We start from the raw sequence: 72,089 nt of genomic DNA, 5'->3' as shown, positions 1-72,089 counted from the left end.
TGGAGTGTGAAGAAGCTCTAAAAATATTTCAGAGGTCGATGCCCATTTATAACATTAGATATACGAAGTACCTAGGTGATGAGGACTCTAAAGCTTTCAATAAAATTAATGAGTTCAATGTTTATGGTGATACCATGGTAACAAAACTGGAGTGTTGTGGACATGCGCAAAAGAGGACGGGTGCTAGATTGAGGAAGCTACGAAGATAAATGAAAGGAAAGTTGCTATCTGATGGAAAATCTCTGTCTGGCAGAGGCAGATTGACAGAAACTGAAATAGATCTTCTTCAGAGTTATTATGGACTGTCCATTAGATGAACTGCACCTATGAATGATTTTACAGCAAAGAGAAAAGCTGTATGGGGCACCTACTTTCATAAGATGACCACCCTGTTCATGGACTTTACCCTAAATTCTTGGTGTGGTTACCAAAAAGCAAAAGAAAGTGGTCAAATATAACCATCATAAGCATTCTCTTCCTGAGCCTGTTATGAATGAAATAAAACCAATTTTTAGATACCTGACTGACCCTGTTTTGTTTAGTAAATATCTTCATGGGGGCACTCGGAATACAAATGAAAGATTCATATGGGAAAGATTACCCAAGAATGTTTTTGTAGGACTAAATACATTAAAAGTTGGTGTACTAGATGCAGTGATATGTTTCAATGATGGAGTGATAGGAAAGTTGGAAGTCCTGAGAAATTTAGGCACAAAATGTGACTCTAATATGGAAGATCAATTCCTTGTGTGTGACAGACAACAGGTGCATGAAGCCACAAGATTCACTCTTCAAGTTAGCAAAGAAGCAAGAAATGCTAAAAGGAATGCCAAGAGGAAGCTTGAAGATGAAAAAATGCTGCAGGATGAAGACTATGCTTCAGGAATGTTATGAGGCACAGTTTAATTGGACTCATATCTTCATTTACAAATTTCCGCAAGTTGTATTCTTCAGAATTCAGTCACAAATATTTCCTAAAGTGTATAAAGCATTGCTGTAATTTTTTTCTGTAACTTGCATTAGTCCATACTTATGAAGTAGACCTAAACTTTATTGCAAAATCAACTAAATTATATAAAAAAAAATAACATTTTATTATGAAAAAAGGTATAAAAATTAAAATGTAAGATGTGATATTTTTTATCCTTGTAATATACATAATATGTGGCATTAAATAAGTAGTACCTCAGCCATCATGTCATGTGTACCTGGTAAAAATTAGGTCTCCTTCAAATGTATAACATTGGATTAAATCGTACCTCAATTTGAGGAAGCATTTTGGGAAAGAAAATTGCATCAGTTTCTTTGCAATTTTTTTTAATAACCCTAAGCAGGTTCAAAAATATTCAAAATACTTTTAATTTGTTTAGAAAGTGTGCTGCATTACCTGATATCAACAAAAAATCTGTAAAACATACATTATAAACAGTGTCTGAAAGAAATAGGTGTTGATTTTTACGTAATATTGAGCTGGAAAGGTACCCTGTATCCTTAATAAAGACACACAATAAAGAATTTCAGTACCAATGTCCACCATAGGAACTGATACAAGGTAATACTAAATAATGGCATTCAAGAAAGATCTTCATTCATTTTTCCTTAAGAAGACACTGATGCTTCCTCAGCCATGGCACTGAGCAATGAAATGGAGGTGCATACTGACACTCTAAATTATGGCATAGTTGCAGTTTTGGCACTAAATGCAGAAGGCCTTCTAAAGATAATTATACAGGATATTTTTAAAAAAATTCTTTCATGTTCTTGTAGCATCCACCTGCACAGCCAAGTGGTCAGCAAGCCTGACTCTCATGTGGAGGGCCCTGTTTCACCTTCCTGGATTTTTCCTTGATGAGAGGACTGGAACAGCGTGCACTTAGCCTTATGATGCCAATTGAGGAGCTACATGAATGAGAAGTGATGGCTCCAAGGTTTGAAAAGTCAGCAACAAATCGGAGAGCCATGTGCTGACCCCATGCTGCTGCATACCACATATGCATGATGCTACATGGCAGCCCATGGCAATCATGTGGTCTACATGGCCTGATTGCAGAGTTTAATTCCATGCCTGGTGTTGCCTCCTTCACTGATATGGTTGTCCTTTCATGGCAATGGCTCTGTACGTCTCTTGTTCTCCCAGACCTGCTCCACATCTCATCTGACGGCTTTCTCCACTGACCATGCCTGATGCCACTTGTGCCTGCGGCCAGAAGCCCATGGTCATGGCCCGTTGTTCTGATGTTGATGCCTCATGCTCTGGGCTCCTTCCACTATTGACAATGGGGTGTGTGACATTCTCTTAGGGTGTTTTCCTTGCTCTGTTGTGTCCAGAGCTGGCTGCTGCTATGTATTCTCCTGTGGTTCTTGCCTGGTTGGCCCCTTCAGTATCCTTACATCTTGCTGGCCACTGATGGTTCAAACACTTGTCTTCCTCCAGCCACTGGTGCCCTACTGCAGTCCTCACAGCCAGTCAGCAATGACACAACAGGCATGCATTGCAGCCTCCATGTCAGGCACCTGTTGTGACATGTTCCAACACTACCAGCACTCTCGCCAGCAGCCCCAGTGCCTCCCTGGGTTGCATCACTACCAGCGTCCTTCACATCTCTGGCTGCACACCACAGGCTAACACACCACTGGCCCACTTGCTGCCATCCCACACGCCACTGGCCCACTCGCTGTAGGTCCACATGATGATTGCCTGCTTGCACCATTGGCCTTTCCCTGGCATTACCTGTGCCATCAGATCTAGCCTCATGCATGCCTGCTTCTTCTCAGTCCAATGGTGGCATCTCTCTGTTTTCTGTTGCCTTACTGTCTGCTCCTTGTCTCCTCTGGCCACATGGATCTTCTTTCCACCATCCTTCCTGTCTGTTGCTGGCATTTTGCCTCTGCCCTCTGGACCATACTTCCTCCCCAAGACATCTTCTCCTCTGCATGTGTTTCTCACTTGTCTCATGTATTGGGATTTTTCTTTCCTGACAGGAACCTTCATCTCGATCTGCACCATTCCACACTGGCTGTGAGTCCTGGTCTTCCCCAATTTTGATTCTCTTCTATGCTCTCATGCATCTTCTCCTCTCAGCAGCGTGCCAGGCTTTGGACCTCCTCCCCTGCCTCCTCCGGGCCTTCTGTTGGCCTTCGTTGGCACTCTTATTCATTGGACCACTTCTCCTGGATAGCTTTTCCTCTGTGGGGAAGATAAGTGCCATGTCTTTGGCTGTTGTCTCCACTGCAGCCACTGTCTACTGCAGGGAAGAGGAATATGGCATATGCCCGGTCCCTCATGATCCAGCCACACATCACCCAAACAGACTGCTGTGGACTGCCACCCCTGTCAGGTGCCTGCAAGCTGGCACAGCTCCTCATGGTCTGCAATAACTAGTGCAGTTTTCTTTTTCTTCTTTTTTTCTTTCTTTTCCAGGATAAATTTCAGTTATCAGTTGTAAATACATTTTATTATGCTTATAATATCACAATAAAATTTATTTGCAACTAATTACTGAAATTTCTACTGAAAAAGTAATACTACAGTTGCTGAAAATTACAGCTGTGAATAAAATAATAACTGCTGCAGTACTGAGGGTGTCACATTTATCAGATACAGCCAGTACTAGCTTGCATCTGTGAGCCAAGTGACACAAGACAACTTCCTGGTACTCTTTCACAGGCAGCCTTTATAGTACACTTCCCAGCAGCTTGCCTGCCAGTGCAAGTCCCAGCCTGGACATTGACTTAAGAATTCCAAAATGCCACTAGTATATTTCTCCAAGTGCGGCATATGACTTAAGAACCTTGAACATAATTAGTGCATCGATCATTTCATTTTGTGTGTTTCTCTGCAATAATAAACTTGGCTATCTGGGCACCTTTCCCTGATGCGTGTATGTCCCACAGTGGGATACTTCAGCAAGTGTGTTGGGACCCCTGCTGTTCATGTTGTGTGTTAATGACCTTGCAGCCAATATTAGTAACTTTAGACATTTTGCAGATGAGCAGTTATCTATAATGAAGTATTGTCTGAGAAAATCTGAACAATAGAACATACCCTCTGCCATACACTTCACAGTGGTTTGCAGAGTGTAGATATAGATATAGATATAGATGACACCCTCCGAGGCCAACCTTTTCATTGGGGCAACAAGAGGAAGCCTTCCTAGTCCCAGTTTCTCAAACCCATTGTCTGTTTGAAACCCATTGATGATATTTTCAAGATCTGGACCCAGGTGCAAGACACCCTATCAGTGACATGTCCAACCTGCAGCCCAAAGCAAGTTTCAGTGTGACCCAAGATGTGAGCATCTACTATACAATTGGAAAGAAAATCCCTTAACATTCTATTTGTGTAAAGTTATGATAAATTGAATATTTTCATTTTGAAACTTCCCACATGATGCTCTTCTCTTCTCAACCCAACATGCAATCTTCCTGGATGTTGACCATCACCTATCTGATGGCCCTGTCTGGACTTTCGTCTATATCAAGCCAGCTAAACATCAATTGTTTGGCACATCTGCAATGACAAGAACTCCATTGTACAGTATGCTGAAGGTTTCACTAAGGCCTTCACCAACAAGCACTATCCTCAATACGTAGTCTGCATACAGGTTTCCTGTACCACATCCTCACACATCCTGAAGAACCAGATCCACTGTCCCTGTGCCTGGATAACATACAAAATCATCATGTGTTCCACATTTTGAGAAATATGCCCAGTCCTTGTGTTTATGAGAAACATATTTTAAACTTACTGATGTTGCTGTGTTATGGGGCTGTACTCTATACTGCAAGGATGACCTAACTGATAAAAGGGCCAAGGGAGGGGTAGCTATGTTTGTCAATAACATCACACCCCTCCTCTGTTCTATTCCTTGTACTGACCTGCAATCAGTTCCAGTTACAGTTGAAGTTTATGTGGGTCTAAGAACCATTGCATGCTCTCTATATTTACACAAGATGTGATAGATTCTGTGACACTCACAGATCTTATAGACCATCTCCTCCAATCATTTCTCTTAGTGGGAGACTTCAATGCCCATATCATATCATGGGGCCCAAACCCTGCTTGCCACAGGGGTTGAGTTTTAGAGAGCCTCATGATGTCTCAGGAGCTGTACAACCTCCAAATGGACACTCTCACTCCTCTCAGTGCTGCTACTAAATCATACTTAGCCATAGATCTCACTTTCTGTTTGCCAGCTCTGGCAGATTCTACTCAGTATGAAGTTACTGATAACCAATTCCAACTCTGGATTCACCTACCAAATGGGGTAACCCTTGAAAGGAAGCCACCAAGATGGATGTTCAGCAGACATTCTTCAGCCATCTAGCTGTGTTTCAACACTGAGGCAATGTACAGGAATGGGTGGACCACATTACATGTGTGGTCCACCATGAAGCTGACTTATTCATTCTGAAGCATTCAGGTCCTCTTAGAAGAAGGCAGCCTGTACCTCACCAGTCCAGGTCAGCAGAGAACCTCACAGCCTTCTGAGTAGCAACAGCTAAAACTCAATGCATAATCAAGGAAAGCAAGAAAGTCATGACACACATTCCCGAAATCTGTCAACAACTGCACTTGTTCTATGAAAGTATGGGAAACCATAAGGGGGATTTCTGGTAAATGCAGTTGATTACATCTACAGCAGTGGTGCTGAAGCAGCGTTGTCTCCAAATAATACACAGTATTTTAACAGTACTGCAGAACAGGTTCACTAGAATTGGTTGGCATTATGATACATCAAAAACACTTTATTACAAATACAATAAAGCATAAAGTGATGGATATGTATCGCTTACCAAATACGTAGGTGATTCATTTCCTATAATCTTCTGGCCAAGCAGGACCCAATGAGCTCATAATACTGAGAGGCTTAAATATTTACAGAAATTCTTATAACATCAATAATTTTAAAAAATATCTGATATACTGAACCTATATAATCTTACAAATGTAGTGCTTTCATACACCAGGATAGAAGAGTCATCATCCAGTAGAACACATTACACCCATATGTCACTACAGCCTCGAAAAGTTCTGTAAAAGTTGGCCATAAAGTGAAGAGCTGTATACCAAACCAATAATTTTGGTACAATCACATACAGATTTAAATGGATCTGTTCCAGGTTTTTTTTTAAAAATAATGTAGTCTTTAGTATAAAGCATTTTATTATTTTTATGTCATATAAAAATGCTTACTTGAAAATGAAAATAAAATACAATGTAATAATAAACATAAATCCAAAAAATAAACATTCTGTCATTTAAAAATGACGGAAATTGTATACACATATTTATACATATAATAAAAAATATTTTCAGAAACTGTTTTAATCTAATCTAAGAATCACTAAGCTATAACATTCTGCCATCCTCACTTTCCCCATTTGTGGATTGAACCAGTTTAGAATACTGATGCAAGATTGCCTGCTTCATCTTGCTTTATGTATCTTTTAGCACTGATCTGTAACAGCTATGCTCCAGCCAATAGATCATGATGCAATAACAACTTTTAAGTCTTATTATTTATGCAGAACTTTTTGTGAACTTATGAACAAGACTGATGATGGCTCTTCAATGAAACAGTTTAGGAAACAATACAGCATACAGGATGCCATATACAAAGTAAGTGAATCATGGACAGAAACAAAATCAACCATACTGAACCAAGTTTGGAAAAAAATCTGGCCAGAATGCATAAAAACTAATGAATGTGATTTTGATTCTCTCTCTGAAATTTTACAAGATATACTAAACTTAGGAAGTCATCTTGGTTTTGAAGATTTGGAGGAAGGTGATTTGATTGACCTCCTAGATGCTGACAGAGAACCTGCTTCAAACAAGGACTGATCCAGTCAGAAACCAATTGAACTGACCCAGTTAGAAACTAAACGAGTATGTACTGAAGATACAGAGCCATAGTGTATTGTGTGCCAACAGATAACCACAGAAAACTTGCCAGATGTGCTTTCTTATTTTGAGCAGGGAATAAACATCCTTTTTCAAAATTATCCCAATGAAGAATGCATCTCTAAAGTGTCTTGAGGAGTAAACTTAGCCATTGCCTGTTACAGAACAGGATTCCCTCCAGCATGACTTCAGACATTAGTTGAGCCCATGCCATGTTGTGTTGCGGCCCGTTTGCATGCTTGTGGGAGCCCTACACAATATTAGGCAGGTGTACTAGTTTCTTTGGTTCTTCAGTGTATTCACAGTACACTCGTGAAATGCTCGTATTGGAAAATCCCCATTTCATCATTATCTGTGTCCCTTTCCTCATGCGTCAACTTTAACACTACATTCAAACTTATTTAAATCTTGATATCCTGCCATTGTAGCAGCAGTAACTGACCTAACAACTGTAACAGACACTTGTGTTACATGGGCATTGCCAACCACAGCACCATATTCTGCCGGTTTACATATCTCTGTATTTGAATACGCATGCCTATACCAATTTCTTTGGCACTTAAGTGTATATGAAGAATATAAACTGCAGTATTTCCTTAAAATATTTGCGGATCAGAACTACAGGACTTTAACATTCTCACAGATAAGAAAGTCAATAAATGAGGTCATCTTCACAGCCTGTATAAAACTCTTCCAATGTATAAAAGGCTTTATATTTTAGTCACTTCTTTGTAACATTTTTAAAAGAAAATAATGGAAGGCAATGAATTAAAAAACTTAACTCCAACATACTGGTAGCTGTTAATTCTCTTCTGAAGCCTGGCTGCTGATGTGCCTATGTTTTCTTTATGTTGTATGTTATGTAGATGAATGACTTTCTTCGGGTACATTTTTGTTGATTTCTTTTATGTGTAATAACAAATGAATATAAATAATGATGGGGCAGTCAGTATTTTCGGTTTTTTAAAATGCACTCTGCATGAAGCCCTACTATCAGAAATTCCTAAGCTACACCTTATGGCCTTTTTTGCCAAATAAAAGATTTTCTTTGCTCCTGGTGAGTTACCCCACAGTAATACTCCATATATTAAGTGTGTATGGAAGAAGGCATCATACGAATTAAGGAAAATATTATCACTTAACACAAGTTCTAAGTCTGCCCAACAAATAGGTGACTCTTGCTAGCTTTTAACATAAAAAATTTGTATGAATCTCCAGAGTTCATCTTGAGTCAAGGTGAATACCAGGGAGCTTTGCCAATTTATTATCTGTCTCTATATTGCATAGACTAAAGAGAAGATTTATTGTTTTGCCAGGAATGATTATTAAAGTGCTGATTCCAAACCAGTCATTAGTTGCTCTTAATTGTTCTTCACTTTGTGATTTTAATGTATCTAAGCCCTTACATGCAATTATAAAAGTAGTATCACCTGCATAAAGAACTGCTTTACAAGATCATTTACATAAATGATAAACTACAAAGGTCCAAGTAAAGATCCCTTTGGAACAGCTCTTGTAATATTTAGTGGCCCTGATCTTAAGCTGTTGAAGTCTGATTTCTACCACTCAAGTAAAATTCAATGAAAGAAAGTACTTTGCTTCTCATGCAATTTTGCCATACCTTTTGTATTAAGATTTTGTGATTCACCAAATCAAAAGTCTTACTAAGATTCACAAGTGTAGCATGAGCAGATAATCTGTGTTCAGAAGAGTTTAATATAAGTATTACAATATTTTTGATTGTCTTAACTGCAGACAGACCTAACCTGAATCCATATTGGGATTCTGGAAAAAATTCATGACAAGCTAAATGCATAGAAATTTCTAACTGTGTACATTAATCTACTATTTTTGACAGTACAAGTGATATAGGTTAGAAATTGTAAGGGCTTGACTTGTCACTCTTCTTGTGTAAGTGCAAAACGACTGTTATTTTTAGGCAGGATGGAAAGCAACCCTCTTCAAATGTCCAGTTAGTCAGTGTGCACAGACGAGATGTCTGCTATTTTTTTAAATAATGTAATTGGATAAGTCATAATAATCTCCATTTTTGAATTGCTTAATTTTGCTATATATTTCTTGGGCCTTAACTGTTGGCCATTTATCAATTTTTGTTAATTTTGTAAGTGTTTCAGGAATGCATTTCTACCATGAAAGCTTTGTTTAATTTCACATTTTTGAGAGACATCTATGCTTGACCTAGCTACATTTGAGGCATTTACAAAAAAGTCATTAATTCATCAGGTGTAATACTGACATCACTTGAAAGATTTCTATGGTTCTTACTTTTACCTATTTCAGCCTTCATAACCTTCCAGACAGCTTTGCTCTTATTGTGGGCATACTAATATATCCATCATTTGCATGACATTTGGCATGTTTAATCTCTGCCCTGTATTTACTTTTTATTTTTATGTTCTTCACTTTATGACATTTCTTTGATTTATCTTAGTAAATCATGATTAAGGATCTAAGTTTTTGTAATTCAGGTGTGAACCATTTACATACAGATGTCTGTAAAGACTTTATTGATGAAGAACTGCATCTTCTAGCTACTTCAGGAGAACATTGTTTAAATGTATTGGAAAGTGCAGTAATAAATTTGTGAAAGACATCATCAATATCAACACAGTCGTAGATTATTGCTTGCCATCTTATCATTTGTAGCTTGGTCTTGTAATCACATTTGTGTTGTTAATTATCTTGAGTTGTTCGGTCTGCCTACAAACAGTTTGAGTATTATTAACCATAAGTTTTAGTAAGATGCCTTTATGGTCAGATAAGAAGTGAATATCAAACAATTTTACCTCAAAACTGCATTTATCACTATTGGTTATGTGACATTATTGTAATAGGAGTACTGTCTTGTTGGATTATCATTAGTACAGAACATGTCTTGTGCTCTTAATGCATTAAGAGAATAGGAATATTTTGAAGCCTTCGTTTTGGTATCAATGTTGATATCCTCCAAGATTAAAAAGGTTATGCTTAGTGTATTTTTTTCTAACATTATGATCAGTTTTTTTAGTCTCTTGATGAGTAATTCAATGTTACTGTCTGGGGTAAAATACAATGATACAATAATAAGTTGTAGGGAGAACAGTATTGTAGCAGCAGCTTCAAAAAGTTGTCCATCAAGTTACTGCAGTGAGCTCTGAGGTTGGAACTACTCTCATGAAGCAAAACAAAAAGTATATCTGGGATTTTGTTTATTTTCAGCAAAAAACTATCTAGTAGTGAGGCAGTGTGCTCAATGCCACGACCTTGGTCATCTGGCAAAACATTGAGAAAAACAAGTAGTAATTTGTGGACACTGAGGAAGAAGGCCTTATCAGAAAAGACAGCAGTAAAATCAAACAAGTGGCAAAGAGGAGGAGGAACATTGAAAGAGTGAGGAACTTCTTGCAAAATGTGAGCAGTAAGTACCATAGAAAAGAGCATATGACACAGGAGAGAAAGTTATGGCAAAAATTCAGTACTATAAGGTATAAGAGAGAAGCACAATCACAGGCAGATATAGGTGTGACATATGATGTAAGTGAGGAGGATTTGTTGACACAAACTGCACCATTTTATTTAGAATATGACAGCACACAACCTGAGGAAAATACTGCCCAGCCTACAGAAGTAAAAGAAGATTTGCCAATGCAGAATATAGCTCTGCAGCAAAAACAGTATGAGTCTCAGAGCCAGTTCATACAGGAAACAAACACCTACTACAGAGAAGTAGGCAAGAGAACACAGACCAGAATAGATCCACGGCAGATTTATGAAAGCATAGAGAATGTGATACAGTTCATTTGACTTAAAGAGTGGATGATGCTTACACAGCATTAAGGCATCTTGTAAGGAATATGTACCCAAAAGGAGAGTATATTACTTTTCCTGTACCTGATTTCATAGATAGAATTCATCTCAAAGTGAACAGTCTGTCAACAGAAGTGAGAAAACTGTAGAAATTATTGACACAAGTTTCTGCCACAAGAAATGAATTATTTACCTCAGATACATTGTGCAAGCACTTTGTGATGGTGCATGGTCATATAGCACATATAGCATGGGATTACAGGTGAGAATGATCAGCTTGTATAATACATACCCACCATCCCTAATGGAAATAAAAATAGGACAATTTAATGCCATGCGACATGCCAGCATATTGCATGTGGCTAGAAGAGTAGAAGAAGAATTGAAGTTAGATGTATTGTGTCACCAAGAACCATACACTAAGGTAGGAAAGGTTCACAGTATGCCAATAACTGCCCAGATATTCACTCAAGTGCAACATCCTGTGACAGCAATAACAGTATTTAACAAAGTCATAACAGTGGCAAAAATATCACAATATTGTTCAGAACATGTAATATGCAAGGAAATATTAACCAGAAAGGAGAGTTCCTTCCTGGTTTCCATGTAGTTTCAATTTAGTGATGAGATCAATGAGTATCTGGTTAGCCACCTGGGATAATTAAGCCTCTTGTGTACTACACTGATGCAAGTGTGAAATCAGTAATGGTGTACAGCCACCTGACTGATGACCATGGAAGGCAACTAGAAGAAGGGCTATGGGGAGTAGCTCTCAATTGGCTCACCTCTTACTTTAGCAATATACAGCAAAAGGTCATTATTCACAATGTTGAGAATGGCTACGATGTGGGGTCTGAGTGGGGTATGGTCAAATGGGGGAGGGGGGGGGGGGAGGGGATGCCCCAGGGATGAGTGTTGGGTCCACCCCTGTTCCTTATATTTATAAATGATATGCCCTCTAGTATTATGGGTTATTCTAAAATATTTCTGTTTGCTGATGACACTAGCTTGGTAGTAAAAGATATTGTGTGCAACACTGGCTCGGTTTCAAACAGTGCAGTTCATGACTTGTAGAAAATAAACCAATGCTAAATCACTCAGTTTTTACAGTTTTTAACATATAATTCAACAAAACTCAACGTTTTAATTTCACAGAAAGGGCATATGAGTAGTGAGACTGAACAGTTAAAATTTCTAGGTGTTCAGATAGATATTACAAAGTCGTGGAAAGCCCACATTCAGGATCTTCATCAAAGACTTAATGCTGCCATTTTTACTATTCGAACAGCATCAGATGTAAGTGATTGTTCGACTCAAAAATTAGTCTACTTTGCTTATTTTCATTCACTTATGTTGTATGGTATTATATTATGTGGTAACTTCCCACTCTAAGAGGATATTTTTGCCTCAGAAACGGGCGGTTTGGGCAATAAGTGGTGTAAGTTGGCGAACCTCTTGTCGACCCCTGTTCACTAGTCTGGTATTTTGACATTAGCCTCTAAATATATATATTCTTTACTGTCATTTCTTGTTAACAATATCAGCTTATTCCCAAGAATAAGCAGCTTTCACTCAGTTAGTACTCAGCAGAAATGCAACCTGCATTTGGGTCGAACTTCCTTAACTCTTGTGCAGAAAGGTGTACAGTAGACCGCTGCATCCATTTTCAATAAGCTATCACAAGAATTCAAAAATCTTAGCGGTAAACCATGCGCTTTCAAATCAAAACTGACGAGTTTCCTCATGGGTCACTCCTTCTATTCTATTGAGGAGATCCTTGAAAAATTAAGCTGATTCTTGTGTTATATTGTTGACTGTGTTTACTGAAACTTATGGCTTGACTTTTATTGGGTCCATAAACATTTTATTTTTATCTGTTGTTACTTTTATGTTGTATTTTCATGTACTGACACGTTTCATGACCTTGGCGATTTGCTCCTCAATTTTTTCCCGTGGAACTTGATGTGTAAATAAATAAATAAATAAAAGCTCAACTTACAGGTGTTGCCTACAATTTGCAATCCATCAGCTTATGAGGGGAGGGTTGGAGGAATATCAGATATAGATGTCACTCAAGCAAATACAGCAGCAGTGTGCCATGTGAACGGCTGGAAGGTTGAGAGTGGAATGAAATTGAGTGATCATAATGTCATACACTATACCACCACTGGAAGGGAAATCCAAGACACCACAGAAAATGTTCGCATAAGGCAGAATTCAACATCAAGATTTGAGAAGGTCCAAGAAGTCCATTTCTGGGTGATGTTGTACACGTTACAGTGCAAGGACTTACACTGGTCATACACAGAACAATGGAGGCATCAATACCTAACAGTAGAGGTCCTTCTAGAAGAGAACCTTGTATCTGAACCACAGCCAAAATTAAGATGTGAAACAAAAAGAAGTTGTACCAGAGCAGCAAGACCCAAGAAGAAAGAATCTGAAGGCTGCAGAGATAGAGGGATGTTAAACAATGTTTTAAGGAGGAATTATGGAAAACAAAAGTGGAATGATGGAAGCAATCCGCACAGACTAACTTAGAAACCAAACCCAGTGGTACATCATACAAAATAGTCTGTGAGAAAATATGATCACCAACAGTCATATCCATGCTGAAATGGAATGACTGGATGGTAACAGAAAGTTGGAAACAGTCACCTGCCTCACTAATGGAAACACTGTCTTCTGATGACAGAGAAGAAGATAAGATAAAGGATCAGTGCGAAATATGAAAAATGTTGGTTATGGGAAGATTATAAAAACATTAGGCTTGTGTACTACCCCTTTGCACGGGAAGTAATTAGGCAAATGGCATGGAAGAATGCTGAAGTGGTGATAAGTAATAAAGGGCAAGATAAGGATCTGAAGATAGCCAAATCCTACAGCCCAATTTGTCTTTTGAATGTTCTTGGCAAGATATATGAAAAACTATTATGCAAGAGATTACAAGATCATAAACTGCTATACTGAATGAGCCCTCACAAGTATGGTTTAGGAAGAGGCAAGTCAACTGAAGACACTGTTAATAAGGTGATCTCACTAGCAACAGATACACACCGTCAGGTGGCTTGCCGAGTATGGATGTAGATGTAGATGTAGATTCTACATATGCTCTAGCAATGATTATCTATATTGTTGGTGTTTTCAATAACCTACAGTGGCCGTCTTTCTTTGGTCACCTTAGAGATTTGGAGTTTCCAGAGGTGCTGTACAACTGCCTAATAGACTATTGCATGTGAGACATGCCCCGTTAATACGCCCATGAAAAGCACTAATGGAGACAATGACGAAAGGCTGTCCACAGGAATCAGTGTATGATCCAGAGTTTTGGGACATAGCACTAGAGCCCATGCTACATAAGTTGCATGGTAGTGGTAACATAAGCAGACTAGTAGCATCTACAGACACTGTCCATCGTAAGCAGTGACTTGCAGAAAAATTATATAACAAAAATGTAATGCAGTGCTCCATGAACTTCAAGGACACTGTAAAAGTGTCAGACTGTCACTAGCACCCCACAAAACTATGTACCTCCTGCTGAAAGGGAACCTAGAAAGAATCACTAAAATAAAATTAAATGATGTAAAGATTAGAAGAATTGCAGTAACAAGATATCTAGGGGGATTCCTGGATGAACACTGTAACAGATTTTATGTTTTACCAGATTCTTGATATTCACAGTACACTCATGAAATGGTCATACAGGAAAATCTCCACTTCAGCACTATCTCAGGGTTGCTGTGTCCCATCGCTCATGCGCCAACTACAACACCATGTTTAAACTCACTTAAATCTTTATAACCTGTCATTTTAGCAGCAGTAATCAATCTAACAACTGCACCAGACACTTTTTGCCTTATATAGGCATTTCTGACCACAGAACCATATTCTGCCTGTTTACATGTGTCTGTATTTGAATAAGCATGCCTATACCAGTTTCTTTGTTGATTCAATGTATCAGGAATCCAGAAAAACATCAAATCTCTGACATTGCTGTGGCCAGAAAATGATCCTGCAGGAACAGGACCATTGACAACTGAAGAGAATTGTTCAATGTGATAGAAGTGCAACCCTTCTGCATATTGCTGCAAATGTCAATGCTGGACCATCAACAAGTGTCAGTGTGTAAACTATTCAACGAAACATCACTGATAAGGGCTTTCAGAGCTGAAGTCCCACTCGTGTACCCTTGATGACTGCATGACACGAAACTTGCCTAGCCTGACAACACCGACATTGGGCTATTGATAACTGGAAACATGTTGCCTGATCAGACGAGGCTCATTTCTAATTGTATTGAGCAGATGGACATGTATGAGTATGGAAACAACCTCATTAATCCATGGACCCTGTGTGTCAGCAGGGGACTGCTCAAGCTGGTGAAGGCCCTGTAATGGTGTAGGGCATGTGCAGTTGGAATGATATGGGACCTGTGAAACATCTACATATGACTCTGGCAGGTAACACATACATAAGAATCCTGTCTGATCACCTGCACCCATTCATATCTATTGTGCATTCTGATGGACTTGGGCAATTCCAGCAGGACAATGAAACACCTCACATGTCCAGAATTGCTACTAAATGGCTTCAGGAACACTCTTCTGAGTTTAAACACTTCTGCTGGCCACCAAAATCCCCAGACACGAACATTATTGATCATATCTGGGATGCCTTGCAACGTGATGTTCAGAAGAGATCTCCATCTCCTTGTACTCTTAAGAATTTATGTACAACATTGTAGGATTTATGGTATCAGTTCCCTCCAGCACTACTTCAGACATTAGTTGAGTCCATGCCACATCATGTTGTGGCACTTCTGCATCCTCATGAGGGCCCTACACAATATTAGACAGGTGTGATAGTTTCTTTGACTCTTCTGTGTAAATTGTATTTTTTCTATAGACTGTATTTAATGTATTTCAGTACGATGACATCAGTTACATCATAAAATGTTTAAATATGGAATAAAATGATTTGATTTGATTTCTTGATATTAGACCTGTCCTGAATCATACTGTGAAGCCAGTTTTGAAGCTTTCCTTGGTCAGCTCATTCTCAAGGTCCTGCTTGTATATATGTAACAATTGTGTCTTAGTGTCTTTGCATGTGTATCCTCTGCAATGTCATGTAGTACCATTAAGGTCTCTTTTTCTCAGGCTGTTCATATTTATGTGTCTCTTACACCTTTTTGTCATTCATTATCTCTGCTGTGGCACTTTGTGTAGCAGTTCCAGGTTAACTACATTATTGGTTTGCTTCATACAAATTTTCTCTTTGGTGTGGTTTATTATGGTCATTAATTTTTGTTGCACTCCCTTTGTCTTTTCATTCATTCTTGACTTTATAACAATATGTTTTGTTGCATTGTTTGTGCTGCTGTGATTTTAGCAGCTGGGGCTGTTTTTCCTGCATTTCTATTAAGTGGCACCATTATCACTGCACTTGCATATGTTTTCTTTGGTTTGTGTAAATCTTCTCCATAATTGTCATTTTATTTTTGTGGTTGTTGCAACCTTCCAATTAATAATGTCTGCTCTAATGCCTATTGTGATATTTTCCCCTTTAATTCCACTTTTAATTTACTCTTTTTTTACCTGTATCTTCTTTTGCTCATGTCAGTTCCCACTATTCCTTTCCATGTAACCATCTTGACTACATATGTTTGCCCATTTGATGTCAAACACATTGCAGTGCACAGCCTCTCCATATTAAGTTGTACTGCTCACTTGCATATGTCGCTTTCTGTTGAGTCACCAGAAGCAGCACTGTATGTGTCAGTTGTGGCTTGCCTCACACTGGCTGTGGCTGATTGGGAAGGCAAAGCAGCTTTCAGTGGATGCCTGGCACAACACTGTGGTCTGCATGCCTCTTCTCAGCCGATGTAGAACTGTACCATCAGATGGTGTGGAGCAGGCTTTGGGCACAACAACTGCAGAGTGACAGTTTGGACAATTTATTATTTAAAACCATCTATTAGATTAAATTTCACAAATGCTATTTAATTTAACATTCCTGGAGAAAAAGCCATAAATTTTAAAAGTTTTTGGGTCTGACATTTCATGAGCAGTTCACGTGGTTATCATATCTTAAGAATATTAAATACACGGGATCTATGTGTTCAGTAGGCCATCTTATCTTAAGTGTACTGATGCTGTTCGCCATGAGGGTTTCAGCTGGTGAAAAGAGCATATAGCACAATTCTGATCACTAACCTCTGTGTTGAGGCTTGCAAACAACTGCTCATCACCTAGCAGTGGATCCTCATGATGTGTTATGTATGCAATTAGTCTCCACCCCACGAACCCGGCATTCCATACAATTCCTCACCCTCCAATAGAGCAAATATTCAGAAATAGGTCATGAGCAGCAAAGTGATTCAGGATTTTCGTGTGGCAGGACTTAATAGCTCTTAATGCGGATCATATTTCTGTGCTTCATCGAGGTTGGAGTCATTCACTGCCTGGTTAATAAGGAGATCCAGAATTATTTTAGATTTATCAGTGTCATTTACACTGATGAGTCTAAACAGGATCATTCCATTGGATGTGCTGTGTTCTTTCCAGAATATGTTCTCAAGATTCAGTTACCTGGTACATTCACAGTGTACAATGCTGAATTATTGGGTTGGTGCATAAGTTTGTAGCATTTTTCTGTAAGTTAAAAAGCACAACAGATACACTCAGCAGAGACTTTATTCATCAATGTTCTCTTTCAATATGTACAACAATCTGTCAATGCTGAGGTGACTTTTTGATTCTGCGATGGTAGAAATCGTGTGGTTTTGAGGCAAAGAACTTGTTGGGTCATGTTTGGAGTGCATTATCATCTGTAAAGGAAGTTCCTTGAAGGTTGTTCAATAGACAGCAGAAAAGGCAAAAATCTGAGGGCACAACATCAGGTGAATAAGGTGGGCATGGAATGACTTCCCAACCCAACTGCTGTATAGTGTTCTTTGTCAGTAGCAGAATGTGGGAGGGCTTTATCATGGAGTAGCATCACTTCATGCAGTCTTACAGGTCACTGTACTTGGATTTCATGTACTAAACCTCTCAGTTATTGATGACAAATCTCAGCAGTGATGGTTACATCTTGGGGAAACATTATTTTTTGTGGGTGCATACAGGTCTTTGTATGGGGAGTTGCTATTTTGTTTGGGCTTAACCATTCTTTTCCTTATGTTAGCAAAATGACATCATTTCTCATCACCAGTAATGATAGAGGATAGAAATGGTCAGTGTTGTTCATGAGCCAATTGGCGATGAGCAAGCAGAGATACACATACGACCACCCATTGATTTTTGTGATTTTGGTTAGAGCATGTGGTACCCATATACCCAATTTTTGAACCTTCTCCATTGCATGCAAATGTCACATGATGGTGGAATGATCACAGTTCATCACATTTGACAGTTCTCAAGTAGACTGATGTAGGTCATTGTGGATTAATGCTTTTAAAAGCTCTTCAACAAACACTGAAGATCTTCCTTAATGTGGAGAATCGCTAATGTCAAACTGATCCCTCTCAAAATGAGGAAACCATTTTTTTGCCACACTCTGTCCAATGGCATTATCCTCATACATGGTGCAAATGTTTCTGGATGCCTCTGCTGCGGTCACCCCTCAACTGAACTTCAACAGAAGAATGTGTTAGAACTGCTCCCATTTCTCTACTTGGCACTCCATTTTCTAGCATCCACAGCTCCACTCACTATCTCCAAATGTCAAAATGACGATATGTAAATTCAAAGAGCAACAGTGAACTACAAATAAAAAATGACAATTGATAAATAAACCCATAGCAACTGGAATACCAGCATGCAAAACAAAACCGCTTATAGCTTACGCACCAACCTAATATGTGTGATCTTGACTGCAATGGAACAGATGCAGTGTCTTCATGCTACCAAATTCCTCATCTGCACTTACTCCCTAAGTGCCCTTCAGGCTATCCTTCACATGTACCAAGCAGAAAAGTATCTTCAGCTGGTCCATGAGACCATTTTCCACTTACACAGGCATGGCAAGGAGGTATCATTTTGCTGGGTACCAGGGCACATGGGCGTTCAGGGTAATGAAGCAGCAGATGCTGCAGCTAAGAATGCCTGCTTGGAAAATACAATTTCTGGATGTGCTGCCCCCATACATGCAATTATCTCACTGCTGATATGGAGGGTCATGCATCTGTGGAAGGTGGAGTGGTTAGGATTGAGGGACAACAAGCTATGGCTAGTGAAGCTAACAACATGGCCGTGGCATTCCTCCTCCCAGCCAGTGTGCCAAAAGAAACTACTCTATCCTGTTATGGTTGGATTTCTTCTTCAGCAAGAAGATCTACCAGTATGCAGTTTTTATCATGTACAGATATCTGTGCACCACATTTTAACAGAATGTGTTTCATGCCAATCCATGAGGGCTGCAACCCACTTACTAACTGACCGGCCATCTATTTTAGGTGATGAAAAATCAAATGTGGTCCATGTTTTAGGATTCTGTATGATGTCCGGTCTTCCCAGTGGTACCTTAGGTAAAAGTTTTTAATGTGTTTCCAGGGGGGTTGCTTCATCTGTATACTTTTCACAAAACAAAACCAAATTCATCTCCCATCAGTTGAGTACAAGTGCTGATGACCTCACCACTGAGCACCCTTTATGTTTCATCACCTGTCACCTGAGAGCATGCAATAACAGACATCATCACTTGAATGCCTGTCAATTTGCACAAGTGCATTGCTAAACATTAAAACTGCAACACTGGAAACAATAGTAAATAACTACATCTTTCTTACTGTGTGCATACTGTATGACAGGAAGAATACATGATTAAGTTTGTAGGTGCTTGGAAGTATACAGGATACAAAATTTAGTACACAGAGCTGGCAGCATTCAACAGTCGAAACCAGCTTGGATAATAGACAAGCATACATCATTTCATGCTGCTATAACTCAGTGCGAGAATTAATCAGTTATATTAGCTGGTGAGTAGCGGCATGCCAGTCTCTCAGCAACCTACAACCCGATGTATTCGACTGGTGAGAGATCTGGTGAACATGCTGACCAGTGCAGCTGTCAAACAGCCTCTGTATCAAGATAAGTCACACACTACAAGCAACATGCAGTCTAATATTATTGTGTAAATGACAGGAAGAATGATATGGTGATCTCATAGGTAGAGAACAGCCATTAACATTAACACTTCGAAAATGTAATATCTGCTGTCCAAATTGCTGACTATAAGAGCCAGAGGTGATCGTGTTGTGTAATAAACACTTCCCCTTTCATCACACATGTTGCTGGACCTGTATGATGATGATGTATGTGATCTGGCAATGTTCATGCTCCTTGGAACCTCCACACAAGTGTACTTCTATTGTGATGCTGTGAACGTAACCAGGATACATTTGAAAAGACAATGTGGTGCCAGTCCTGCGTCCAGCATTATTTGGTAGACTACTCGACATGCCTCACTCTGATACCATGTTGAGGACAGTTGACTTATTAGTGACAGTATGAAATTTTTTAACCAAATAGTTGAGATTATGAAATGGAAATTTATATTTACTAAATGTAACATTTCTATATTTCACATGTTCCATACAAATCTGATTAAAAAAGACCTTCCATCTTAATTCAAACTCAATAGAACTACACGAACTGTATTTGATGGTGGTAAATTTGATTTTGCTTTAACTGATTAGAAGTGGAACCTGGCAAGCACGGCTTACCGTTAGAATGAATTTGGGGCTAAGGAGCTCGGCCGATAGTTTGGAACAGAACAACAGTGGCTGGTGTGCTGCCAGTACTCCGGACACAGTCACACTGCCAATGTGGATACCTGCTTTGCTACAACAAGCCCATTTCCTGACTCATTGGAAACAGTGTTTTGAAACTGTTCTCATTGTGCAACGTTCACTTCTCTTGAACACACATAAATAGTTAATAATTAATGTAGCAAAGTTATATAAACAATATGATTTGGAATGTATTTTGTGAGTTAACATGTATGCTAGTGAGCAGTTGGCACAGCAGAATTATTGAAAGCATAAGTTGGGAGTCAGGCCACACTGGACAGTGCAGCCTCAGCTGGCAGGGAGAGGTGGGTGGAAGCAAGCTGTCACAAGTATGTGTGTGATTCTTCCCAGATGCTGGGGAGGAGCAGTTAGTTAGCCATTTTGAGGGCAAGGGAAAAGAAGAAGACACTAAGTGTGGCAGCTGTTGCAAAATGGCAAACAATGGATACTGCATAATAATTAACATGCAAAACCAATATAACAATGTAATTGTGGCACTGAGGTGCATGTATTGAGACTTTAATATCAATTATATTATAAGAGCTACAGAAGTTACACTGACACTGTAAATGTTTTTTATCATGCACACCATTAAACATTAATAATTCCTGAATGCTTCACACAATCTTTATGATCAAGGTGATGGATCATTGCTGAGGACACTAGCTATCAACATTGAAACTCACATGTCTGTATATATTTTATTTATTGGATTATTTCACATTTGATGTTTTTTAATCACAAAAATGTGCCAGAACACTGTATTCTCCACACATACACAGAAAACGAATGCAGCACAACATCCCTTGTACCTTTTTCTATGAAACCATGTATTGTATTTATAGTTAATAAAGTTATTTCTTATTTAAATAATTAAATGTTAATTCAGTCCATAATAAAGAAAGTGGTAATATGTACATAAAATTTAGAACCACTATCAAATAAAGTGCAAAACAATGTTTCTATTGAGCAGGCCATCTTTACAACAATCTAATTATCATTAATATTGAGCATAGAAGTGCATATTTCATGTTTTAATTAATTCAAGGTGAGTTGTCAATGGTCTGGGGGGAACTGTCAGAGAAAGACATTTCTTTTAACATATTTGTTGTATTTATGAATTATGGATATTTTAGTTAAGGTCTATTTTATGTATTTTTGTGATCATTATAAAATTTGGTGGGCATAATGAGGGCTTATAAAGGAGCACATATGGTGATTATGCATTGACTGGTCATTCTGCATTGAGTGGTCATTGACATAACGTGCATGTTGCAGAGCTGTTAGTGCGGTTTAGAACTCTTAAAGCTATAGGTTTCAAGTGGAAAGTGTCTCTCAAATACTTTAACTTACATTCATACTTAGAAGAATCCTGAGCTGAATGGGACTTACAGCCTGTGACCCATTTGGGACTTGTACATATTGCAAGTGTTAGTTAATGAACAGCAGTGAACTATGAATTATTCCACCAGCAATTTTGGAATTATTTCTGGAAGGCAGTTGGAATCTACTCATGATCACACAAGTTTTTATGTGTTAATCACTATATTGAACTTTATTTATTTGTGAGCTGGTGATTATTTTGTGTACAGTTTAGCAAAATGGGACTTGATATTTTGCAAACCACTGATGTTTAGTTAGTAACTGGGGAATCTGCCAGTACTTAAATATGTAGATACACAATCTTGACAGCAGTTGATTCTTTTTGTTATTTTATTTTGTGCTTATACACATATTTGAATAATTCAAACAGTGGAAAGCTGCTAACTTTTTATATCAATTGTTAAACTCTGTTAACATTTCTAAGATTTATATAGTTTAAATAAAACATTACATTTTCACTGTAAAAATAATACATGTATATTTATAAATACCTAAAAGTAAAAATACTTCCTTAACATCTTCAGTGTCACGCTCTAATTATAAGCTATTTAAGTAAACGAAAAATAATACCACCAAAATAAATATTCAAAAATAAAAGTTAAAAGATAAATCTTAAAATTAGAATCATATCAACACTGTATATAACCAATTAAATAAATAAATAGTCTATATAAACCTTGACCACCAAATAATGCACCTCAACCATAATCAAATGATTAAGATGAATAATAACCTAATTTTAAAGGAATATATCTACTAAACTTAGTTGAAAGAAAGGGTATAAACCATATAGAACCAGCAAATCTGACAAAAGAAAGTATACTTAAAGAAAATAAATTTTGAGAAAAATCAAAATTAGAAATGAGATAACCCAAATAAGCACCTAAAACAACTACAGTAATAGTTAAAAACTTAAAATAATAAGGCAAGGCAATCACATGAGGAACAGGGAAAATTAATCAAGACAAAAGGCTACCACCAAAAACAGCAACAAACAATAAACCAATTATACCAAACGAAATATAATAACCCTTATCATCAAAAGAAAATCTAGAATAAAAATTATTATCACCAGATACTGAATAATAAAAAAGACGAAAAGAATAAGAAGCAGTTAAAACAGTAGAAAAGAAATAAAGAAAAAAAATCAAACAGTTAATTCATCTTAAACAAACCATCTCAAGAATTAAATCCTTTGAATAAAACCCTGCTAAAAAAGGTATACCACACAAAGACAAACTAGAAACATTAAAACAAACTGATGTTAAAGGTATAAAATTAACAATTGAACCTATAAAATGAATATCCCGAGAATCCTTTAAATTATGAATTATTTAACCTGCACACATAAACAATAACGCCTTAAATAAAGCATGAGCTAATAAATGAAAAAAATGCAAGTTTTGGATAACCCATAGCCAAAATTCTTATTATTAAACCAAGTTGTCTTAAAGTAGAAAGAGCAATAATTTTCTTCAAATCAAATTCAAAATTAGCCACCAAACCAGCCATAAATATAGTTATACAACCAATTAAAAGTAAGAATCAACCACAATTATAAGTATCTGATATTGGTCTGAAACGAATTAATAAATAAACCCCAGCAGTAACAAGAGTAGAAGAATGAACCAAAGCAGAAACAGTAGTAGGAGCAGCCATAGCAGCAGGAAGTCAAGAAGAAAAGGGAATCTGAGCTCTTTTAGTTATAGCTGCTAAAACAATTAATATAGTAATAAGCTTTATTTCAAAAGAATTAGAAATAAAATCATAATAATAAATATAATTTCTAAACAATAAGAAACTAAACCCAAACCATCTCATCCTAATAAAATTCTAATCAAATTAGGACCAATAATTAAAAAACCTATAGAAAGAATAAATATTAAAACAATAACAATAAAACGATTTATATTCTTTTCTCCTAATATATAATCCTCTCTATAATAAATAACCAAAGAAGAAATATATATAACAAAAGACATAAAAATAAGAGACATTCAATCCAAAATTAAAGTCATAACAACCATAGAACCATTTAAATTAAAAAGTTCTCATTCAACAAAAACTCTATAATCAATTATTAAATAATAAATACCCAAAATAAAATTATAGCTCTAGAAAAAAATAAAGAAAAAAAACTCAAAGAACAAATAAAAAATAAATTCACAGCCTAAGATGAAAAACTCATATCATTGATTCCACAAAACAACATTTTTAATTAAAATACTTAAGCAACTTAAACAAAAAAATACTCGCCCTTTAAACAAAGAATGTTTAAAGGGAATCAATGTTAAAGTAAAAGATGATATTCACGAAAATAACCAAGAGAACAAGTATAAACACCAGAATAATAATTACCATGCTGAGAATAAGACTACATATATAAAGTATAAACAGCTCTAAAAAAAGACAAAAAAATTAAAGCTAAAAATCTAAAAGAAGATCAAGCCATAATTCTATTTAATAATCTACGTTCACCTACCAAATTTAAAGAAGGAGGAGCAGCTATATTAGATGATCTCAAAAGGAATTATCATAAAGCCATTCTTGGTATCAAATTAATTATACCTTTGTTAATTAATAGTCTTCGTCTACCTATACGTTCATAAATAATATTAGACAAACAAAATAAACCAGAAGAACATAAACCATGACCAACCATTAAAGAAAGTGAACCTATACAACCTCATCAATTCATGGTCATCAATCCTCCAATAACCATTCTTATATGAGCAACCAAAGAATATGCAATTAAAGACTTTAAATCAACCTGACGAAAACAAATAAATCTAACAATAACCCCACCAGATAAACCCAAAGACAATCAAAAATAATTAAACTTTAAACCCAAATCAGAAATAACCTTCATAAGACGAAAAATACCATAACCACCTAACTTTAATAAAACACCAGCAAGAATCATTCTACCTGAAATAGGGGCCTCAACATGAGCCTTAGGAAGCCATAAATGAACCAAAAATATTGGCATCTTAACTAAAAAAGCAAGATTTATTAACACATGAAATATAAAATAATAAGAACCAAAATCAACCAATAAAGGAAAATATAAAGTATTAGAAAAATCATAAACCCTAAATAATACTAATAATAAAGGTAATCTAGCAACCAGAGTATAAAAAATTAAATAAACACCAGCCTGTAAGCGTTCAGGTTGATAAGCTCAACCCAAAATCAAAGGTAAAGTAGGAACTAATCTAGCCTCAAAAAAAATATAAAGAGAAAGAAGACTCAATCTAGCAAATGAACAATAAAGCATAGTCATTAAAATTAAAAATATAAAGACAAAAAAATTAGAATGATAAGAACTTAAATAAACTGAACCTCTAGCAGTAATTATTAAAGAACAAATTCAAAAACTAAGCAAAATCAAACTAAAAGAAAAATAATCAATATCAAAATAATATCTAATTATATTCAAATCATAAAAACAAAACTAGACAGAAATATTAAAGAATGAACCAACCATCAACAATTATTAACCAAACAAAGAGGGATCAAAAAATAGTTATAAATAAATACTTTAACATAAAGATAAACCAAAAGAATTAAAAAAATCATTTCCATGAGAACGAATTATTGAAACTAAAATAGAAAGACCTAAAGCACCTACACAAACAAAAAAAACAAAGAAATAACAGGAAAAAAATAATCATAATCAAACTCAATAAGAAAAACAATAACTAAGAAAAATAAAGAAAGAACAATATATTCTAATCTCAAAAGAACCATTAATAAATGCTTACGTTTAAAAGAAAAAACATAAACACCAGCAAAATAAACCAATAAAGAAGTAAAGGATTAAGACATCCTTTAATTAAAATCATTAATAACTCTTTAGTTGATTTACCCGCACCAACAAATATTTCATTTTGATAAAATTTTGGGTCCCTACTAGGGTTATGTTTGGTAATTCAAATTGTAACTGGACTATTTTTAGCTATACATTATACGTCAAATATTGAAATAGCATTTAGTGGTGTAGTTCACATCTGCCAAGATGTAAATAATGGTTGAATTATTCGAACCTTACATGCAAATGGAGCTTCTATATTTTTTATTTGTATTTATTTACATGTAGGACGAGGAATTTACTACGGATCTTACATATACATACACACCTGAATAATTGGTACAGTAATTCTATTCTTAGTTATAGCAACTGCATTTATAGCATATGTTTTACCTTGAGGTCAAATATCATTTTGAGGTGAGACAGTAATTACTAATTTATTATCAGCAATTCCATATTTAGGAACAGATTTAGTTCAATGAGTGTGGGGAGAGTTTGCTGTTGATAACGCAACATTAAATCGATTCTTTACATTCCATTTTGTACTACCATTTATTATTGCTGCAATGGCAGCAATTCATTTAATCTTTCTTCACCAAACAGGGTCTAACAACCCCTTAGCCCTAAATGGAGATATTAAAAATTTCCATTTCACCCATACTATACTTTCAAGGATTCTATTACATTTGTATCAATAACATCATTATTAATTATACTGTGCTTGATTAATCCTTACCTCCTAGGGGATCCAGATAATTTTGTACCTGCTAACCCATTAGTAACCCCCGTTCATATTCAACCAGAATGATATTTCTTATTTGCATATGCAATTCTACAATCAATCCCTAATAAGCTAGGAGGTGTTATTGCATTATTCTTATCAATTAGAATCTTAATATTTTTACCATTTTATAATAAAACCCCATTCTGAGGTATTCAATTCTATCCTTTTAATCAGATTTTATTCTGAATTATAGTAGTTGTTGTATGCTTATTAACATGAATTGGTAAACGACCTGTTGAAGAACCTTATATTATAACAGGACAAATCTTAACAATTATCTACTTTACATACTTCTTAATTAATGTTCATGTTGCAAACACATGAGATAAACTAATTATGGAATAATAAGTTAATTAGCTTAGGAAAAGCATATGTTTCGAAAACATAAAACTAGAAGTTTAACTCTTCTATTAACTTTTCTTAAAAAATTTCACTAAATAAATGTGAAACGTCCCCTTTGAACAATTTATACATGACTGTGCTTAAACTGACATACAATATTTTTAGCGCAATGCAATCTGACTTTCAAAAATCCCTACAAAAATATTTTTAGCACAACGCAATCTGACTTTCAAAAATCCCTACAAAAGAATGGCCCTGACTAACATTAACCTATACGTTTCACAAATCACTTACCTCACAAAAATCTTGGTTACTCGAACTACTGCAATACAGAGGGCACCACTACTGCCAGCTAAATAAAGGATTCAAACTACGGAAGGCACTAACTACTGGTAGGGATAGTTAGCAAATGAAAGATATTAATAGAGAACAAACAATGTATTTACCTTAATATCATCAAAAGTCTTAATATATATAGGAGTTCATAACATCCATTCTTACAAATATCAAAACTCCGCCATTTCTCTCTTCACATCCACCATTGCTGGCGGCTCACCTCCAACTGCGCAACGCTATGCGCTGTTCACATCCAGCTGCCACTGCCCAACACTACAATGTCAGACAACAATGCAAACTAGCCACAGACTGCACACAGCACAGCCAGTGATTTTCATACATAGGTGGTGTTACCAATAAAAAACCTAAACAGCCTACTTACATAGCCCCCTTGCTCCCCACAAAAAATTTAACAAATTGTTTTGGGCAGTGGCCAATAATGATTTGAAAAAATTTTTCAGAATTACAATAACAAAGAAATCAAGGGCACACACTTATTGATACAATGTTGGTCAAAAGCTAAAATTTTCTCACAGTCCATAAAGACAGTCCTGATCATTCATCACAGTAACACTGCAGTGTTTTTCTCAAAGTCTGAGCAGTAAAAGAAAATGCATGCGGAAGTAGTGGATTTCCATGGAGTCTTGAAGAAGTAGTGTTGTTCTTTCAACGGAAAGACAGTGCTGACTCTCGACGTGCAGACAGGTAATGGGCCACAACAGAGGAGACCCACAGCAGAGTCATTCGACGTTTTGAAGAATATTGGTAGGTAGGTCATCACAGAGTAGACCCACTGTAGTCCTGGTAGAGATTATGGTATTGGTGGGTCACCAGAGGTGCAGACCCACTGCAGTCCTTGTAGAAATAATGGTATTTGTGGGCCATCAAAGATGCAGACTCGCTGTAGTCCTTGTAGAAATAATGGTATTGGTGGGCCATCAAAGATGCAGACCCACTGTAGTCCTTGTAGAGATGGCCAGCAGCCATCTGTTGTGACTATGCAGGTGCACAGTCACCATTAAAGAGTCTTGCAGATAATATAGCAAGTCCATAAACCACCACTTGTGCACTCACAAAGTTTTTGGAATTGTCCTTAGAACCAGCAATGCTGTTATCCAGTCCCTTGCTGTATTATTAACACACGTGCAAACACTAACAGTCCCTACTTCTCACATATTGTCCATATACTATGACCAACAGAAATGTGTGCAGTGAAATGTAACTTACAAGTTAATAATATGATGAACTGGTGTCAATTACAATTTTATAACATAAGAATACAATAACAAAGGTACAAAATACATCATTAAAAACATAATAATACAGATAACATTTGTAGTACAAGCTTCACAAACGGATAGAAATAACATATACATCAGTGTTACAAAAATAATGACATAAGTACATACATAAAGATCAGAATAACTTTAGAAACATCACCTTCATATATGAGCAACAAAACAGAATAAATAATGTCTCAACATCTTTACAAAGCAAATAACATAGTATTAGAAAAATTCTACAATATAGCTCTCATCAGCTAAACACATAAAGACAGGAAAAACACAAATACACAAGGGTACACAAACATATAGAGGGATGACACAAAAGGAAAGGACAGGGTCTGTTTTACTGCAGTATTTTGCATGGAGATCTCCCTTTGTTCATCATTATTCCCAAAAGTACTATCTAAACCTGCTTTCTGTATTCTGTTCACATCCTCTTTCAAAATAGTTTTTTTCCACTGTACACTACCTTTTTTTTTGGCCAGACCGTTTTCTTATATCTTCTCAATGCATTTCTTCCAATTCATCATAGTTAGTTTCTTATATAGTCTACCCCCTCTTATGCTAACTTAAATCTACTGAGCTCAGATGCTAAACTAAGGGACGAGGCAATGCAGAAGCATAAAACAATTAACACATACATCAATGGCAAAAAATTCAAATTGGCAAAGCAATTGCAATATTGCAACTAATGTAAGGCAATGCGCAGCAAACAAGAAAAATAAATTCGTAGTAAAACTGGCTTAACAGAGTAATGTAAAGTGAAAGTTAGTAGCACTATGCCTGGCAAACAGCAGCAGCAATGCTATAACGTATACCTAAGCATGACAAAGCTCAAGCAGAAAAAATAGTACACTAAAGATATCAATGCAGATAAGGGAAATGTATAATCACATCTTAATGTCTAAGTAATTAAAGTGGTGCATCACAAGAAGTTATTCTATCAAAAAAGTTACCAAGTACTTGAAAAGAAAATTATGAATGCAGTTCCTGTGAAGGTAAATGTCTTTGTGCTCCCTCATTTTTTTGAAAAAAATTATTATTTACTCCTTCTGTAGACAGAAAATATTTATATTAGTACATCTATAAAATTCTATTTTAACCAATGCCGCAGTGCAGCTAGAAACTAGATATTAAATAAAATGAAAATATGTACAAAGGATGGCATGAAACATCATTCATTAGCCATATGGCATTTCATAAGGCAGTAAAAATTTTCTCAATTCTCGAGAAAGACGCTTGTCATAATCAGGTGTGCAGATGTAAGTATCTTTCCAAGTAATGAGCTTGTCGTATTTGCGGTGCTTTCTACAAAGGAATGTCAATAGTAAGGATAATGGCCCCCCCTCTTTTTTTTTTTTGCACCTAATGGCTTTCTCTCGTCAGACGACTACCTCTCTGCTGGGCGTCCAAAACGCATTACGTCAAGGTCGCTTACCTTTCTTACTGAAAAATTTACGACAGCAGTTTCCGCTACAGTGGCAGTCTCATATACAAAATTTCACGGGTCGAGAATTTGCGTTGCAAATGTGTAGAAACAAAATCTTATCAATATAACAATGTCCAAAAAATTTTCGCCGGCATTGTGATACATTCACACACTCACATACATTTCATAACTCTTAAAGTGCGATTCTTGGTTTCCAACAACCTTTTCCACAAATCAGAGTCCCTAACCACTACTCATTATCCCTTACCTTATTATACATATACATATCGTCGACACTTCTACAATATTTCATCATAACAGATACATAGCATAATCAAATTCCTCATATAGCATCACCTTATTGATCATAAACATACCTCAACAGCATAATACACATCGTCGTCATAATAATGTCATAACAACCTCAGTCAAATCTCAAAAACGTCGTAGCTTTCTGCAATAATGTCAAAACCTAAAAAAATTCTCTGCCCATTTCAATAGTGTCATCTACCTCAAACGTACTTTAAAAATCGTGATCCCACACCAAATACGTCATTCAAAGCTCTCATAGTATCACAATGATTCCGAAAAAATATGAACAATTCACGAAGTACAGGCAAAAATACAATTTCGTAAGTGTGAAGCAATCCAACTCTGTAGTTGCGTAAACATGTGTCACTGACATAGTAAAAAAAATGTTTATCTCTCAGTTAAATGGTCAGATAGCTGTGTAATTTGTGTGTTAGAGAAATATGGTACTGATGTGTAAAGTTGTATAAGCAAATACCATATTAGCTAGGGCTCCTTGTGCTTGCCAAACACATGGTACACAAAGTAGGCGTGTGCCCCCCTGAGGATTAATGTAATTATACCCCCAGGTGTTACAGATTATTGCAATGGAATGAAATGTATCACGGAAAAACTTTGTATCATTGTACTTTAAATATTTTTAAAAATAAATGTTTTAAGTACAAAATTAATCACTCAAATACATGTACTGTAGCGCTAAACTGTGCGTCTTGTTGTAAGATAATCTCTGTGGAAGTGTCGTAGTTGTCGTTATCCGAAAGCTAAGTTCTGCAGAAGTCAATGTACTTACCTCATGATAAACAAAAGTGAAATGCTTTGCGTATAGATATCTTAGTTATTACGCTTATTGCCATGATGAAGAAAGTACTGTGCTGTAATGTATTGTTGTGCTACGGAAAAGGCAGTCTCATTGTAGCTATACCACAAAAGTTACTACTAAAACATGTTTTACTTTCCAGAATAAAACAAAAAACAGTGCAGATATAAAACAGAAACACTGCAAAAGCAACATTGTAAATTGTCACTCATTAGTAGCGTCGTGATACAATCGTGTAGCTGTCACATAAACTATCCACTGTGTCATCTGGTATCTCACTGAAAGTACTTTAAATCCGGAATGTATTTCAAGTAAACCAAAATGTTGCATTAAAATCTCATTATCAGTACTGGTAAATGTTCTAAGTATGTGAGCCATATAGTCGTTACGTAATCGTGCAACTAACAAGCAAGAATGTACAAATAACAACACTGTGTCGTCTGCTCACTATAACGATGCATTCGTAATTTCTGTTTAAATAAGTTCTCTTGGTTCTTGATTGGATATTTAACTTCAAACATTGTTGCATATTAACAGATTCTAAGTCTGACAAAGCATACTAGTAATGTAAAGTGAAAAGTTATATGGCAAAGACAAAGTTAAAAAGCAGATTATCTTTCAATAAACGGATTTACATGTGAAGTGTGGTGAAATCCTTTACTCTTCATAGTACTCAGAGTTTGAACTTGAATGCATTTGTCATATGGTATACGTCGGTAAAGAATACTGGAATTTTTTTCTCAAGGTTAGCGTCTATGTTATTTTTCTCTGAGCCAGCCGGCGCACGCAGCTGCCTGCGGTGCGAGTCATAGTCTGTCTCTTTGATGGCACGCGTTGTTATTGGGATTAGGAGACCGAACTTCTACAAATTCGCCTTGCCGAAAGGGCCCAGCTCTGTTAGAATCCCGCCAGTTCTGTTGAAATTCACGTCTGTCGTTATGATTATATCGTCTGTCGTCATGTCGGTAGATTCCACAGTTTCTTTCTTGTCGTCACATGGTGGAGAATTTCTCCCTGAATCGTAACTGCGCGCTGAACTGTTGCGTCTGAAGTTATTCTGTCTCCCGTGATAATAATAGTTCTGGTTGCCATATTGTCTGTTTCTATGATTGTCTCTGTCATATTCATTACTACGGAAATGCGAACTTTCTCTGTAACTATTACTCTGGTAGTGGTTGTCATACGGGTGGTGTCTGTTTTGGTCACAATATGTGTTGTGAGAATAACCTTGTCGTGTCCAGTTATTATTTCTTTCATCGTGGAATTGCGACGAATATGACCTGTAATTGTTGTGTTCCTGTTTCCGCTTTCCGTGATTGTTGGCGTCAATTTCTAATTCTTGTAAGAGTCCCAGGAAAGCTTCAATGTCGTCTTTGCAACGTCCTGTCAAAATAATATGTCGTAAATGTTCAGGCAATTTGATTAAGCAAATGCGGATGAGTTCTGAGGGGCTGTATGGGTTTGACAGGTATTGATTCTTGTGCAACATGTCTTCAAAATATTTAGCAAAACTGGAAAATTCAGATTGTTCAAAGTGTTTCATCATCATGATGCTATGTTTTACTCGGTCTTGCGTAGCTTGAGACCAATATGCTGAGAGGAAGGCATGGTAAAATTCTCCTTCACTGTGACAATCGTGAATGACCGATCGCATTCTTACAGCTGGTTCATTCCCTAAGTAGCCACACATAAATTCTAATCTGTGCTCTAATGACCAGTTGGGAGGAAAACAATGACAGAATTGATGGAGCCATGCTTGTGGATGAATGTCGTTGCCAGAATTCTTAAATGTTTTGAATTTACATGTAGTAATGAACAGCTTATAGTCAAAATCATCATGTCGGCGAGTCGCACGTCGGTCATTGTTACGTCGTTTCGGCGGTTCCATCTCAAAATTCGGTGTACCTTGTCAATTTCTTTCATAATTTCCGAAGTGCCCTCAGTTATTATTTTGTGACCGTTCCGTATTTCTATGTCCCTCTTCCCGTATTGGAGCGCGAGTGGCCTCTGAAATACGTAATTCTTGTATTACCTGTGTCAGCTGATCTTGTACTTCCCGGATTTCTCTTTGGTGTTGCGTATTAATTTGATTCTGATTTTGTTTGAATTTCCTAATTTGTTCATACTCTTCTGTGTCAGTGAAGGCTACAGGTCTTGTGTCATTCAGATCATCATCTACCTTTGTAGATAAGTTAGTGACCTGATCCGAAAGTTCGGCTACTTTCTCCGATAGTGAACACATTTCCTCAGTGTGTTTTTCTGAACCACGTTTCAGAGTGTCCATTTGTGTTGAAATCGAATCTACTGTGTCCTTCAAGATTTCCTGAGTTTTTGCACGTTGCGTAACCGAATCGGTAGATGCAACTGAGTCAATTTTAGCCCACAAGGTCTCATGACTTTCATGAACAATGGTTTGCAGTTCTTTTATGGCTGCTTCGTGATTCTGTAATGCATTTTCATGCCGCGAAAAAATAGGTTGAAAATGCTCACAAATTTGGGTTTTTACGTCATTACAGACTTTTTGACTTTTCGATTCAATGTTATGTAACTCAGTAGTTAAATCTTCATGTGTTTGTTCAAGTGTGGTGTCTAACTTCTGAAGATTTTGTTCCATTGTGTCTAACTTTTTAAGATTTTGTTCCACTGTGTCTAACTTTTTGAGATTTTGTTACATTGTGTCTAACTTTTTGAGATTTTGTTCCACTGTGTCTAACTATTGCTGTGTTTGTCTCTGGTGTGGTTCCATTGTGTCTAACTTTTGAAGATTTTGTTCCATTGTGTCTAACGTTTTGAGATTTTGTTCCACTGTGTCTAACTTTTTGAGATTTTGTTCCACTGTGTCTAACTGTTGCTGTGTTTGTCTCTGGTGTTGTTCCGTTGTGTCTAACTTTTGAAGATTTTGTTCCATTGTGTCTAATTTTTGTAGCCTTTGTCCCATTTGTTGCATTAATTGTAATAACAATGCACTGGTGTCTGAAACATGTTCCTGAGTGCTTTTCGGCAGTGAATTTGCACCGGCAACATTCACATTTTGACAAGCGGAAAATGTGTCTTGAGTCATTTGAGAAAACGGTGAGAACCCAAAACCTGAGTCTACAGTATTTGCAATATTGTGTTCTGTCATTCCCGATACCTGAGGCGAGCTGTTGCCGACCGATCTATCGATAATGCTTCCCTGTTCACTACCTGTTTCACTGTCTACACCATTATTTGACGTCCGCTCCATTTCCCTATGCACAGTTACCAAATAACTACTTTGAATGTCTGTTAATTCATTACACAGCGGTGCTGGTAAGCTATGCTCGTTGTCACTATTATTTCTCTGTTTACTTTGGAGCCTATTGTTACGTTATTCACACGCCATTATTGTCACAATATTTCACACGATAACACAGAATGTAAGAGAACACATTAACATAGCACTGAAAATAATATCTCGTTAATTGCAAGTGCAGCTGCGAAATACTTGGTGCAAATCTACATGCATGCCACAACTGTTTTACTGTACAACAAAGAAAGACTGCAACTACAAAAGAGATTCTCTCTACAATTACTTGCTAGGAATAAACAATAGCTACACTAATTACACAAACTACAAGAAAAAATCAGAAGATTCCAGTGAGGTATCCTCGGCTAAGGGTCGACATATGAAACGTCCCCTTTGAACAATTTATACATGACTGTGCTTAAACTGACATACAATATTTTTAGCTTAACGCAATCTGACTTTGAAAAATCCCTACAAAAATATTTTTAGCGCAACGCAATCTGACTTTCAAAAATCCCTACAAAAGAATGGCCCTGACTAACATTAACCTATACGTTTCACAAATCACCTAGCTCACAAAAATCTTGGTTACTCGTACTACTGCAATACAGAGGGCACCACTACTGCCAGCTAAATAAAAGATTCAAACTACGGAAGGCACTAACTGCTGATAGGTATAGTTAGCAAATGAAAGATATTAATAGAGAACAAACAATGTATTTACCTTAATATCATCAAAAGTCATAATATATATAGGATTTCATAACATCCATTCTTACAAATATCAAAACTCCGCCATTTCTCTCTCCACATCCACCATTGCTGGCGGCTCACCTCCAACTGTGCAACGCTACATGCTGTTCACATCCAGCTGCCGCTGCCCAACACTACAATGGCAGACAACAATGCAAACTAGCCACAGACTACACACAGCACAGCCAGTGATTTTCATACAGAGGTGGCGTTACCAATAAAAAAACCTAAACAGCCTACTTACAAATGAAATAAATAAAATCTTTAAACCAAAGAAAAAAATTTAAAAATTCAAAGATAAAGGCAAAAAACTTTTTCAAGCTAAGTACATTAACTTATCATAACGAAAACGTGGTAATGTACCCCGAACTCAAATAAAACCAAAGGACATAACAACAAGCTTAATGAAAAATATAAAAGAATAAAAATCACTGCCTAAAAAATTAAAGCTAATAATATTCTTTTAAAAACAACTCTAGTATACTCAGCTAAAAAAATTAAAGTAAACCTGCCTGGACCATATTCAATATTAAAGCCTGAAACTAACTCAGACTCACCTTCGGCCAAGACAAAAGGAGTACAGTTAGTTTCAGCTAAAGAAGAAGCAAAACAAGCTAAAGCTAAAGGAAAAGAAATAATAATAAATCAACAATAAAGCTGATAATTTACAAAATCACACATGTTAAAACTACTAATTAAAATAATCAAAGATAATAAAATTAAAGCCAAACTAACTTCGTATGAAATTGTTTGAGCAACAGACCGAAGAGAACCTAATAAAGAATAATTTGAATTAGAAGACCAACGAGCAATTATAACGGTATAAACACCTAAACTAGTAAAACATGAAAAAACAAAAATCTGTAAGAAAAAGAACATATATAAGTTTAGTAAGGGAAAATCACTCAAACTGCCAAGGAAATTATTAAATTAAAAACAGGAGAAAAATAATAAAGTAAATAATTAGATATAATAGGAATTGGCTGCTCCTTACAAATTAACTTAACAGCTTCACTAAAGTTAAAAAAGCAACACTAATTAAAACAAAAATAACTAATATAAGAAAATTCAAAATAAACATAAATAAATCATAAAGTATCAATACTATTTGTAGAAAAAAACCTACATAAATGAATTCTAAGTTCAACACTTTAATCTGTCAAAATAGTAATCTAATTAATATTAATCAATAAAATAAAAAAATTTTCAACCATATGGTCCTTTCGTACTAATATGAATTAATTATCTGGGCTACTGCACCCAAAATTTTTCTTAATCCAACATCGAGGTCGCAATCTGCTTTGTCGATATAAGCTCTCAAAAACAATTACGCTGCTATCCCTAAGGTAACTTAATCTTATGATCATAAATTATGGATCAAAACAACAAACATAAATAAATGATATAATAATGATGAGTTTATTTATTCTAAATGTCACCCCAACAAAACATCATCATTAAATATAGAAAGACAAACAAAAAACTATATAAAAGTAAAATGTTAAGCTCTATAGGTTCTTCTCGTCCTAAAGAAAAATTTAAGCCTTTTGACTCAAAAGTTAAAATCAAAAATTTATTAAGAAACAGTTGATTTCTCATCAAGCCATTCATTCCAGCCGCTAATTAAGAGACTAATGATTATGCTACCTTTGCACAGTCAAAATACCGTGGCTCTTCAAAAGTCCACTCAGTGAGCAGGCCAGACCTCAAATTATTTTCAAGAGGACATTTTTTTGATAAACAGGCGGAAATCAATTTTGCCTAGTTCCTTATAATAAATTCACAAGGTAAAAATTATTTACAAATAAATATACTAATTCTATCATTATTACAAAAATTTTAAAATTAAATCAATAATCTTAATAAAAAACCTAAAATACTTGTAAAATCAAAATAAAAAATAATGATCTAAAACGTAATCTTAAAGATAGCTGGTTTAAAGCTTACTATTATATTTCATAAAACAAATTATAGGTTATTAACTTCAAAGCTTATCCCTTAAAGAATAAATAAGTTAATATTTATACTTAAAAAATTAAATAAAAACAATTAACTTCAAAAAATTAATTTTTTTCTTAAGAAACTAGATATCTTGGGAAACGATTAACATCTCATTTCTATAAATAATTTAATAATAATTATGATACATTAACTAAAAATTATTTATAAATCAACCCAAATCGAGACAAGTAAAGTAAATACTAAAATTTTGATAAACCCTGATACAAGAGGTACAATAAATAAAATCTACTTTTTAAAATTTAAAATAATATTTCATAAAACAATTACATTACCAATAAACTATAATCTAAAAAATCAATTCTACAGAATATACTAAGACAAAACTCGACAAAATTATTTTTATTAAATAATTGAACAAACAAATGATAAATATAATAAAATAAATAATCAAGATATCCTGATTTGCACAGAAAAAATTTCAGTGTAAATGAAACACTTTACTAATAAGTTATATCTTAAAACTCTTCCTAGATACACTTTCCAGTACATCTACTATGTTACGACTTATCTCATCTAAATTGAAGCTACCTTAAAATAATAAAATAGAATAATCAATAATGAGTGCGACGGGCGATGTGTACACACCTCAGACCCAATATCAGTTAAATTAAATAAATTAAATTACTATCAAATCCACCTTCATTAACAGTATTTCACCATCAAATCCGTTATAAACAAAAATCTATTGTAACCCACCTCCTCTTAACTATAAGCTGCACCTTGACCTGAAATATTTTATAATTATAAATCTTGACAATTATAACTCTAAAAAGATTCTCTGATAACGGAGATATACAAACAAATAAATTAAGTAGAGTAAATCGTGTATTTTCAATCACGGGGTAGGTTCCTCTGAATGGAATGAGATACCGCCAAATGCTTTGGGTTTAAAGACGTTAACTAATAGTACCCTGGTAAATGTAATTAACATTTAAAATAATAGGTTATCTAATCCTAGTTTATTATTTAAATTTCACAGATTCATAAAAAGAGTTATAAATAAATTTTAACATTTCACCTTACAAATCTATATTTTAACCCTAAAAATATAAACAACTGTTTTAACCAATAATATTCACTTGTATCAATCGTATAACCGTGGCTGCTGGCACGAATTATGCCGATACTAAATCAATTGCTAAATCAAAAATCACTTGATAATTAAGTCAAATTACTGCAAAAAGAACACTTAGTATAACGAAACTTACATATAATACAAAGAAAAAGTGAATAAACAAGCAAGAATAAAACTTTTGGAAACAAAAATAAGAAATTTGAAAATTTATAAAATTAAGAAAAAATAAAAGATTCAAATATTTAAAGGAAAAAAAGAAAAAACACAAAAAATGACAAAAAAAAGAAACGCACCCTGTATAACCACAACAACTTCTCTATTATATCTAAATAAAGATTAATATGGAACATGTATACCAATTAATGTATTATATTCTTTCTTATTTAATCTTTCATTTCACTAATAATAAAGAAAGATTAAATAATATAATAAATATATTTTATACAATTATGAAATTTAATGTAATATGTTATTAATATAAAATTAACTTTATATTAAATTAACTTAAATATTAGTTAGTTAAATATTTTAATTATAGAAAATGATGTAATTATATTATTATAATTAATATAATTATTAAATTAATATAATATTTTATTTTTAATATCATTAATTATATTTATTATATCCAATTATAATAATATTTAATATTAAATTACTTATTATAATATAATTTCTTAATATAATAACCTATTTTAAGCTAAAAACATAAGTAGCTATAATCCTAGGTAAATAAATGTAATAAAATAATCATTTAATAATAATAAAATAACATTATAGGTATTTAAATTTAATTAAATGTAATATATTAATATTAATTGCCCCAATAATGGTATTATCTTATTGTATTCACCTAAGAACTTTCATTTGAACAATTATCATTCTAAGAATTATTATTGGGGCAATAGATGGCTTAAATCAAACATCTCTACGCCAACTTCTAGCATATTCCTCAATTAGAATAATTAGATCCCTAACAGTAAGAGAATACTTCTGAGAACTATATTTTATTATTTACTCACGTTTAAGATTAATTATGGTCTTATTATTTAAGCAAATAAATCTATTTTTTATAAACCAAATTTATTCAGCCAGAAGTATAAAAACTGAAATTAAATTCATAATACTTTTATCTTTCCTATCCCTATCTCTCCTATCCCTATTCTTTATCTCTCCTATCTCCTATCCCTGTTCCTTGGATTTCTACCAAAATGAATTGTAATACAAATATTAATAGAAAATAATATAACAACTATTATAACCATTATGGTTGTATTAACTACAATTACACTTTATTGTTATATATGTATTAGATTCACAGCCCTAATTATGTCATACACAGAAAATTCATGATCTATAAAAATAAAGTCTCAAAAATCAAGAATTATTCTTCCTGTAACAGTAATAATTTCAACAATAGGATTAATCTCAACATCAACCTTAATCTCATTATACTAAGGACTTAAGTTAATTAAACTAATAACCTTCAAAGTTATAATTAAAAGTATAATCTTTTAGGCCTTAGTAAAATTTTACATCTCTAGAATTGCAGTCTAGAATCATAATTGAATATAAGACCTAAAACATGGTAAGAGAGAAACCTCTCATAAGTAGATTTACAGTCTACCACTTAAAATTCAGTCATCTTACCACAAAAATGATTATGCTCAACAAACCATAAGTATATTGGTACTTTATACTTCTTGTTTGGAGTGTGAGCAGGAATAGTAGGAACATCAATAAGAATACTTATTCATGCTGAACTTGGTCAACCAGGATCTCTAATTGGAGATGACCAAATTTATAATGTTATTATTACAGCCCACGCATTTGTAATAATTTTGTTATAGTAATACCTATTATAATTGGTTGATTTGGTAATTGACTCATACCATTAATAATTGGTGCACCAGATATAGCATTTCCACGAATAAATAATAAAAGTTTTTGATTACTACCGCCTTCATTAACCCTTCTTCTTACATCTTCTATGGTAGATAACGGTGCTGGTACAGGATGAACAGTTTACCCCCTCTTGCAGGAGCTATCGCACACAGGGGTGCATCTGTAGACCCAGCTATTTTTTCACTCCACTTAGCAGGTGTATCATCTATTCTTGGTGCAGTAAACTTCATTACAGCAGCAACTAATATACGATCAGAAAGTATAACTCTCGATCAAACACCTTTATTTGTATGATCTGTAGCTATTACAGCCCTTCTCCAACTTCTTTCACTTCCAGTATTAGCTGGAGCTATTACTATAATATTAACAGACCGAAATTTAAATACATCATTCTTTGACCCTGCAGGAGGAGGTGACCCAATTCTATATCAACACCTATTTTGATTCTTTAGACACCCAGATGTTTACATTTTAATTCTACCAGGATTTGGAATTATCTCTCACATTGTATGTCAAGAAAGAGGAAAAATTGAATCATTTGGAACATTGGGTATAATTTATGCTATATTATCATTGGGCTAATAGGATTTATTGTATGAGCACATCACATATTCACAGTAGGAATAGATGTTGACACACGAGCATACTTTACATCGGCAACAATAATTATTGCTGTACTGACAGGAATTAAGGTATTCAGATGAATAGCTACACTATATGGAACTAAATTCAAATTCAATCCACCATTATTATGAGCTTTAGGATTTATTTTTCTATTCACAATTGGTGGACTAACAGGATTAGTATTAGCAAATTCATCACTCGATATTGTATTACATGGTACATACTATGTAGTAGCCCACTTCCATTATGTATAATCTATAGGAGCAGTATTTGCAATTATAGTAGGTGTTATTCAATGATACCCACTATTTACAGGATTAAATATTAATAATACATGATTAAAAGCCGATTTACAATTATATTTATAGGAGTAAACTTAAAATTCTTCCCTCAACACATCTTAGGGCTAGCAGAAATACCACGACGATATTCAGACTATCCAGATGCATATACATCATGAAATGTAGTGTCAAGAAATGGATCTACAATTTCTATTGTAGGAATCATTATATTCATTGTAATTATGTGAGAAAGAATGGTTACAAACCGCGCAATCATATTTAGAGCTAACATAAGAAGATCAACAGAATGACTACAAAATAACCCGCCTGCAGAACATAGTTACTCAGAACTACGACTAATTTCTAGATTCTAATATAGCAGATTAGTGCAGTAGATTTAAGCTCTACAAATAAAGGTTTGACCTTTTATTAGAAAAATTCATTAATGGCAACATGATCAAATTTATCCCTTCAAGATGGAGCTTCACCATTAATGGAGCAACTATCATTCTTCCATGATCATACTATGGTCATATTATTATTAATCACAGTAATTGTAGGTTATGCCCTAAGTTATATACTATTTATTGCCTATTCAAACCGAAACATACTTCACAGACATTTAATTGAAACAATCTGAACAGCATTACCAGCAATTATGCTAATTGTTATTGCACTTCCATCATTACGACTACTAAATTTACTTGATGATTCAGTAGATGCAATAATCTCAATTAAAACCATTGGACGACAATGATACTGAAGATACGAATATTCAGACTTTATAGACGTAGAATTTGACACTTATATAACACCAGAACAAGACCTAGAGAGCGACGGATTTCGACTTCTAGATGTAGATAACCGAACAATTCTACCAATAAATACGGAAGTACAAGTATTAACAAGAGCATCAGACGTTCTACACTCATGAGCAGTACCTGCGTTAGGGGTTAAAATTGACGCAACGCCAGATCGACTTAACCAGGGAATATTTACAATAAACCGACCTGGACTGTTCTTTGGACAATGCTCAGAAATCTGTGGAGCAAACCACAGATTCATACCAATTGTAATTGAAAGAACTTCAGTAAACTTATTTATCAAGTGATTATCTAAGATAATCTAAGGAGTTAGTTAAAATGTATAACATTAGAGTGTCAATCTAAAATTACTAAATAATTAGTACATCTTGAAATACATCAGATGACTGAATGTAAGTAATGGTCTCTTAACCCAAAAAATAGTAAATTAAGGACTACTTCTGATGGGGAAATTTAATCCAAATCCCTCAGATATCCCCTCTCATATGATTCTCCCTATTCATTATATTTTCGGCTACATTAATTTTATTTAATCAAATAAACTTTTTCTCATTTAAACCAAATCTTATTAAAAGAGCAGAAAAAATAACAATTGATATAAAAAACTTGAATTTAAAACGATACCAACCTTATTTTCAACATTTGATCCATCAACTAATATCTTCAATTTATCATTAAATTGAACTAGAACATTCTTAGGATTATTAATCCCATCAATGTTTTGACCTACACCATCACGGATTAATATTATTTGAAATAAACTAAACTTAACCTTACACAATGAATTTAAAACATTACTAGGACCAAAATCATTTAATGGAACAACATTCATCTTTGTCTCAATTTTATTATAATACTATTTAATAATTTTATAGGATTATTCCGTTACATCTTTACTAGAACAAGACATTTAGCATTAACATTTGCAATCGCTCTACTTATATGATTAAGATTTATGTTATTTGGATGAATGAATCATACCAATCACATATTTACACACCTTGTTCCTCAAGGAACACCACATGCATTAATATCATTTATAGTATTAATTGAAACAATTAGAAATGTCATTCGACCAGGTACGCTAGCAGTACCTCAAGGTTAAACGTATCCTATAAATGCAGTTGCTATAACTAAGAATAGAATTACTGTACCAATTATTCAGGTGTGTATGTATATGTAAGATCCGTAGTAAATTCCTCGCCCTATATGTAAATAAATACAAATAAAAAATATAGGAGCTCCATTTGCATGTAAGGTTCGAATAATTCAACCATTATTTACGTCTCGGCAGATGTGAACTACACTACTAAATGGTATTTCAATATTTGATGTTCAATGTATAGCTAAAAATAGTCCAGTTTCAATTTGAATTTCCAAACATAACCCTAGTAGGGACCCAAAATTTCATCAAAATGAAATATTTGTTGGTGCGGGTAAATCAACTAAAGAGTTATTAATGATTTTAATTAAAGGATGTCTTAATCATAAGGGTTTATTCATTAGTAAATTATCTTATTTTACGAATAGGCCCCTGTTAATATTAGTGATTTTAACAACTGCTAATAGTGCAAAAAATAAATAAATTATTATTATTATTGTGATAATGAATGTCGGTCTATTATATAGTTTTTCTAAAGATATTGTTATTTCTTGATAATTGATTGAATTAATAATATTTATAGATTCAGTATTCTTGAAAAAGTCTATAAATAATGTTATATCTAAAATAATTAATGTTGATATAATAAATTTTCATATTGTTAAGGTAATAATTATCGAAATTGATTTAGGTTGAAATATTTCGTTTGATGCAATTCTCGTAATATAAATAAATAGAACTAATATACCACCAAGAAACGTTAAAAATAAAATATATGATAATCAATATCTTTCCATTATTGATCCTGTTATTAGTCCAGCAAGACAAGTTTGTAGGATAATGAAAAGCATTATAGACATTGGGTGTCTTAATTTAATAAAATTTATAATTATGACGTTTGATAGTGATATAATTATTATTTTGATCATCTCAAGGGTTAGTTTATTAAAAATATCGGTTTTGGGGATCGATGATGGAAGCTTTTCCACCTCTGAAGTTTTAAAAGTGGGGGCTGGACTTATTTCCGGTTTACAAGACCGGCGTTTTTTTTAACTATTAAAACTAATGTTTATATTCTCTGTCTTTACTTCTTTATTGGTTTATTTTGCTGGTGTTTATGTTTATTCTTCTAAACGTAAACATTTATTAATGGTTCTTTTGAGATTAGAATAAATTGTTCTTTCTTTATTTATATTAGTTATTGTTTTTCTTATTGAGTTTGATTATGATTATTTTTTTCTTGATATTTTTTTGGTTTTTTCTGTTTGTGAAGGTGCTTTAGGTCTTTCTATTTTAGTTTCAATAATTCGTTCTCATGGAAATGATTTTTTAAATTCTTTTGGTTTATCTTTATGTTAAAGTATTTATTTATAACTATTTTTTTTGATCCCTCTTTGTTTTGTTAATAATTGTGGATGGTTGGTTCATTCTTTAATATTTCTGTCTAGTGAAACGTCCCCTTTGAACAATTATACAAGACTGTGCTTAACCTGACACACAATATTTTGTTAGCGCAACGCAATCTGACTATCAAAGATCCGTACAAAAGAATGGCCCTGACTAACATTAAACTATACCTTTCACAAATCACTAAATCACTTACCTCACAATAATCTTCGTTTCTCCCACTACTGCAATACAGCAAGCGCCACTACTGCCAGCTAAATAAAAGATTCAAACTACTAAAGGCACTAACTACTGATAGGGATAGTTAGCAAATGAAAGATATTAATAGAGAACAAACAATGTATTTACCTTAATATCATCACAAGTCATAATATATATATCAGTTCATGACAAATTGCAAAACTCCGCCATCTCTCTCCCCACATCCACCACTCCTGGCGGCTCACCTCCAACTGCGCAACGCTACGCGCTGTTCACAGCCAGCTGCCTAACACTACAATGGCGAGTATTACAACAATGCAAAGCAGCCACAGACTGCACACAGTACAGCCAGTGATTGTCATACAGAGGTGGCGTTACCAATAAAAAACCTAAACAGCCTACTTACATAGAGAAAACATAAACCGCCTACTTACATAGAGAAAACATAAACAGCCTACTTACATAGGCCCCATGCTCCCCACAAAAATTTTTACAAATGGTGTTGGGCACTGGCCAATACAGATTTGACAAAAATTTTTCACAATTACAGTAACAAAGATATAAAATGCACACACTTATTAATATTATGTTGGTCAAAAGATCAAAATTTCTCACAGTCCATAAAGACAGTCCACATTGTTCATCACAGTAAAAATGCAGAGCTTTTCTCAAAGTCCAAGCAGTAAAAGAAAATGCACATAGAAGTAGTGGATTTCCATGCAGTCTTGAAGAAGTAGTGTTGACCTTCCAACGGAAAGACAGTGCTGACTCTCGACATGCAGACAGGTAATGGGCCACAACAGAGCAAACCCACAGCAGAGTCATTCGAAGTTTGGAAGAATATTGGTAGGTAGGTCATCACAGAGCAGACCCACTGGAGTCCTGGTAGAGATTGTGGTATTGGTGGGCCACCAGAGGTGCAGACCCACTGCAGTCCTTGTAGAGATAATGGTATTGGTGGGCCACCAGAGGTGCAGACCCACTGTAGTCCTTGTAGAGATAATGGTATTGGTGGGCCACCAGAGGTGCAGACCCACTGTAGTCCTTGTAGAGGTAATGGTATTGGTGGGCCACCAGAGGTGCAGACCCACTGTAGTCCTTGTAGAGGTAATGGTATTGGTGGGCCACCAGAGATGCAGACCCACTGTAGTCCTTGTAGAGATGGCCAGCAGCCATCTGTTGCGATTGTGCAGGTGCACATTCACCATCAAAGAGTCTTGCAGAGAATATAGCAAGTCCATAAACCACCACTTGTGCACTCACAACGTTTTTGGAATTGTCCTTAGAACCAGCAATGCTGTTATCCAGTCCCTTGCAGAATTATTAACACACGTGCAAACACTAACAGTCCCTACTTCTCACATATTGTCCATATACTATGACCAACAGAAACGTGTGCAGTGAAATGTAACTTAATTGGAAGAACTGGTAACAATTACAATTTGATAACATAAAAATACAATAACAAAGGTACAAAATACATCATTAAAAACATAATAATACAGATAACATCTGTAGTACAGGCTTTACAAAAGAATCGAACTAACATATACATCAGTGGAATTATGACATGAGTGCATACATAAAAGATCACAATAATTTTTGAAACATCAACTTCACACATGAGCATTAAACAGAATAAATAATGTGTAAGCATATTTATAAGGTAAATAACATATTATTAATGCCAATTATATTCGAGGATAACAGTATTCCTCATCATAGTGAATGTAGCTTAATATTAAAAGAGAAAAAAATTCTATGAAACTACACAGAGACAGGAAGAAAACAAATACTCAAGGGTACACAAACATATAGTGGGATAACACCAATAGGAAAGGACAGGGTTCGTTTTCAGTGTAACATGTGGTACTGCAGTCCATCCCAAAACTTCATATATCTTTCCTCTTATTTCATCCTTTGTTTCCACCCAAAAAATTCTATCTAAGCATGCTTTCTGTATTTATACGTTCATACATTTCTTACCTCAACATTTATTTCCAAGAAAATCCTACCTAAACCTGTTTTCTCAATGCATTTCTTTACCTATTCTCCATAGTCAGTTTCTTATATAGTCTACCCCCTCTTAAGCTAACTTAAATCTACTGAGCTCAGATGCTAAACTAAGGGACGAGGCAATGCAGCAGCACGTAAAACAATTATTATAAACAGCAATTAAAAAAATGGAAAATTGCAAAGCAAGCTACAGTATAAATTAGCAAAAGTCAAATTCAATAACACTATGCCTGGCAAACAGCAGCAACTTATACCTAAACATGACATAGCGCAAGCAGAAAAAATATTACACTAAACAACAATGCAGATAAGGGAAATGTATATTCACATCTTAATGTCTATTTAATTAAAGTGGTGCACCACAACAACTTATTGTAAAAAAAAAATATTACCATGTACTTGAAAAGAAAATTATGTGTTACTGTTACTAGTTCCTTCTTATTGTTCTTTCCTTTCCAAGTGCTCCTTTTTTAAAGAATGTGGATCATAAAATAATTATTTAATAGATCTGTTGACAGAAAGTGTTCACATTAGCAAATGCATTTTATTTTATAAAAGCAATGCTGCAACACAGCTGGAAAACAGATGTCAAATGAAATAAGCAACTATGAAAAGCAAAGCATAAAAATATCATTCAATAGCTATGTGACATTTCATAAGTTAGTAGCTCTCAACTCTCGTAGAAAGACGCTTGTCGTAATCAGGTGTGCAGATGTACGAATATTTCCCATCAATTCATAAGCATTTCAGTAATTAGCACAAAGTGCGAGTAATCATATGTTTTCAAGTAACGAGGGTGTCGCATTAGCGATGAAAGGCACACCCTAATGGCTTGTTCTCCAGGTGTTTGACACGTCCCACGTCCCCTTTTTTTTTCTACCTGTGCCGCTGAAAAGGGCTCGCAATAATGGCTTTTTCTCCAGGCGTCTGACACAGCTGGGTGCCCGCGACGCATTACGTGCAGGTGGTCACTTAACTTTCGTACGGAAATATTTACGACAGCAATTTCTGCTACCGTTGCAGTCTCATTTAAAAATATTTCACAGGTCAAGAATTAGCGTTGCAAATCTGTAGAAACAAAATCCTATGAATATAACAGTGTCCAAAAAATTTTCGTCTGCATTGTAATACATTCATGCATATACACACACATTTCATAACTCTTAAAGTACGATTCTTGGTTTCCAACAACCTTTTCATAAATCAGAGTCCTTAAACACTACTCATTATTCCTTACCTCATTATACATATACATATTCGTCGACACTTCTTCAATATTTCGTCATTATAAATATGAAGCATAATCAAATAACTCATATAGCCTCAGCCTATTAATCGTAAACATACCTCAGCAGCATAATACACATCGTCGTCGTAATAATAACATCATAACACTTCAGTCAAATCTCAAAATCGTCGTAGCTTCCTCCAATAATTTCTAAGCCTAAAATAATTCTCTGCTCATGTCAAAAGTGTCAGCTGCCTCAAACGTACTTTAAAAATCATGATCTCATACCAAATACATCATTCAAAGCTCTCATAGTATCACAATGATTCCGAACAAATATGAACAGATCACACAGTACAGACAAAATACAATTTCGTAAGTGTGAAGTAATCCAACTCTGTAATTGCGTAAACATATGTCACTGATGTAATAAAAAAGTTTATCTCTCAGTTACATGATCAGATAGCTGTGTAATTTGTGTGTTAGAGATAATATGGTACCGATGTGTAAAGTTGTATAAGCAAATACCATATTAGCTAGGGTTCCTTGTGGTTGCCACACACATGATACACAAAGTAGGCGTGTACCCCCCTGAGGATTAATGTAATTATACCCTCAGGTGTTACAGATTACAGCAATGAAATGAAATGTATCACTGAAAACTTTCTTTGTAATTCAAAAATCTTTAAAAATAAATGTTTTAAGTACAAAATTAATCACTGAAATGCGTGTCCTGTAGCGCTAAATGTGCATATTGTTGTAAGATAATCTCTGTGAAAGTGTCGTAGTTATTTTCCTCCAAAAGCTAAGTTCTGCAGAAGCCAATGTACTTACCTCATGATAAACAAAAGTGAAATGCTTTGCGTAGAGATATCTTAGTTATTACGCTTATTGTTGTGATGATGAAAGTACTGTGCTGTAACGTATTGTTGTGCTATGGAAAAGGCTGTCTCCTTGTTGCTATACCCCAAAAGTTACTACTAAAACATGTTTTGATTTCCAGAAGAATTCAGAAAACTGTGCAGATATAAAACAGATACACCGCAAAAGCAACATTGTAAATTGTCACTCATTAGTAGCGTCGTGATAAAATCGTGTAGCTGTCACATAAACTAACTTTTGTCTCACCTGGTATCTCACAGAAAGTACTTTAAATCCGGAATGTATTTTCAAGTAAACCAAAATGTTGCATTAAAATCTCATTAGCAGTACCAGATATAATGTTATTTTTCTCGGAGCCAGCCGGCGCACGCGGCTGCCTGCTGTGCGAGTCATTGTCTGTCTCTTTGTAGGCGCGCGTTGTTATTGGGATTAGGAGACCTAACTTCCACAAATTCGCCTTGCCGAGAGGGCCCAGCTCTGTTTAAAGCTCGCCAGTTCTGATGGAATTCAGGTCTGTCGTTATGTCGGTCGTTTACATAGTTTCTTGTTTGTCGGTCATGTGGTGGAGAATTTCTCCCTGAATCGTAACTCTGCGCCGAACTGTTGCGTCTGAAATTATTCTGTCTCCCTTGATAATAATCGTTTTTGTTCCCATATTGTGTGTTTCTGTGGTTATCTCTGTCATATTCATTACTACGGAAATGCGATCTTTCTCTGTAACTATTATTACTCTGCCAGTGGTTGTCATATGGGTGGTGTCTGTTTTGGTCACGATTTGCGTTGTAAGAATAGCCTTGTCGTGTCCAGTTATTATTTCTTTCATCGTGGAATTGTGACAGATGTGACCTGTAATTGTTGTGCTCCTGTTTCCGCGTTCCCCGATTGTCAGTGTCAATTTCTAATTCTTGTAAGAGTCCCTGAAATGCTTCAATGTCGTCTTTGCAACGTCCTGCTAAAATAATATGTCGTAAATGTTTAGGCAGTTTGATTAAGCAAATGCGGATGAGTTCTGAGGGGCTGTATGGGTTTGACAGGTATTGATTCTTGTGCAACATGTCTTCAAAATATTTCACAAGACTGGAAAATTCAGATTGTTCGAAGTGTTTCATCATTATGATGCTATGTTTTACACGGTCTTGTGTGGCTTGAGACCAATATGCTGAGAGGAAGGCATGGTAAAACTCTCCTTCACTGTGGCAATCGTGAATTACCGATCGCATTCTTACAGCTGGTTCATTCTCTAAGTAGCCACACATAAATTCTAATCTGTGTTCTAACGACCAGTTGGGAGGAAAACAATGAGAGAATTGATGGAGCCATGCTTGTGGATGAATGTCGTTGCCAGAATTCTTAAATGTTTTGAATTTACGTGTAGTAATGAACAACTTATAGTCAAAATCATCGTGTCGGCGAGTAGCATCTCGGTCATAGTTACGTCGTGTCGGCGGTTCCATCTCAAAATTCGGTGTACCTTGCCAATTTCTTTCATAATTACCGAAATGCCCTGTGTTATTTTGTGTCTGTTCCGTATTTGTATGTCCCTCTTCCCGTATTGGGGCGCGAGTGTCCTCTGAAATACGTAATTCTTGTACTACTTGTGCCAACTGATCTTGCACTTCCCGGATTTCTCTTTTGTACTGTGTATTGATTTGATTTTGATTTTGTTTGAATTTTCTAATTTGTTCATACTCTTCTGTGTCAGTGAAGGCTACAGGTGTTGTGTCATTCAGATCATCATCTACCTTTGTAGATAAGTTAGTGAACTGATCTGAAAGTTCGGCTACTTTATCCGATAGTGAAATCATTTCCTCTCTATGTTTTTCTGAACCAAGTTTCAGAGTGTCCATTTGTGTTGCAATCGTGTCTACTGTGTCTTTTAAGTTTTCTTGACTTTTTGCAAGTTGCGTAACCGAATCGGTAGATGCAACTGCGTCAATTTTAGCTTGCAAGGTGTTGTGATTTTCATGAACAATAGTTTGCAGTTCTTTTATGGCTGCTTCGTGATTCTGTAATGCATTTTCATGACGCGAAAAAATAGGTTGGAAATGCTCACAAATTTGTGTTTTTACGTCGTTACAGACTTTTTGACATTTCGATTCAATGTGATGTAACTCAGCAGTTAAATCCTCACGTGTTCGTTCAAGAGTTTGCTCCAATGAGTCTAACTTTTTAAGATTTTGTTCCATTGTGTCTAACTTTTGAAGCTTTTGCTGTGTTTGTCTCTGATTTTGTTCCATTGTGTCTAACTTTTGAAGCTTTTGCTGTGTTTGTCTCTGATTTTGTTCCATTTGTTGCATTAATTGCAATAATAATGTATTAGTGTCTGGAATCTGTTTCTCTACACTTTTCGGCAGTGCATTTTCACCGGCAACATTCACATTTTGACAACCAGAAAATGCGTCTTGACTTATTTGAGAAAACGGTGATAACCCAAAACCTGAATCTACAGTATTTGCGAAATTGTGTCCTGTCATTTCGGATTCCTGAGGCGAGCTGTTGCCGACCGATCGATCGATAATGCTTCCCTCTTCACTAATTGTTTCACTGTCCGTGCCATTGTTTGCCGCCCGCTCCATTTCCCTATGCACGATTACCAAATTACTACTTTGAACATCAGTTAATTCATTACTCTGCGGCGCTAACACACTGCCTTCGTCTTCACTGTCATTTCTCAGTTTACTTTGGAGCCTAGTATTACGTTTTTCACACGCCATTATTGTCACAGTATTTCACACGACAACACAGAAAAACACAATTTGAAGAGCAAAATAAAATAACGTAGCAATGGAAATAATGTCTAGTTAATTGCAGCTGCGAAATACTTGGTGCAAATCTACATGCATGCCACAACTGTTTTACTCTACAACAATGAAAACTACAACTACAAAGGAGATTCTCTCTACAATTACGCGCTAGCAATAAACAAAAGCTACACTAAATACACAAACTACAAGAAAAAATCAGAAGATTCCAGTGAGGTATCCTAGGCTAAGGGTCGACATATGAAACGTCCCCTTTGAACAATTCTACACGAGACTGTGCTTAACCTGACACACAATATTTTGTTAGCGCAACGCAATCTGACTATCAAAGATCCGTACAAAAGAATGGCCCTGACTAACATTAAACTATACCTTTCACAAATCACTAAATCACTTACCTCACAATAATCTTCGTTTCTCCCACTACTGCAATACAGCAAGCGCCACTACTGCCAGCTAAATAAAAGATTCAAACTACTAAAGGCACTAACTACTGATAGGGATAGTTAGCAAATGAAAGATATTAATAGAGAACAAACAATGTATTTACCTTAATATCATCACAAGTCATAATATATATATCAGTTCATGACAAATTGCAAAACTCCGCCATCTCTCTCCCCACATCCACCACTCCTGGCGGCTCACCTCCAACTGCGCAACGCTACGCGCTGTTCACAGCCAGCTGCCTAACACTACAATGGCGAGTATTACAACAATGCAAAGCAGCCACAGACTGCACACAGCACAGCCAGTGATTGTCATACAGAGGTGGCGTTACCAATAAAAAACCTAAACAGCCTACTTACATAGAGAAAACATAAACAGCCTACTTACATAGAGAAAACATAAACAGCCTACTTACACTAGTTTTGTTTTTATAATTTGTGTTTATTAATACGCACATTTGAATATAATTAGATATTATTTTGGTATTGATTATTTTTCTTTTAGTTTGATTTTGCTTAGTTTTTGAATTTATTCTTTAATAATTACTGCTAGAGGTTCAGTTTATTTAAGTCCTTATCATTCTAATTGTATTGTCTTTATGGTCTTAATTTTAATGATTATGCTTTATTGTTCGTTTGCTAGATTGAGTCTTCCTTCTTTTTATATTTTTTTTGAGGCTAGATTAGTTCCTACTTTACTTTTGATTTTGGGTTGAGGTTATCAACCTGAACGCTTACGGGCTGGTGTTTATTTAATTTTTTATACCTTGGTTGCTAGACTACCTTTATTGTTAGTATTATTTAGGGTTTATGATTTTTCTAGTGCTTTATATTTTCCTTTATTGGTTGATTTTGGTTCTTATTATTTTATATTTTATGTGTATATAATTCTTACTTTTTTAGTTAAGATGCCAATATTATTGGTTCATTTATGTTTTCCTAAGGCTCATGTTGAGGCCCCTATTTCAGGTAGAATGATTGTTGCTGGTGTTTTATTAAAGTTAGGTGGTTATGGTATTTTTCGTGTTATGAAGGTTATTTCTTATTTGGGTTTAAAGTTTAATTATTTTTGATTGTCTTTGGGTTTATCTGGTGGGGTTATTGTTAGATTTATTTGTTTTCGTCAGGTAGATTTAAAGTGTTTAATTGCATATTCTTCTGTTGCTCATATAAGAATGGTTATTGGAGGATTGATGACCATGAATTGATGAGGTTGTATAGGTTCTCCTTCTTTAATGGTTGGTCATGGTTTATGTTCTTCTGGTTTATTTTGTTTGTCTAATATTATTTATGAACGTTTAGGTAGACGAAGACTATAAATTAACAAGGGTATAATTAATTTGATACCAAGAATGGCTTTATGATGATTCCTTTTGAGATCATGTAATATTGCTGCTCCTCCTTCATTAAATTTGGTAGTTGAACTTAGATTATTAAATAGAATTATGTCTTGATCTTCTTTTAGATTTTTTGCTTTAATTTTTTTGTCTTTTTCTAGAGCTGTTTATACTTTATATATGTATTCTTATTCTCAGCATGGTAATTATAATTCTGGTGTTTATACTTGTTCTCTTGGTTATTTTCGTGAATATCATCTTTTACTTTTACATTGATTCCCTTTAAACATTCTTTGTTTAAAGGGCGAGTATTTTTTTGTTTAGGTTGCTTAAGGATTTTAATTAAAAATGTTGTTTTGTGGAATCAATGATATGAGTTTTTCATCTTAGGCTGTGAATTTATTTTCTATTTGTTCTTTGAGTTTTTTTCTTTATTTTTTTCTAGAACTATAGTTTTTATTTTTGGTATTTATTATTTAATAATTGATTATAGAGTTTTTGTTGAATGAGAACTTTTTAATTTAAATGATTCTATGGTTGTTATGACTTTAATTTTGGATTGAATGTCTCTTATTTTTATGTCTTTTGTTATATATATTTCTTCTTTGGTTATTTATTATAGAGAGGATTATATATCGGGAGAAAAGAATATAAATCGTTTTATTGTTATTGTTTTAATATTTATTCTTTCTATAGGTTTTTTAATTATTAGTCCTAATTTGATTAGAATTTTATTAGGATGAGATGGTTTGGGTTTAGTTTCTTATTGTTTAGTTATTTACTACCAAAATGTGAAATCTTATAGTGCAGGTATGTTATCTGCACTTTCTAATCGCATTGGTGATGTTGCTATTTTAATTTCTATTTCTTGAATATTGAATTTTGGTGGTTGAAATTATATTTATTATTATGATTTTATTTCTAATTCTTTTGAAATAAAGCTTATTACTATATTAATTGTTTTAGCAGCTATAACTAAAAGAGCTCAAATTCCCTTTTCTTCTTGACTTCCTGCTGCTATGGCTGCTCCTACTCCTGTTTCTGCTTTGGTTCATTCATCTACTCTTGTTACTGCTGGGGTTTATTTATTAATTCGTTTCAGACCAATATTAGATACTTATAATTGTGGTTGATTCTTACTTTTAATTGGTTGTATAACTATATTTATGGCTGGTTTGCGGGCTAATTTTGAATTTGATTTGAAGAAAATTATTGCTCTTTCTACTTTAAGACAACTTGGTTTAATAATAAGAATTTTGGCTATGGGTTATCCAAAACTTGCATTTTTTCGTTTATTAGCTCATGCTTTATTTCAGGCGTTTTTGTTTATGTGTGAAGGTTCAATAATTCATAATTTAAAGGATTATCAAGATATTTGTATTAAGTTCAATTGTTAATTTTATACCTTTAACTTCAGTTTGTTTTAATGTTACTAGTTTGTCTTTGTGTGGTATACCTTATTTAGCAGGGTTTTATTCAAAGGATTTAATTCTTGAGATGGTTTGTTTAAGATGAATTAATTGTTTGATTTTTTTTCTTTATTTCTTTTCTACTGGTTTAACTGCTTCTTATTCTTTTCGTCTTTTTTATTATTCAATATCTGGTGATAATAATTTTTATTCTAGATTTTCTTTTGATGATAAGGGTTATTATATTTCGTTTGGTATAATTCGTTTATTGTTTGTTGCTGTTTTTGGTGGTAGCCTTTTGTCTTGATTAATTTTCCCTGTTCCTCATGTGATTGCCTTGCCTTATTATTTCAAGTTTTTAACTATTACTTAGTTGTTTTAGGTGCTTATTTGAGTTATCTCATTTCTAATTTTGATTTTTCTCAAAATTTATTTTCTTTAAGTATACTTTCTTTTGTCAGATTTGCTGGTTCTATATGGTTTATACCCTTTCTTTCAACTAAGTTTATTAAAATTAGGTTATTGTTCATCTAAATCATTTGATTATGGTTGAGGTGAATTATTTGGTGGTCAAGGTTTACATAGACTATTTATTTATTTAATTGGTTATATACAGGGTTGATATGATTCTAATTTTAAGATTTATCTTTTAACTTTTATTTTTTGAATATTTATTTTGGTGATATTATTTTTCGTTTACTTAAATAGCTTATAATTAGAGTGTGACACTGAAGATGTTAAGGAAGTATTTTTACTTTTAGGTATTTATAAATATACATATATTATTTTTACAGTGAAAATGTAATGTTTTATTTAAACTATATAAATTTTAGAAATGCTAACGGAATTTAACCGCTAATATAAAATGTTAGCACCTTTCATATTGGCTTTACAATTCCTTAATTGGAACTTTATAGTTGAATCATATTATTAACAGTAATATTCCTATTTTTTGGCTGCAATTAATAAGAAAAAGGGTATTTTATTTACCAACCTTCCAGGTCGAAACTGACTGCAATATTTCGCTTCTTATTCTATTTAAGGTTGATTGATTATATCAATACATTTTGAATACAACCCAAATGTTATAGTTAACTACAACCCTTTATTCTGCTCATTGTAAGGGTCCTTGATTTCATTCATGGTACAGTCCGCCTAGTAATACTAAGTTCTTAAAATTGGGAAAACATATACTTGAATTATTGCTACTGCTGATTCTAAGATTAATAGAAGTATTTGCCCAATAATTAATAGTGAAATTAAGTTTATTGCTATAGATTATCCTGTATTTCCTAGTAATGTTAATAGCAAGTATCCTGGAATTATATTTGCTGCTAGTCGTACTGCTAGTATACCTGATCGAATGACATTTCTAATTGTTTCAATTAACACTAAAAATGATATTAATGCAGGCAGTGTTCCGTGAGGAACAAGGTGTGTTAATATTTGATTGGTATGATTAATTCATCCAAATAACATAAATCTTAATCATATAGATGGAGTGATTGCAAATGTTAATGCTAAATGTTTTGTTCTAGTAAAGATGTAAGGGAATAATCCTCTAAAATTATTAAATAGTATTAAAATAAAAATTGAGATAAAGATGAATGTTGTTCCATTAAATGATTTTGGCCTAGTAATGTTTTAAATTCATTGTGTAAGGTTAAGTTCCCCCCCATGAACCATGGACCTTGCCGTTGGTGGGGAGGCTTGCGTGCCTCAGCGATACAGATAGCCGTACCGTAGGTGCAACCACAACGGAGGGGTATCTGTTGAGAGGCCAGACAAACGTGTGGTTCCTGAAGAGGGGCAGCAGCCTTTTCAGTAGTTGCAAGGGCAACAGTCTGGATGATTGACTGATCTGGCCTTGTAACAATAACCAAAACGGCCTTGCTGTGCTGGTACTGCGAACGGCTGAAAGCAAGGGGAAACTACAGCCGTAATTTTTCCCGAGGGCATGCAGCTTTACTGTATGAGTACATGATGATGGCGTCCTCTTGGGTAAAATATTCCGGAGGTAAAATAGTCCCCCATTCGGATCTCCGGGCGGGGACTACTCAAGAGGATGTCGTTATCAGGAGAAAGAAAACTGGCGTTCTACGGATCGGAGCGTGGAATGTCAGATCCCTTAATCGGGCAGGTAGGTTAGAAAATTTAAAAAGGGAAATGGATAGGTTGAAGTTAGATATAGTGGGAATTAGTGAAGTTCGGTGGCAGGAGGAACAAGACTTCTGGTCAGGTGACTACAGGGTTATAAACACAAAATCAAATAGGGGTAATGCAGGAGTGGGTTTAATAATGAATAGGAAAATAGGAATGCGGGTAAGCTACTACAAACAGCATAGTGAACGCATTATTGTGGCCAAGATAGATACGAAGCCCACACCTACTACAGTAGTACAAGTTTATATGCCAACTAGCTCTGCAGATGACGAAGAAATTGAAGAAATGTATGATGAAATAAAAGAAATTATTCAGATTGTGAAGGGAGACGAAAATTTAATAGTCATGGGTGACTGGAATTCGAGTGTAGGAAAAGGGAGAGAAGGAAACATAGTAGGTGAATATGGATTGGGGGACAGAAATGAAAGAGGAAGCCGCCTGGTAGAATTTTGCACAGAGCACAACATAATCATAACTAACACTTGGTTTAAGAATCATGAAAGAAGGTTGTATACATGGAAGAACCCTGGAGATACTAAAAGGTATCAGATAGATTATATAATGGTAAGACAGAGATTTAGGAACCAGGTTTTAAATTGTAAGACATTTCCAGGGGCAGATGTGGACTCTGACCACAATCTATTGGTTATGACCTGTAGATTAAAACTGAAGAAACTGCAAAAAGGTGGGAATTTAAGGAGATGGGACCTGGATAAACTAAAAGAACCAGAGGTTGTACAGAGATTCAGGGAGAGCATAAGGGAGCAATTGACAGGAATGGGGGAAATAAATACAGTAGAAGAAGAATGGGTAGCTTTGAGGGATGAAGTAGTGAAGGCAGCAGAGGATCAAGTAGGTAAAAAGACGAGGGCTAGTAGAAATCCTTGGGTAACAGAAGAAATATTGAATTTAATTGATGAAAGGAGAAAATATAAAAATGCAGTAAGTGAAACAGGCAAAAAGGAATACAAACGTCTCAAAAATGAGATCGACAGGAAGTGCAAAATGGCTAAGCAGGGATGGCTAGAGGACAAATGTAAGGATGTAGAGGCCTATCTCACTAGGGGTAAGATAGATACCGCCTACAGGAAAATTAAAGAGACCTTTGGAGATAAGAGAACGACTTGTATGAATATCAAGAGTTCAGATGGAAACCCAGTTCTAAGCAAAGAAGGGAAAGCAGAAAGGTGGAAGGAGTATATAGAGGGTCTATACAAGGGCGATGTACTTGAGGACAATATTATGGAAATGGAAGAGGATGTAGATGAAGATGAAATGGGAGATATGATACTGCGTGAAGAGTTTGACAGAGCACTGAAAGACCTGAGTCGAAACAAGGCCCCCGGAGTAGACAATATTCCATTGGAACTACTGACGGCCGTGGGAGAGCCAGTCCTGACAAAACTCTACCATCTGGTGAGCAAGATGTATGAAACAGGCGAAATACCCTCAGACTTCAAGAAGAATATAATAATTCCAATCCCAAAGAAAGCAGGTGTTGACAGATGTGAAAATTACCGAACTATCAGCTTAATAAGTCACAGCTGCAAAATACTAACACGAATTCTTTACAGACGAATGGAAAAACTAGTAGAAGCCAACCTCGGGGAAGATCAGTTTGGATTCCGTAGAAACACTGGAACACGTGAAGCAATACTGACCTTACGACTTATCTTAGAAGAAAGATTAAGGAAAGGCAAACCTACGTTTCTAGCATTTGTAGACTTAGAGAAAGCTTTTGACAATGTTGACTGGAATACTCTCTTTCAAATTCTAAAGGTGGCAGGGGTAAAATACAGGGAGCGAAAGGCTATTTACAATTTGTACAGAAACCAGATGGCAGTTATAAGAGTCGAGGGACATGAAAGGGAAGCAGTGGTTGGGAAGGGAGTGAGACAGGGTTGTAGCCTCTCCCCGATGTTGTTCAATGTGTATATTGAGCAAGCAGTAAAGGAAACAAAAGAAAAATTCGGAGTAGGTATTAAAATTCATGGAGAAGAAATAAAAACTTTGAGGTTCGCCGATGACATTGTAATTCTGTCAGAGACAGCAAAGGACTTGGAAGAGCAGTTGAATGGAATGGACAGTGTCTTGAAAGGAGGATATAAGATGAACATCAACAAAAGCAAAACAAGGGTAATGGAATGTAGTCTATTTAAGTCGGGTGATGCTGAGGGAATTAGATTAGGAAATGAGGCACTTAAAGTAGTAAAGGAGTTTTGCTATTTGGGGAGCAAAATAACTGATGATGGTCGAAGTAGAGAGGATATAAAATGTAGGCTGGCAATGGCAAGGAAAGCGTTTCTGAAGAAGAGAAATTTGTTAACATCCAGTATTGATTTAAGTGTCAGGAAGTCATTTCTGAAAGTATTCGTATGGAGTGTAGCCATGTATGGAAGTGAAACATGGACGATAAATAGTTTGGACAAGAAGAGAATAGAAGCTTTTGAAATGTGGTGCTACAGAAGAATGCTGAAGATTAGATGGGTAGATCACATAACTAATGAGGAAGTATTGAATAGGATTGGGGAGAAGAGAAGTTTGTGGCACAACTTGACCAGAAGAAGGGATCGGTTGGTGGGACATGTTCTGAGGCATCAAGGGATCACCAATTTAGTATTGGAGGGCAGCGTGGAGGGTAAAAATCGTAAAGGGAGACCAAGAGATGAATACACTAAGCAGATTCAGAAGCATGTAGGTTGCAGTAGGTACTGGGAGATGAAAAAGCTTGCACAGGATAGAGTAGCATGGAGAGCTGCATCAAACCAGTCTCAGGACTGAAGACCACAACAACAACAAGGTTAAGTTTAGTTTATTTCAAATAATATTAATCCGTGATGGTGTAAGTCAAAACATTGATGGGATTAATAATAATCCTAAGAGTGTTCTCGTTCAATTTAGTGGTAAATTGAAGATATTAGTTGATGGATCAAATGTTGAAAATAAGTTTGTTATCATTTTCAATTCAAGTTTTTTATATCAATTGTTATTTTTTCTGCTCTTTTAATAAGATTTGGTTTAAATGAGAAAAAGTTTATTTTATTAAATAAAATTAATGTAGCCGACAATATAATGAATAGGGAGAATCATATGAGAGGGGATATTTGAGGGATTTGGATTAAATTTCCCCATCAGAAGTAGTCGTTAATTTATTATTTTTTGGTTTAAGAGACCATTACTTACTTTCAGTCATCTGATGTATTTCAAGGTGTACTAATTATTTAGTTATTTTAGATTGACACTGTAATGTTATGCATTTTAACTAACTCCTTAGATTATCTTAGATAATCACTTGATAAATAAGTTTATTGAAGTTCTTTCAATTACAATTGGTATGAATCTGTGGTTTGCTCCACAGATTTCTGAGCATTGTCCAAAGAACAGTCCAGGTCGGTTTATTGTAAATGTTCCTTGGTTTAGTCGACCTGGCATTGCGTCGATTTTAACCCCTAACACAGGTACTGCTCATGAGTGTAGAATGTCTGATGCTCCTGTTAATACTTGTACTTCCGTAATTATTGGTAGAATTGTTCGGTTATCTACATCTAGAAGTCGAAATCCGTCGCTTTCTAGGTCTTGTTCTGGTGTTATATAAGTGTCAAATTCTACATCTATAAAGTCTGAATATTCGTATCTTCAGTATCATTGTCGTCCAATGGTTTTAATTTTGATTATTGCATCTACTGAATCATCAAGTAAATATAGTAGTCGTAATGATGGAAGTGCAATAAAAATTAGCATAATTGCTGGTAATGCTGTTCAGATTGTTTCAATTAAATGTCTGTGAAGTATGTTTCGGTTTGAATAGGCAATAAATAGTATATAACTTAGGGCATAACCTACAATTACTGTGATTAATAATAATACGACCATAGTATGATCATGGAAGAATGATAGTTGCTCCATTAATGGTGAAGCTCCATCTTGAAGGGATAAATTTGATCATGTTGCCATTAATGAATTTTTCTGATAAAAGGTCGAACCTTTATTTGTAGAGCTTAAATCTACTGCACTAATCTGCCATATTAGAATCTAGAAATTAGTCGTAGTTCTGAGTAACTATGTTCTGCAGGCGGGTTATTTTGTAGTCATTCTGTTGATCTTCTTATGTTAGCTCTAAATATGATTGCTCGGTTTGTAACCATTCTTTCTCATATAATTACAATGAATATAATGATTCCTACAATAGAAATTGTAGATCCAATTCGTGACACTACATTTCATGATGTATATGCATCTGGATTGTTTGAATATCATCGTGGTATTCCTGCTAGCCCTAAGAAGTGTTGAGGCAAGAATGTTAAGTTTACTCCAATAAATATAATTGTAAATTGGATTTTTAATCATGTATAATTTATAGTTAATCCTGTAAATAGTGGGTATCATTGAATAACACCTCCTATAATTGCAAATACTGCTCCTATAGATTATACATAATGGAAGTGGGCTACTACATAGTATGTATCATGTAATACAATATCAATTGATGAATTTGCTAATACTAGTCCTGTTAGTTCACCAATTGTGAATAGAAAAATAAATCCTAATGCTCATGATAATGGTGGATTGAATTTGAATTTAGTTCCATATAGTATAGCTAATCATCTGAATACCTTAATTCCTGCAGGTACAGCAATAATTATTGTTGCTGATGTAAAGTATGCTCGTGTGTCAACATCTATTCCTACTGTGAATATGTGATGTGCTCATACAATAAATCCTATTAGCCCAATTGATAATATAGCATAAATTATACCCAATGTTCCCAATAATACAATTTTTCCTCTTTCTTGACATACAATGTGAGAGATAATCCCAAATCCTGGTAGAATTAAAATGTAAACTTCTGAGTGTCCAAAGAATCAAAATAGGAGTTGATATAGAATTGGGTCACCTCCTCCTGCAGGGTCAAAGAATGATGTATTTAAATTTCGGTCTGTTAATAGTATAGTAATAGCTCCCGCTAATACTGGAAGTGAAAGAAGGAGGAGAAGGGCTGCAATAGCTACAGATCATACAAATAAAGGTGTTTGATCTAGAGTTATACTTTCTGATCGTATATTAATTGCTGTTGTAATGAAGTTTACTGCACCAAGAATAGATGATACACCTGCTAAGTGGAGTGAAAAAATAGCTAGGTCTACAGATGCACCCCCGTGTGCGATAGCTCCTGCAAGAGGGGGGTAAACTGTTCATCCTGTACCAGCACCATTATCTACCAAAGAAGATGTAAGAAGAAGTGTTAATGACGGCGGTAGTAATCAAAAACTTATATTATTTATTCGTGGAAATGCTATATCTGGTGCACCAATTATTAATGATACGAGTCAATTACCAAATCCACCAATTTTAATAGGTATTACTATAAAAAAAATTATTACAAACGCGTGGGCTGTAATAATAACATTATAAATTTGGTCATCTCCAATTAGAGATCCTGGTTGACCAAGTTCAGCACGAATATGTATTCTTATTGATGTTCCTACTATTCCTGCTCATGCTCCAAATAAGAAATATAAAGTACCAATATCCTTATGGTTTATTGAGAAGTAAGAATCAACCACAATTATAAGTATCTAATATTGGTCTGAAGCGAATTAATAAAGAAACCCCAGCAGTAACAAGAGTAGAAGAATGAACCAAAGCAGAAACAGGAGTAGGAGCAGCCATAGCAGCAGGAAGTCAAGAAGAAAAGGGAATTTGAGCTCTTTTAGTTATAGCCGCTAAAACAATTAATACAGTAGTAAGCTTTATTTCAAAAGAATTAGAAATAAAATCATAATAATAAATATAATTACAACCACCAAAATACAATATTCAAGCAATAGGAATTATAATGGCAACATCACCGATACGATTAGAAAGTGCAGTTAACATTCCTGCATTTTAAGATTTCACATTTTGGTAGTAAGTAACTAAACAATAAGAAACTAAACCCAAACCATCTCATCCTCATAACCAAAGAAGAAATATATACAACAAAAGACATAAAAATAAGAGACATTCAATCCAAAATTAAAGTCATAACAACCGTAGAACCATTTAAATTAAAAAGTTCTCATTCAACAAAAACTCAATAATCAAATATTAAATAATAAATACCCAAAATAAAAATTATTGTTCTAGAAAAAAATAAAGAAAAAATCTCAAAGAACAAATAGAAAATAAATTCACGGCCTAAGATGAAAAATTCATATCATTGATTCCACAAAACAACATTTTTAGTTAAAATACTTAAGCAACCTAAACAAAAAAATACTCGCCCTTTAAACAAAGAATGTTTAAAGGGAATCAATGTAAAAGTAAAAGATGATATTCACGAAAATAACCAAGAGAACAAATATAAACACCAGAATAATAATAACCATGCTGAGAATAAGAATACGTATATAAAGCTTAAACAGCTCTAAGAAAAGACAAAAAAATTAAAGCAAAAAATCCAAAAGAAGATCATGACATAATTCTATTTAATAATCTAAGTTCAACTACCAAATTTAATGAAGGAGGAGCAGCTATATTAGATGATCTCAAAACGAATCATCATAAAGCCATTCTTGATATCAAATTAATTATACCCTTGTTAATTTATAGTCTTCGTCTACCTAAACGTTCATAAAAAATATTAGACAAACAAAATAAACCAGAAGAACATAAACCATGACCAACCATTAAAGAAAGAGAACCTATACAACCTCATCAATTCATGGTCATCAATCCTCCAATAACCATTCTTATATGAGCAACAGAAGAATATGCAATTAAAGACTATAATAAACCTGACGAAAACAAATAAATCTAACAATAACCCCACCAGATAAACCCAAAGACAATCAAAAGTAATTAAACTTTAAACCCAAATAAGAAATAACCTTCATAACACGAAAAATACCATAACCATCTAACTTTAATAAAACACCAGCAACAATCATTCTACCTGAAATAGGGGCCTTTACATTAGCCTTAGAAGCCATAAATGAACCAAAAATATTGGATCTTAACTAAAAAAGCAAGAATTACAAACACTTAAAATATAATAAATACCAACCAAAATCAACCAATAAAGGAAAATATAACGTTTTAGAAAAATCATAAACCCTAAATAATACTAATAATAAAGGTAGTCTAGCAACCAAAGTATAAAAGATTAAATAAACACCAGCCTGTAAGCGTTCAGGTTGATAACCTCAACCCAAAATAAAAAGAAAAAGTAGGAACTAATCTAGCCTCAAAAAAAATATAAAAAGAAAGAAGACTCAAACTAGCAAACGAACAATAAAGCAGAATCATTAAAATTAAGACCATAAGGACAAACAAATTAGAATGATAGGTACCTAAATAAACTGAACCTCTAACAGTAATTATTAAAGAACAAATTCAAAAACTAAGCAAAATCAAACTGAAAGAAAAATAATCAATACCAAAATAATATCTAATTATATTCAAATCTGCGTATGAATAAACACAAATCATAAAAACAAAACTTGACAGAAATATTAAAGAATGAACCAACCATCAACAATTATTAACCAATCAAAGAGGGATCAAAAAAATAGTTATAAATAAATACTTTAACATAAAGATAAACCAAAAGAATTAAAAAAATCATTTCCATGAGAACGAATTATTGAAACTAAAATAGAAAGACTTAAAGCACCTTCACAAACAGAGAAAACCAAAAAAATAACAGGAAAAAAATAATCATAATCATACTCAATAAGAAAAACAATAACTAATATAAATAAAGAAAGAACAATATATACTAATCTCAAAAGAACCATTAATAAATGCTTACATTTAGAAGAAAAAACATAAACACCAGCAAAATAAACCAATAAAGAAGTAAAGACAGAGAATATAAACATTAGTTTTAATAGTTTAAAAAAAAACGCTGGCCTTGTAAACCGGTAATAGGTCCAGCCCCCACTTTTAAAACTTCAGAGGTGGAAAAGCTTCCATCATCGGTCCCCAAAACCAATACTTTTAATAGACTAACCCCTGAAATGATCGAAATTATAATTATATCACTATCTAACTCAATAAATATTAATTTTATTAAATTAAGACACCCAATGTCTATAATGCTTTTCATTATCCTACAAACTTTTCTAGTTGGACTAATAAGAGGAACAATAATGGAAAGTTATTGATTATCATATATTTTATTTGTAACGTTTCTTGGTGGTATATTAGTTCTATTTATTTATATTACGAGAATTGCATCAAACGAAATATTTCAACCAAAATCAATTACGATAATTATTACCTTAACAATATGAGTATTTATTATATCAAAATTGATTAATTTAGATATAACAATAATTATAGACTTTTTCAAGAATGCTGAAACTATAAATATTGATAATTCAATCAATTATCAAGAAATAATAATATCTTTAGAAAAACTATATAATAGACCAACATTCATTATCACAATAATAATAATAATTTATTTATTTTTAGCACTATAAGCAGTTGTTAAAATCACTAATATTAACCAGGGGCATATTCGTAAAATAAGATAATTTTCTAATGAATAAACCATTACAATTAAGACATACTTTAATTAAAATCATTAATTACTCTTTAGTTAATTTACCCGCGCCAACAAATATTTCATTTTGATGAAATTTTGGGTCCCTACTAGGGTTATGTTTGGTAATTCAAATTGTAACTGGACTATTTTTAGCTATATATTATACATCAAATAGTGAAATAGCATTTAGTAGTATAGATCACATCTGCCGAATCTTCTATATTTTTTATTTGTATTTATTTACATGTAGGATGAGGATTTTACTACGGATCGTACATATACATAAACACCTGAATAATTGATACAGCAATTCTATTCTTAGTTACAGCAACTGCATTTATTGGATACGTTTATCCTTGAGGTCAAATATCATTTTGAGGTGCGACAGTAATTACTAATTTATTATCAGCAATTCCATATTTAGGAACGGATTTAGTTCAATGAGTGTGGGGACAGTTTGCTGTTGATAATGCAACATTAAATCGATTCTTTACATTCCATTTTGTACTACCATTTATTATTGCTGCAATGGCAGCAATTCATTTATTCTTTCTTCACCAAACAGGGTCTAATAACCCCTTAGGCCTAAATGGAGATATTGAATAAATTCCGTTTCACCCATACTTTACTTTCAATGATTCTATTACATTTGTATTAATAACATCAATATTAATGAAACTGTACTTGATTAATCCTTACCTCCTAGGGGATCCAGATAATTTTGTACCTGCTAACCCATTAGTAACCCCCATTCATATTCAACCAGAATGATATTTCTTATTTGCATATGCAATTCTACGATCAATTCCTAATAAGCTAGGAGGTGTTATTGCATTATTCTTATCAATTAGAATCTTAATAATTTTACCATTTTATAATAAAACACCATTCCGAGGTATTCAATTCAATCCTTTTAATCAGATTTTATTCTGAATTATAGTAGTTGTTGTATGCTTATTAACATGAATTGATAAATGACATGTTGAGAACCTTATATTATAACAGGACAAATCTTAACCATTATCTACTTTACATACTTCTTCATTAATGTTCATGTTGCAAACACATGAGATAAACTAATTATGGAATAATAAGTTAATTAGCTTAGGAAAAGCATATGTTTTGAAAACATAAAACTAGAAGTTTAACTCTTCTATTAACTTTTCTTAAAAAATTGCACTAAATAAATGAAATAAATAAAATCTTTAAACCAACAAAGAAAATAAAAAAAATTCAAAGATAAAGGCAAAAAAACTTTTTCAAGCTAAGTACATTAACTTATCATAACGAAAACTTGGTAATGTACCCCGAACTCAAATACAACCAAAGGACATAACAGAAAGCTTAATGAAAGATATAAAAGAATAAAAATTACCGCCTACAAAAATTAAAGCTAATAATATTCTTATAAAAACAATTCTAGTTCACTCAGCTAAAAAAATTAAAGTAAACACGCCTGCACCATATTCAATATTAAAACCTGAAACTAACTCAGACTCACTTTCGGCAAAGTCAAAAGGAGTACGGTTAGTTTCAGCTAAACAAGAAGCAAAACAAGCTAAAGCTAAAGGAAAAGAAATAATAATAAATCAACAAAAAAGCTGATAATTTATAAAATCAAACATGTTAAAACTACCAATTAAAATAATCAAAGATAATAAAATTAAAGCCAAACTAACTTCGTATGAAATTGTTTGAGTAACAGACCGAAGAGAACCTAATAAAGAATAATTTGAATTAGAAAGATAACCAGCAATTATAATGGTATAAACACCTAATCTAGTACTACATAAAAAAAACAAAAATCCATAAGAAAAAGACCATATATAAGTTAAGTAAGGGAAAATCACTCAAACAGCCAAGGAAATTATTAAATTGAAAACAGGAGAAAAATAATAAAGTGAATAATTAGACATAATAGGAATTGGCTGCTCCCTACAAATTAACTTAACAGCATCACTAAAGGGTTGAGGAATTCCTACAAATCCTACTTTATTTGGACCCTTTCGGATTTGGACATAAGCTAAAACCTTACGCTCTAATAAAGTTAAAAAAGCAACACTAATTAAAACACAAAAAACTAATAAAAGAAAATTCAAAATAAATAAAATAAATCATAAAGTATCAATACTATGTGTAGAAAAAACCTACATAAATGAATTCTAAATTCAACACATTAATCTGTCAAAATAGTAACCTAATTAATATTAATCAATAAAATAAAAAATATTTCAACCATATGGTCCTTTCGTACTAATATGAATTAATAATCTTAGGATAGAAACTGACCTGGCTCACGCCGGTCTGATCTCAGATCATGTAAGAATTTAAAGGTCTTACAGACCTAATTACTGGGCTACTGCACCCAAAATTTTTCTTAATCCAACATCGAGGTCGCAATCTGCTTTGTCGATATGAGCTCTCAAAAACAATTACGCTGTTATCCCTAAGGTAACTTAATCTTATGATCATAAATTATGGATCAAAACAACAAACATAAATAAATGATATAATAATGAAGAGTTTATGTATTCTTCATGTCACTCCAACAAAACATCAATAAATGTAGAAAGACAAACAAAAAACTATATAAAAGTAAAATGTTAAGCTCTATAGGGTCTTCTCGTCCTAAAGAAAAATTTAAGCCTTTTGACTCAAAATTTAAATTCAAAAATTTATTAAGAGACAGTTGATTTCTCGTCAAGCCATTAATTCCAGCCACTAATTAAGACACTAATGATTATGCTACCTTTGCACTGTCAAAGTACCGCGGCTCTTTAAAAATCCGCTCAGTGAGTAGGCCAGACCTCAAAGTATTTTCAAGAGGACATGTTTTTTATAAACAGGTGGAAATCAATTTTGCCTAGTTCCTTATAATAAATACACAAGGTAAACATTATATACAAATAAATATACTAATTCTATCATTATTACAAAAATTTTAAAATTAAATCAATAATCTTAATAACAAACCTAAAATACTTATAAAATCAAAATAAAAAATAATGAACTAAAACGTAATCTTAAAGATAGCTGGTTTAAAACATACTATTATATTTCATAAAACAAATTATAGGTTATTAACTTCAAAGCTTACCCTTTGAAGAATAAATAAGTTGATATTTATACTTAAAAAATTAAATAAAACCAATTAAATTCGAAAAATTTAATTTTTTCGTAAGAAACTAGATATCTTGGGAAACGATTAACATCTCATTTCTATAAATAATTTAATAATAATTATGATACATTTTCTATAAATTATAATAAATCAACCCAAATCGAGACAAGTAAAGTAAATAGTAAAATTTTGATAAACTCTGATACAAAAGGTACAATAAATAAAACCTACTTTTTAAAATTTTTAATAATATTTAATAAAACAATTACATTACCAATAAACTATAATCTAAAAAATCAATTCTACAAAATGTGCTAAGACAAAATTCGACAAAATTATTTTTATTAAATAACTAAACAAACAAAAAATAAATATAATAAAATAAATAATCAAGATATCCTGATTTGCACAGAAAAATTTTCAGTGTAAATGAAACACTTTACTAATAAGTTATATCTTGAAACTCTTCCTAGATACACTTTCCAGTACATCTACTATGTTATGACTTATCTCATCTAAATTGAAGCTACCTTAAAATTATAAAAAAGAATAATCAATAATGAGAGCGATGGGCGATGTGTACACATCTCAGAGCAATGTCAGTTAAATTAAATAAATTACATTACTATCAAATCCATCTTCATTAACAGTATTTCACCATCAAATCCTTTATAAACAAAAATCTATTGTAACCCACCTCCTCTTAACTATAAGCTGCACCTTGTTCTGAAATATTTTATAATTATAAATCTTGAGAATTATAACTCTAAAAAGATTCTCTGATAATGGAGATATACAAACAAATAAATTAAGTAGGGTAAATCGTGAGTTATTAATCACGGGGTAGATTCCTCTGAATGGAATGAGATACTGCCAAATTATTTGAGTTTAAAGACCTTAACTAATAGTACCCTGGTAAATATAATTTACATTTAAAATAATAGGGTATCTAATCCTAGTTTATTATTTAAAATTCACAGATTCATAAAAAGAGTTAAAAATAAATTTTAACATTTCACCTTACAAATCTATATTTTAACCCTAAAATATAAAGAACTGCTTTAACCAATAATATTCACTTGTATTAATCGTATAACCACGGCTGCTGGCACGAATTATGCCGATACTAAATCAATTGCTAAATCCAAAATCACTTGATAATTAAATCAAATTACTGCAAAAAGAACATTTAGTTTAACGAAACTTACATATAAAACAAAGAAAAAGTGAATAAACAAGCAAGAATAATACTTTTCGAAACAAAAATAAGAAATTTGAAAAATTATAAAATTAGGAAAAAATAAAAGATTCAAATACTTAATGAAAAAAAAGAAAAAAACACAAAAAATGACAAAAAATACGGAACGCACGCCCATATGACCACACAACTTCTCTATTATATATAAATAAACATTAATAAGGAACATGTATACCAATAAATGTATTATATTATTTCTTATTTAATCTTTCTTTTCACTAATAAAGAAAGATTTTGTAATATAATAAATATATTTTGTACAATTATGTAATTTAATGTAATATCTTATTAATATAAAATTAACTTTATATAAAATTAAACTAATATTAACTAGTTATATAATTTAATAATAGAAATTTATGTAATTATATTATTATAATTAATATAATAATTAATATTAATATGATTTTTTATGTTTAATATCATTAATTATATTTATTATATCCCTTTATAATATTATTTAATTTTAAATCCCATACTATTATATAATTTATAATTTAATAAACTATTTTATGCTAACAACATAAGTAGTTATAATCCTAGGTAAAAAAATGTATTAAAATTATCATTTAATAATAATAAAATAACATTATAGGTATTTAAATTTAATTAAATGTAATATATTAATATATATTATTTATTATGTATATATATATATATATATATATATATATATATATATATATATATATATATATATATATATATATATATATATATACATAATAAATAATATATATTAATATATTACATTTAATTAAATTTAAATACCTATAATGTTATTTTATTATTAATATATATATATATACATAATAAATAATATATATTAATATATTACATTTAATTAAATTTAAATACCTATAATGTTATTTTATTATTATTAAATGATTATTTTAATACATTTATTTACCTAGGATTATAACTACTTATGTTGTTAGCATAAAATAGTTTATTAAATTATAAATTATATAATAATATTTGATTTAAAATTAAATAATATTATAATTGGATATAATAAATATAATTAATGATATTAAACATAAAAAATTATATTATTATTAATTATTATATTTATTATAATAATATAATTACATAAATTTCTATTATTAAATTATATAACTAGTTAATATTAGTTTAATTTTATATATATATATATATATATATATATATATATATATATATATATATAAATAATAGGGTATCTATATATATATATATTCAAATTGTCCGAATCGAGATAAATTAATAAGAAATAACCAAAATAATACATAAACAAATTTAAAAAAATTTAATTTATATATTAAATATAAATGAAGTGCCTGATTATAGGGTCACCTTGATAGGGTAAATCAAGTAAATAAAAATTACCTTCATTAAAAATTACATAAGACAGAATTAAACTACCTCCTTCAGTATCAAAAACTAACATGCATGATACACATTAATGTAAAAATGTAAACAAGCTATTGGGTTCATACCCCATTTATAGAGGTATCAATCCTCTCCTTTTTAATGACCAACAACTCTACAAAACGTCTCTTCCTATCAACATTAATGATAGGAACGATCCTGTCCTTTTATCAAACTCCTGATTCGGAGTTTGAATTGGACGTGAGATCAACTTAGTTTATTTATTCTGCTCCTAACAAGAAATAAAAATATAACAATAAATGAGTCATCAATTCACTATTTTATTGTCCAAGCAATAGCATCGACAATACTATTATTTTCAATTTTGCTGGTTCAAATAAAGTTTCCAATAGGGTGAGAAACAGAATTTATTCCGTCAATAATAATTAGATCTAGATTATTATTAAAGATTTGGGCTGCACCCTTTCATTTCTGATTTCCAGACGTAATAGGAGCTTCGAGATGAAATAACTGTTTAACGCTAATAACATGACAAAAATTGCCCCAATAATGGTTTTATCTTATAGTATTCAACTAAGAACTTTCATTTGAACAATTATCATTCTAAGAATTATTATTGGGGCAATAGGTGGCTTAAATGAAACATCTCTACGCCATCTTCTAGCATATTCCTCAATTAGACATTTACGGTGCATAATTAGATCCCTAACAATAAGAGAAAACATCTGAGAACTATATTTTATTATTTACTCACTATTAAGATTAATTATGGTCTTATTATTAAAGCAAATAAATATATTTTTTATAAACCAAATTTATTCAGCCAGAAATATAAAAACTGAAATTAAATTCATAATATTTCTATCTCGACTATCCCTAGGTGGTTTACCACCATTCCTTGGATTTCTACCAAAATGAATTGTAATAGAAAATAACATAACAACTATTATAAACATTATGGTTGTATTAACCACAATTACACTTTATTATTATATACATATTAGATTCTCAGCCCTAATTATGTCATACACAGAAAATTCATGATCTATAAAAATAAAGTCTCAAAAATCAAGAATAATTCTTCCTATAACAGTAAT

The sequence above is a fragment of the Schistocerca serialis genome, chromosome 3 (genome assembly GCF_023864345.2).
Source record: "Schistocerca serialis cubense isolate TAMUIC-IGC-003099 chromosome 3, iqSchSeri2.2, whole genome shotgun sequence".
NCBI classification, from domain to species: domain Eukaryota; kingdom Metazoa; phylum Arthropoda; class Insecta; order Orthoptera; family Acrididae; genus Schistocerca; species Schistocerca serialis.
This window is presented reverse-complemented; position numbering follows the sequence as displayed.